Below are 72,089 nucleotides of genomic sequence, written 5' to 3' on the forward strand. Positions count from 1 at the left end.
TGAGAACATTGATTTAAACCAGGAAGGTTTAAATAGTGATTCAAAGAATTTATTTCGAGCTGCCAAACTTGTTCATATAGAAATGGTATATGACTACATTTTAAAACATATTAAAGAGCTTTGTTTAGAGGATTTTAGTAAGCTTTACGTTTTGTTAGCAATTTCTGAGTTTTTGTTGCCCAATCGTAGTGGAACCATTTTTTCTATTTTGTTTAACATTGTTGATGACCTTGGTAGTATTGGGAAATTTAATTGGGGTCGATTGGTGTATGAGTATTTGGTTGGCAGTATTTGTGAAGCTAAATTGTTCTTGAAGGAGAAATAAAGTACCAAAGACTTTCATGTAGCTGGATGTGTTTATTTGTTACAGGTAGTGTATGTTAAATTAATTTCAAACTCATTTGATGACTTTAAAATATTTGGTTATGAGTTTTGACTGATTTTGATTTCAATTGTGGCAATTATGGTCTTTTGACCATTTTCTGATTTTGAATTTAAAGGATTGTCAGCGCACGACCAAGTTTCCCAGAATCTTGCATTGGATGGAAATGAAAGCAGGGGACAATGTAATTAAAAGGAGTTTGACAAATAACACTGTAAGTTGGGGTTTTTTTGTACAATTTTTTTTTTGAAATGTATCATCTATACCTATTGATGGTTGTTGTGAATTGTTGCAGGTTGTTGCAGATGTTGCTACCTCTGCAGAAGAGCTGACCAATTCCTTCGTTAAAGAAGGTTTTGAGGTATATGGACGTCGAAATAAGGGTAGTAAAATAGTTGACTTAATTAAAGCTCTTGAACATCAAGAAAGTGTGCTAGAGGAATTGCAAAAAGAACATTTAGACTTGAATGCAATGATGATTGAGAGGAAGAAACAACGCTAGCAGTACGAGAGCAAATTGAAGTTTTCTGAGTTGGGTGAATCAAATGTTGAGGATTTGCATACACGTAATTCCAACCACCTTAAGGGCTTTATTGAATTTGGCGATTCTGGTGAGAGGGGTCATGTCAAAGAAGTACATTTTCCAAATCAGGAAGCACAAGAATCCGAACAGAGCAACATGTATGTGCGACAAAGGGATGGTCCTCAGATGCATGTCAAGAGTTTTGCAATAAGAACTCCTTTTGCAACATATAGTAGGAGGAAGCACCATAAGTGGTTGATTTAGAAAATTTATGTTTGTTGTAGTTAGGATTTATATTGCTAACTTTGGTATTTTTTATGTTTAGACTTTGTGGAAGTGATTTATGACAATTTTTTTGTTTGGCTTACTAATTGATTTATGAAATTCTGAGTGGTTTATGTGAAGTTATAGTTGAATGTTGTTCATCCTAATTTTCATTGAGTGCAAATAAAGTTTATAGCAGGTGAACAGTTAATATGTATGTGGTCAGAAATTTAGTAATATTGGTTACCACACAGATCACAAATAAGTAATTATGAGCAAGATGTTGTTCACAGGTCAAACACTTAATATATGATTGATCTACATTTAAAAATCTGAGAGTTATCATATCTTTCATGTTTTACCAATTATAACACACCTATTTAATATATAATATGTGATGTAGAACTTGCGAACCAAATAGCCCATACCAAAATTGATGTTCTTCAGAAAAGTTTACTCTAATCTCATACCAGATTTTTTCTACATGTGCAAATTTTTTGGACCAGGTCACTACTTAATAGTTCTTGAGTCATCATATAATTTGAATACAGATAAGAAGAATATCATGTCGGAGTTGTGGATGAATTATCCCATAAGAAGTTTGTTGATGTTCAATATGTTTCATATACGCAATTAAGGTGTTATATTTCATTAAGTATGGACTACTTATTGACACATTTACCCAAATACCTTAATTATGAATGTGTACAAAATGGTCACTATTTAAAATTATCAGAGTTGTGATGTTTTTCCTCGTTTATCAATTATCACACACCTAGTTTGGTAAGGTTTTTATTCGTAGAATATATGTTAGCAGGGACCACGAATTTGGAAGGTGTGCAAAATGTTTAGTGTAGGCCAACACTTAATACTTAATTGATAAACATTTATTATTGTGAGTGTTGGCACTATGTTATGTTCCACTTGTACCACAATTTTCCCACAGCTTTATCATGGGCAATATCCTACATTATATTTTATTCAATTTATGTGATTGACTGTAAGTGAGGTTCATACTAAAATATTTTTCATACATTAAAAATTTTGAGGGTGTGCAAAATTTTTATGGGTGGTCAACAGTTAATAGTACATAGATAATCATATAATATTTCTTGAGTTGAAATCAATGCACTGTAGGAGGTGTGGACTAAGATCATCAACGTTTATTGTTGAACTAACAGTGAATTACATGGATACCAAAGTGCATAAAATAAGTTTAATATCATACATCTAGTAGATCCTTCCAAACACGTAATGTCATGAAAATTAAAATTAACAACAGAAACACAAAAGTTAAAAATAAATAGGATAAAAATTGAAGACATTAAACAGTCATGAGTTACGTTAGTGATATATTATCCAGAACAGAAGATTGAACTTTGGAGTTTTCTCCAACCTCAAAACATGGAATATTGGTGGATGAAGGAACCATCCGCTGTAGTATATCCTCCACATTAGCAGTGTTAGTAGGCTGCACGTTGGGCTGCAAATTGGGTTCCATATTTGTGTTGTCATTTGTGTTCGGATTGGAATTTATACTGTCATAGGCATTGGCTTCCACGTTTTGTTTGACAACATAGTTAAGTCGCACCACAAGCATAGAAGCTTTAACTTCTTCTTTAGTTGGGGATGACTTATGTCATACTTGAAACCTATTAATGTCATAAATTATTATATTGTGTGACTTAAAGACATGCTATGAAATAAAGAAAACATATATTTGTTTCAAGATTAGATATTTGCCTTAACAATGTCCTTAAGTGTGATGTTGAGGTACCCAAAAGGTCTGAATATAGCAACCTATTCAATCAAAATTTATAAAGTTTTATAAGTAATTGTAGATGAAGACGAAAAACAATAAAGAGACATAATTTCATAGTTTAATTACTTCTTTCAACAACAATACAGAGCCAACACCAATGTTACTACCAAACTCATGATCTAATACAACTTTATTGTGTAGGCTTCCCTTGGCTGTATCAGTTGGGTCTTGACGTAGTCATTTTCCACATAAGCGATAAGTAAATAATGGACTACACCAAAATCACTACATCAAAAATAACCTTAATAGTGATGAGCATGTCCCCAAGGCCGTTTGGTTTGCATTCTTTGACAACATAAGCCACAAAAGGCAATCTATTCATTGATTTTCTCTTTGATAGTGGAGTTATATTTTTAATGTCTCTATCGTAAACTAAACTTAGAAATTATGTGATTTTAATTAATTAAAATTCTATCATAAAAACTTTAATAGCAGTGGTTATACAGTAAGGAAAAAAAATGCTAACCGTGGTGTTTGATGAAGTTTTTTGCCCATGTCCATCCATTGGTATAGAAATCTTGTGCATGACTGGCAACAACCATGTTGTTCAAAAACTTTTGTGTATTATGTGTTTCATTTAACTCTCTGTTAAGCAAAACAGCATGAGCATGTCCAGCAGGGCCAGGGATGAAAGTGGTGTTGGCGTTGCACCGTTCCAAAAATTCTTTCAAAACAGAATCATCAACAGCAAGAGCCTCCCAATGATCCATTTTGTCAACCAACAGTGGTTTCCACTTTTGCACTTAATACTTAAAACGAAAGACAAAAAAAAATGGTGAGGCAATGATATTTTAACGTAGATAATGACCAAGGTGGTGTGCGATAATTGAAGAATGCACCTACATATGTGTAGTTCAAGTAGAAGGATTGGTAACATCAGCAAACTTTTATAGACTTTAAAACATAACCCCAAATGACCAATATGCCCTTCAATTGTTTTTTCAACATGGCAAATTTAAAGCTTTCTCATTTTGCTTTCTTTGAAAGAGTGTGCCCTGTTACATTGCTTCTCACCCATCACACAGAGAGATCATTAAATGGCTTTTACTTCGTCCAACCTCCTTCTTCAAAAGAAATTTGCTTTGAATGCAGGAGAAACCAACCATAGCAAAACGCAATAAATGTTGAACCTAACATTTTGCACCTGCACAAAGAAGTTTCATATAAACTTGTCCGACGAATCGAGGTAAGTACTGTTTGAAGGTGAATACATAACTAGAAAACCTAAAACTCAATATATATTTTTTCCTTGTTAAAAAATGAATGCATTTAATACTATCTATAATAAGGTCTTGTGGTATGGTTTTCAAAGGAAACTTACTAAAATGACCATAAAACGTAACTTTGTCCTACTATGTATGTTGCTGCATTAGAAATTAGATGAGTATGCGTTGTATGGATTACTTGTAGATGGATTACTTACAAGAAAACAACGCAATAGGTTTGGAGGACATCAATTTAATAGAAGAAGATAGGGATAGTGGAACTATCTTCCACGAGGAAGGCATTCATAAGACAACGAAAAGCACTCTAAGGATGTCATTTCTCTGTGTGTTGGAATGTATTTTGATAGTGTTAACGACGTCAAGAAATTTTACAAAGAATATGCTATTTGAAGTGGTTTCGGGACAAGAATCAAAACTTCAAGAATAGACGATGACAATCATTTATGTTACTTCAAATTAGTGTGTTCGCGAGAGGGAAAGGTTGTGTCCTCCATACCACCTGAAATGAAGACACTACCGACACAAAGAAAACAATGTCATGCGATGTGTTGAAGACACTTGTACATTTGTGTGGCTATTTCGAAGTTGGTTGCGATGCATGGGAAATAAAGCCCCTCAAGGAATTGTCACTAATCAATGCAAGGCCATGCAAAATGCCATTGAAATTGTCTTCCCCAACACACGACAGTGTTGGTGCCTTTGGCACATCATGAAAAAACTACTAGAAAAATTGGTGGGATATACCAAATACAAGGAAATCAAGCATGGTGTAAAACAATTGGTATGAGTCAGATAATGCTGAAGATTTTGAGAATGGGTGGGCAAAATTCATTGAAAAGTATGATCTACAACTTAATGAATGTCTTTACACTCTTTACGAAGAAAGACGTCGATGGGTTCCTTGTTATTTGAAATGTCATTTCTGGGCAGGCATGTCCACAAACCCTAAGCCTTTTAAGGTTTAGCCGCGAAAGAGATTCCGCCACACTGTGCTATCTTCTGTGCTCAACGTCTTTTGCTACCTTCCTTCGCCAGATGAACCACTCCAAAAACCATTGTCATTGCTAGTGAGAAGAGAAACTACGAGTGCGCGGAGAGAAAGGGGTGAGAAGAGAAACTACAAGTGAGTGTGCGGGAGAAAAGAGAAATTGTTCAAATTTTTGAGTAAAAAACCCTTCGCCAGACGAACCACTCCTTGCCTGTTAGAAGACAAACTACGACTGTGCGGAGAGAAGGGGGTGAGAAGAGAAACTTCGAGTGAGTGCGTGGTAGAAAAGAGAAACGGTTCAAATCCTCGAGTAAATGCCACGTCTACATCTAAAATGGTTTTATAAAATTAATTTTAATTAAAAAAATAAAAGCCACCTATGCATGCCATCTCATGGAGTCAAAAAAGGAGTCAGAATATGGAGTCAGTTTATCATTTTCCTTAAAAGAATGGATTAGATACATGCTCTTCTTACAAAGATAAGAAGAAAATTTGATGATGAGAACTATTTACTCCCTTCAACTTTAGCATCTTGGTGTATGCTTCATTAAATTCACTTTTCATTTTCGAAAGAAAAGAATAGTCTAAATAAATAGTTTAGTCCTAAATTAGTCATTTTAAGCATTATTAATTCCATCCATAGTTTTCATAAAAAAAATATATTCCTAGTTTTATCATTTTCTTACTCATTATTTGTCTAACATAGTTTAAGAGTAATATAAATAAATATTTATATAATTTAAGAGTGATGTTACTAAACATTGTTCTTGAGAAGAGTAACATTTGGATAAGATATGTGAACAAATATTCTCATATGATCATGTGTGTTATTAAGTACTTTATTATTTTAAGTATGGTTTATTCATCTATTGTTATATTTTTAGAAATTAAATGAAACGTAAAAGTTTTTCTACACATTATACTCGAGTTTAAAGACATAAGTCCAAAAATTATGTTATTGTTCACTATATAAATTATACATAGCTCATATTCTCTTGTTCGATGTTTTAATATATATATATATATATATATATATATATATATATTGTTATTCTATATCATTTAATATTTTTACTATTGTAATGATCAATATTTGTTATTTTCTAATATTAAAGAGAAAAGTGGTTATAATATTGTGACAATCAAATATGAGTTATTGGAAACAAGGGTAAGATTTTGAAAGTTAAAATATTAAAATGATGAATGTATTATTCTATTACAAAATAATTCTTAAAGTCTACTTATTCAACTATTCTAATGCACCTGAATTAGGTTTCGTTATTCTCATGAAAGGGAAGATGAGGCTCAGAAGTATATTCTCAATGTTTTTGTTTTTTTTATTTGTGTTTTGAATTGATATTGTAACAATGAGTTCATTTTGAAAAATGAGTTATGTTTATAGAGAAAACTTAGGTGAAAAACCTATTAGTCCCCTATATCGTAATGTCAAGGAACTTGATTTCAAGACTATTATGGAAATACTGATTGTTAAGAAGGCTTTAAAAAATTAAAATTAAATAATACCAATGACATGACTATCTTAACCATCAAATGGAGCTTAACAACACACTATCTTCATTTAATGAGAAGACGTTCACATAATTGATATTATTTATTTCTAAATGATTAAATTCTAAAGCTTTTGCACACTTTTTTGCACACTTTTTACATCAAATGAAGCTTAATAGCACACTTTTTTGCACAACCTTCATTTTATGGTGAGATAATCACATAATTAATATTATTTAATTCTATATTATTAAGTTCTAAAGTTTTTGAAGTCTCCTTAACCATGAGCATTTTCGTAATAAACTTAAAATCACATTCCTTGACATAACAATATAGGGGGTTAATAGGTTGTTTATCTCAATTTTTTCCTATAAATATAAATCATTTCCAAAATGCACTAGTACAGTAAACATATATTACATCGGTTTTTTTGAGCATATTACATCGGATTTTTCACCGATGTTGTATCAGGTGATGTAATAAGTGGCAAACATATTACATCGGTGGTATGAACCGATGTAATATCATATTATATAACATCGGTTAAAAGAGAACCGCTTTAATATAGAATATTAGTTTTAAAAAAATTATTTTATATTACATCGGTTGTGACTTTAAACCGATGTAATATGTACCTTTTTCTTTTCAATGCAGTATTAGTTTCTAGATGCTAAACCATATCCTGAAAATAAACAATTAATTCCAAATTGCAAACAATTGAATAATCTCGTAATTGTCGATATCAAATTTCAATCAACCTTTTGATCAATTTCTTTCTTCTGGAATCAAAACACATTAAAGCAATATTCAATAACATTTAAGAATACCTATGTGAGCCCAAATTTTTAGATGACATTCTGATGAAGCACGCAGATCAACCAATTTCAGAAAAGATGAACAAAATTTGGGTCATAAAAAATATTCTAAGTTATATTACATTATATTAAAATTAGGCAAGAATCATAATAATGTATTTTTTTACACTGCACGTGATTGGTTAATTAGTAATAACAACTCATCCTCATCTTCATTAAATTTAAATACATCCACCAAGACCGTATACATTTCACACTACAATTTATTGTATCAAATCACCATCTCCCTCCATACATTACATTAATTTAGTGAACCAGAAACATCTCTATCTCACTTCCAAATCATTACACTTCACTACTATGTTACCACATTGTTCCCCAACTCGCTCGAGCATTCAAAGTTTGTCATTTTTTTCTCTGATCTATTAGCATTTATAATCATTATTGTTTGAGATCCCTCTTCCATATGGAACTGAAAAATTGATGAGTTTCTTCTTTTATTAAACAACTCATTTTTTATATTTATTGATTCATGCACTACTCATTATTAAATGGAATTACATGGACACCTAAAGCATACTAACTGTTGAATATAGTAATTCACAGATTTACCAAGACTTTTACAAAAGAAAGAATATTAACCAACTTACAAGTGAATATTCTTCTTGAACCCAACACCATTGTGGAAAATCTTATCCAATTGGTAAAACGTCTTTGTTTGACCATTGTTAGCAGTCACCATAAAGAACTTGCAAGCCAACTTAACATCCTTCTTAACTCCAATACTCTTGAGATACATGACATCCAATTTATAGTGCCCCCTACCTCGTCATTCTCTACAACCTCTTTAAAATAGTCTTTGCCTGTGATTCACAAATGATATCATAAGTCAAGGACAATTGCACACACATACAAGAAAATGAGACAAATAATGATAAAATGGAAATATAACCACAATCCTGCTTTAGTGTAATCTTTGGTCCACTCAATAGCCTTTTACGAATCATGAAAGAGAAAATAAAGAAGGACGAAGGGGGAGAAGCCACACTCACGTCTTGGTGTGTATACTTATAAGCCAAAGCTATCTTGGACTGCATGTTGCCACCCTCAGTGATGAAGTGGTGATATAAAAATGCCTTCCCATTGCTTCCCTCTCTCACAAGACCACATTTCCCAAATAAACCCTAGAACTGATTGTGCGACGAGTGGCCAATCTCCACTGCGACAATAATCTCTATGGTGTCGTCTTCAATGAGAGCGGGGCTACCAGACACGAGCTTGTTGACAACGGAGTTATAGATGACATCATATTTTGAGAGAGGTTGGGGGTCTTCGGCGGGAGGCTCGAAGATAGGGTGTCATGAGCCAGTGTCTTGGTCCTCCTCGGATTTGTGGGCGTCTCAATTGGGATGGAGGGCTTTTATAAAACCACCTACTCGGAGCAACGCGCAGTGCGATTGAGACCCAAGACTCCTTGGCGGTGCGATTGGATCTGAGATAGTGTGACTTGATCTATGAGACAGTGGAACTGGTAAGCAAACAACGGTGTGCGCCGTGGCGGAAAAGTAAGTCTAACAACAGCGAGGTAAGGGGTTCGAATGGGAAAAAGTGATGTCCATGACGACTTCGAATGAAGGATCCATGACGACTTCGATGGAGGAGTGTGTGAGGCACAAATGGAGGAAACAAAGATAACCTAGGAGAAAAACAAAGAAGTGAATGGAGCACGAAAATGAAGAAGGTGAAAATGTTCAAAGCCAAACGCTTCCTGTTTGATTAGAAGTGATGCTACATCGTTAGCCAGGATAATGGATGTAGTATCTAGTTCAATTTACAAAAAAATGAGGTTTTAATATAATTTTTATTTTTATTTTCAAAATAATGGGATATTACATCGGCTAGACAAATAACCGATGTGATATAGTTCTCATTATTTATAAAATTGCCACCGCGAAATTAATTACATCGTTTTTGTGATAAGTGATGTTATATCCTGCTGTTATATCACTATTTTGCACTAGTGATGAACTCGTATATAGAAACACACTATAGAATATAAAGAAATGACAAAATAGAAAAAAAATGAGATGAAAAACTTATGGGTCCCCTATATGCCAAGGAATCTAGTTTTAAGGTTGTTACAAAAATACTTTATTATTAAGAAGGCTTAAAAAAATTAAAATTAAATAATATCAATGACATAGTTATCTTAGCCATTAAATGAAGCTTAATAATTTTTTGCACTAACTTCATTTGGTGGTGAGACAATCATATATATATATATAATTTTTTGCACTAACTTCATTTGGTGGTGAGACAATCATATATATATATATATATATATATATATATATATATATATATATATATATATATATATATATATATATATATATATATATATATAAAATTTAATTGTAAAACTTTGCAGTTTTCTTAACCTTTAAGCATTTTTGTAATAAATTTAAAATCACATCCTTGGCATAATAATATAGGGAATTAGAAGGTTGTTTATCCCATTTTTTATCTACAAATATAAACCTTTTTGATAATGAACTCATGAATGAAATATTAAATATCAATTTGAAACACAAATAAAAAACATTAAAAAAAATTGACTAACAAATACTATAAAATATAAAGAAATTATCATCATAACATTAGCAAACATTTGGATATAATACAACCATTTCAAACTTAAAAAAACATCAATGATGCATAATTAATATAATTAAGAATGTCAACTTTTAGATTATGACCTTCATTTTGAGTAGAAGATAAAGAAAAATATTATTTTTAAATTTCCTTTAACTAAACATATAAAAATGAATAGTTAATACCTGTCAAAAAGTAAACTGTATCAAGTTCAGAAAAAGGAAAAAACATGTAGTAATCGATGAAAGTAGAATTAGCACATATAGTGAGAAAGAAGATACCTTTGGAAGGTTCCTTGAACCTTCATACCTGTCAAAAAAGACCTTGTTGAATACAATTTTTGAGAAAGAAAAACTTTAACATGGATTTGCATGATAGAAATGATTTGCATTATCTGTAGCCACTGTTTTCATCGATGTTCTCTTCCAACAGAAAGGAGGAAGAAAAAAAAAATAGGAAACAAAAAAGAAAAATGAGTGAAACATATATTCATCTCACAACTTACCTTCAAGAAAGAAGAACACGGTACAAACAATTCTCTCTTTCTTCCTCTTCTCACGAACAAAGTTTTCTTCTATTTAGGTTAGATTTCAACTTTTCTTCTCTTAGTTTTGGCTTTTCAAGAAAAAAATAAATTTGGTTTTTCAAGAAAAAAATGGATGCACCGTTTCTATAGCCAATAGGAAGGGTCTCACATGCACTACTACATACTTCTTCTTATTAAAATTTATTCTTTTTTCTCTTTGTTTCGGCTTTTCAAAAAATAAATGAATGCACCGTTATTATAACCAATAAAGAGGGTCTAACATGCACTGCCACATACTTTAATAAACTATACCTTATTATGTGACATGTTTTTGTTTTTTTTATGTATTTTATATTTAAGTAAGATTTTAAAATTCATCAAATATTATTTTATTTTCATTCTTTCTAAATCACTAAAATCAATGTTTTAGTTTCTTATAGTTTTTCATATTATAATATTTCACATTTCGTATAGAAAGTTTATGTTTTTATATAATCAATTGATTTAATTCAAATTATATACATAAGTGTTAAATTGAATTTAATTCTTTCGAACATTTTTTACGCTTTATAAATCATAAAATAGACAGATTTTAATATAATTAAAAAACATAATCTATATTTTATTATATTACTTTATAAATACTTAATTTGTTTGATTATGCACAATCTAGTAAAATATACTAGACTAAGTGTAATTTTTTTATTTATAATAGATATAAATACAGTAATGAAAATAAATAAAAATGTAATAAAAATAAATACAAATGAATAGAAGTAAAAATTGTGATTTTCAATATTTTAAAAACATTGAAGTTAAATTTTAAATATGAATTTCCAAAAATTTAAAATCACAATTTTAAACATGGAATTATTGTTTCTTTTGTTTCCGTTGACTTCATTTTCTTTTACTGTATTAAAATAAAATAATATAAAATCAGAAATCAAACAATTAAAAAAAAAATCTATAAAAAAAGATCGCTATTATGACAAATATTGAAACGGGAAGAAATATATATATATATATATATATATATATATATATATATATATATATATGCATTTCCATTTCTATATCATTTGAAAAAATTTTTTCTTCTCTTACCTCTGAATTTAAGTTTCCAAGTAAAAGTAATGTGCCGTTGCCACGTCCAATGCGAGGCTTGCAGTGTATCAGAGACTTTAACAGATGGATCTCACGTGACTGTTTAATTTTATTTATTATTTTTTATATATTTTCTGTTATTGTTGGATTTAGAATTAAGAGTTTTTTCTTATATTTTATATTATTTTATTTTCATTTTTTTCTAGATCATTATTTTACTATTATATAAATCCAGTAACATATAAAAGAAATGTATATTTTATATTATAATTATTTTTTATTTTATTTTCTTGTGTAATCAATTAATTTGATTTAAATTATATATATAGGTGATGTTAAATTTAATTTAATTTTTTATAATGTTTTGGATTTTTTTTTTTGAAAAATCATGCGATAGGTAGATTCTAGTATAATTAAAAGATATAGAATTTCTTTTAATCTTGTTAAATATTATAATTTGTTTGACTGTGCACCTACATAAACATTCTAGTCAAAAGATATGAGACTGATAGCGTAAGTTTTCTTATTTATAATAAGTATAAATACAGTAATGAAAATAAATATAAGAATTATGATTTCCAATATTTTAAAAAATATTAAAATTAAATTTTAAGTATGAATTTCCAAAAATTTGAAATCATAATTTTAAACACTGGGATTGTTCTTTTGTTTCTGTTTTTTTTTATTATTATTATTTATCACCTCCTTTCATTGTTGTATTTAAACAAGACAATGAGGCTGAAATATATGAAAAATGATACTTCCTTGAAAAAAAAAATTAATCTAACAATTAAAAATAAATAAAATTTAATCTCATAATTTATTATAAAAGGAAATAAAATAAAAGGATAATTTTATAATTTTCTTTTGTATTAAGAGTATTTTTAGTTAAAGAATAAATTTACTTAACTTTTATGTTTTATGTCTTATTATATGTAACATTTTTTTAATAAAGAACAACATTATTAAAATTATCTTCTGAATTAAATATTTTTTATATTAGTTCTTTTTATATATTATTTTTTAACTTCTATATTAGACAATTTGTTAATTACATAATGTTTACAAAAATATTAAAGCCACATTGATTTTCATAAAAACAATGAATTCATATACTAAAAGAGAAATTTAAAAATATTTTAAATATTAATTAAAATAATGAATATAACAGTAAAGATGAAATGTAAATAAAATTTTTTTAGATAAAAAATAGTAAAAGTTATAATTCATTGAGTATTTAATTTAAAAATATATTTCATATTTAAAAAAAATTATTGATTTATAAAATTCTATAAGGATGATTTTTCAAATAATATTCTCACTTGTAACAATTTTCTTTTCTCCTAGAGATAAATTTTAATGGATTAAGATGAATTGAGATTCACTTTTTTTTTTTTCTTCTAAAAGTTGTAAAAAGGTTATGGGGTCATTGTACTATAAGTAACCATGACGAGAGGAATTTCCTCAATAGTTTGGACTATAAAGTTAGACTTATATGTATCTCTATTGTCATGCAAAATAAATTTAAAAACAAGTTTTCTCACAAGTTAATATTGTTATCACTTGTTAATATTCTCCTCAAGCCATATCGATGAAATTCAAGCTACTACATTGTAAAAAACATTATATTTCACCCTTGCCAATAGTTTGTGCAAAAGGTAACAAGAATAGTGTGTGAGGTCATATTGATAATTTACCCTTGTCAATGTACTTAGTTATCTCCAATATTATATTTGACAGTGTGTATGAGAGGATCGAGATCATACCGCATATGTTGATAGATGATTGAGTTCGTACCTGACCAAATAAAACAATGTAAATGCAGTACTCAGGAATTAACCCAAGGTCATCTCTCAGTGACCAAACATTTCATTGAAATAACCTTTTCAGATGCAGTTCAACACAAAAGGGTGGGGGGTTGGCAGTTTCAGATTCTAGAATTATGAAAATAAATTTAAACAGTTTTGCAAATGTTAATAAAAAAGATTAAAAATAGTATTTACTTCCTTGAATTTGAATGCAATTTCACTCATCAAAGGTCACGTTATTAGGGTTTTGATCTCACCCAATCCACTCGTTCAGACCCATTTACTGAGGGTTAAAAACATGTTTCAATATGCAATTAAGCAATGCATACATCCATTCATTTGTGGCAGTCAACCCAATTCATTAAGCATGAACGAAATCAACCAAGAACAGCCAACCTAATCTGTAATTAAGCATTAACAGAATAAAAGTAACCATTCATCACAAAATTAAGATGAAGAGAGGCAAAACACGAATTCAAAACAGAACCTCAAAGTTCAATTGCATCTCCTTCAAATAGTCAATACACTAAGTTAGGAGGCCATGAAATTTGAATTACAAACCAAAAGTAAATGAAAATACATCACCATTATGAAGATAACAGACTGCGATAGTGTGCAAACTGCTAAAAAACGTTCTAAAACGTGTGGAAAACGAGTGAAAACAAAAACACCCCAAATAGGTGTTCTCTCAAAAAATTAAAAATGGAGAATGAAGGAGAGAGTGTTGGTTGTCCATGAAGGAGAAGACCTAAAATGTGGTCATATCAATTATGTCACTCCTATTTACAAAAATACCACTCAGGACTGTAAATTTACGAAACTGTCATTCTACCACTCAAAATTACAAAAATGTCACTATGGACTGAACTTGTAAGACCAATGACATGGACAAGCTGATTAACATGGCGCAGACGTGGCAATGATGTGGAAATCACGTGACAATTCTCTCTTGACCTTAAGATAAATGTTAAGCTCCAAAATTTGCTCCATATAATACCTAAAAACAATTACAAACAATAATTAGACCAATTAATGTCAAATTACTCGAAATTCAGAGTAATGGCCCAATAAAACCCAAATGAATGCACCGTTACTACTCCAATAGGGAGGGCTTCACATGTATTACCACATACTTCCTCTTATTAAAATTTACTCTTTTTTCTCTTCGTTTTGGCTTTTTAAGAAGAAATGAATGCACCATTCCTACAGCCAATGAAGAGTGTCTTAGATGCACTCTCACATACCTTTAAGAAATGATACCATATTATGTGACATGTTTTTGTTTTATTTATTTATTTTTATGAATTTTATGTTTCAGTAAGATTTTAAAATCCATCAAATATTATTTTCATTCTTTCTAAATCATTAAAATCGATGTTTTAGTTTCTTATAGTTTTTCATATGATAATATTTCAAAGAAAGTTTATTTTTTTATATAATCAATTGATTTAATTCAAATTATATACATAAATATTAAATTGAATTTAATTCTTTCGAACATTTTGGACGCTTTATAAATCATAAAATAAACAGATTCTAATATAATTAAAAGACTTAATCTATATTTTATTATATAACTTTTTAAACTTTTGTAAATACTTAATTTGTTTGATTGTGCACATATATGCGCAATCTAGTAAAATATATTAGAATTAGTGTAATTTTTCTTATTTATAATAGATATAAATACAATAATGAAAATAAATATAAATGTAATAAAAATAAATACAAGTGAATAGAAGTAAAAATTGTGATTTTCAATATTTTAAAAACCTTGAAGTTAAATTTTAAATATGAATTTCCAAAAATTTGAAATCACAATTTCAAACATGGGATTCGGATTATTGTTTCTTTTGTTTTCGTTTACTTATTTTTTTTACTGTATTAAAATAAAATAATATAAAATCAGAAATCAAACAATTAAAATATATATATATATATATATATATATATATATATATATATATATATATATATATATATATATATATAACAAGTATTGGAATGGGAAGAAACATATATTTGTTAGGGATGTCAATGGGACGAGTAGGGTACGGGTAGTAGCTCTTCCATACTCTACCTGTTGGATAAATATTCGCCTCGTACCTGTATTTATATTCGTCGGATATCCATTATGTGGGTACCCATATAATTCTTTGATATTCACGGATATCCACGGGTACCCACGGGTATTTAAAAAAAATAAAAAATAAATATTTAACAATAAATTTTAATGGTAAATTCAAATAAAATACAATACATAACATTCATAATTTTCAAACAAAGTTCAAATAACCCATTTAAATAATGTTGAATGACAGTTTACAAATAAATTATTTTTTTTAAAATCTAATTGATAAAAAAATAACTAATTCAGAATCAATTATATGTTAATATTTTAATCATTTTTTATTTTTATTTTTTAATTTAAGTTAGAGTATTGCAAATACAAGTATCATGGGTCTGGATACTATGATACTCGTATCCACCCCATTTACATGCGAGTATAAAAATACATGTACCCGTTACATGCGAATATCTATTTCAATATTCATTTACTATCCGTTACAGATTTTATGCACGAATACCCACTGGTACGGATTTTTTTGGAATCTCTAATATCTACATTTCATTTCAAAAAACTTTTCTATTTCCTCTTCTCTTATGAGGTTGTCACGACCAATACAAGTTCTGGACTTGCAGTGTACCACAGACTTTAAAAGATGGATCTCCTGTGATTGTTTTATTTCATTTATTATTTTTTATATCTTTTATGTTACTGATGGATTTTAAAATTAAGAGTTTTTTTCTATCTCATTATTTTATTTTCATTCTTTTCCAAATCATTCTTTTACTATTATAGAAATACAGTAAAGTATAAAAGAGATGTATGTTTTAGATTATAATTATTTTTTATATTATAATTATAAAGTTAGACTTACATGAATCCATATTGTCATGCAAAATAAATTTAAAAACAAGAATTTTCACCTTTTAGTATAGTAATCACTTGTTAATATTCTCCTCAAGCCATATCAATGAAATTCAAGCTACTACACTGTAAAAACATTGTATTTCGCCCTTGCCAATAGTTTGTGCAAAAGGTAACAAGAATAGTGTTGGTGAGGTCATATTGATAATTCACCCTTGTCAATGTACTTAGTTATATCGAATATTATATTTGACGGTGTGTATGAGAGGATTGAAATCATACCGCATATGTTAATAGACATTATTATGGTATTTGACGGCTGTCACTACCATAATAAGAAGGTTAATATGGAGAATAACCAACCATAAACATCTCCATAGTAGGACTAGCCTACCTGACACAGACCCATTCAAGTAAAAAGCCACACAAATTGTATAAAAACTGAAATGGACTGTATGTTATCCAATATGATTCAAATGTCAATTGCATTGTTCAATTCGACTAAGACAGTCTGGTGAACTAGATATAATTGGATAAAAAACTATACGGTTAAATAAATATACAATAATAACATCTCAAAAAAACTCAAAGAAGGAAACAATTAGACAACAAATGGAAAGGAGGACTTACGCGGTTGAAGACTTGAGTCGAATTTGAATAAGAACTAGTTGGAGAGAGAGTGATAGGCCTCAGTTGATGCTAGAATGGATGCTACCATGCCACTTGGAAGAAGGCTTTGAAATGAGTGAAGAAAAATCCTCACTTGAAGCTCACACTTAAGATAAGTCTCTGAGAAATACAAGACATTTTGTCTGTCATGATTGTTACCAGAGTTTTATTACTATTCAAATTCTGTTTTATGTTTTACAAGAAAGGAGGAAATAAAACAATTAAGAAACGAGAAAGAAAGCTAGAACGACTTTTTTGTTTTTCTGGGTCCTTCTGACCAGTTATTTGTAAAATTGGGTCATTTGATTTTTTTTTTATGAAACAGGGGTAAGTCATCATAGGGGATGACAACATTAAAGGTGAAGTTGTCCTCCCCAAAGCTAGTTTCATTTTTTTTTCAAAAAACAAAGTCGTCAGGCACTTGCACGGTTTCTGAAAATCTGAGGTTTAAGTCGTCCTCACAGCTGACGACTTCACTTTTTGGACTATGCCGCTACCGTGTGGGCGACGTGCTCCAAGTGATGGGGTTCCACAACAACGCCCCATAGTTTCGCCGCTTCGTGAGGAGAAAGAATGTGCTCCTGAGCATTGACAAAACGGACGAGTCGGAGCTGCAGAACGTCGTGGAGAACGCCTCAGTGCTGTTGAAGGAGTTCAACACGAGTGTGGTGGAGTACATGAACTTCGTGGACACGAAGTCGATCCCAGGGCACTACGTGATTTATTAGGAGCTGTTGATGAAGGACTCGCGCCATGCTCCCTCTAGCGATGTGCTGGAGAAGTGTTGTTTGATGATGAAGGAGTCGCTGAAGATGAAGTCGTCAACTGTGAGGATGACTTCAACCTCAGATTTCTAGAAACCGTGCAAGCGCCTAACGACTTTTTTTTTTTTAAAAAGAAAAAAATGAAACCGACTTTGGGGAGGATGACTTCACCTTTAATGTCGTCCTCCCCAATGACGATTTATCCCTGTTTCACAAAAAAAAAATTCAAACGACCCAATTTTACAAATAACTGGTCAAAAAGACCTAAAAAAACAACAAAGCCAAGCTAGAACACTATCAACCAACATACGCTTTTTTATGCTTTTATGCTTAAGGAGTAGAGTTAAACATATTCATGACAGAATTGATGAGTTAAGAGTATAGATATTTACCTCCAAGAACACACTTTGCAAACAATTGTCTCACTTTCTTCTTCTTCTTCTCCTTTCTGGCTAGGTTCCTTTGTTTAAGTTAGAAAACACTTTTTTTTTCATCTCGTGAAATGAGTTGGGTTTCTTAAAGGAAGGTATCCTACCCATCTTTTCTCTTTTCTTTCTAGGTTAGGCTTTACAAGAAAAAGCAAAGCATCTGCAATGCAAGACCACCACTGTCAATACAGGTGTATGACGTGCAATACCACAAGCTTTTAAGTGGTATGTGTGACTTGAAAAAATCGATTTCAACTGAGAGATTTTTATTTTATTTATTTTATTTTTATATATTTTATGTTACTTTTGAATTTTAAAATTAAGAGTTTTTTTATCTTACATTATTTTATTTTCATTCTTTTTAAATCATTATTTTACTACTCTTGTTTTTTATTATTTTATATTTTAAGACTATTTGAAACATATAATAACTTAAAATTCTTTTTAGCAACACTTTTTCTAAATTTTATCAAATTAAATAAATATTTTTTTTATTTCTTAGAAGACAATTATTCATTTTTTTTTTGTTATAAAATAAAACTAATAATAGAGAGTAAAAGAAAAGGAATTAGTGAGAATGAGAAGCATTAATAATAATCATTACCAAAGACCAAAGAGGGCAAAATCCCTTTTTGTAGATACAAAAGGTAACACAAAGGATACAAGTCAAGGGTTACAATAGTTAATGCAAAAATTTTAAATAACATCAATAGTAATTAATGATGATTAACTGTTAGCAAGTCAATGGACATCCATTAATTTCATAACACTCCTCCTTGGGTGTCTAGATAAGAGAATATGCCTCGTTAAAACCTTATTAGGAAAAACTCTTTGAGATAAAAAATCTAGTGAAAGAAAAAAGAGTACATCATTCTTTATTCTTCAATATAATATTATTTATGACATTTTCTATTTCTCTCCCTCATGTAAACATACATCATTAAGATAACAGATTCCAATCTTATGAACCAATTGCTCAAAGCTTTTCCTTGGCAAAGACTTTGTAAATAAATCTGTCAGATTTTCACATGAAAAAATCTTTTGGATCTCTATATCACCATTTTTTTTACGATCGTGAGTGGAAAAGAATATTGGAAGAATATGTTTTATTCTATCACCTTTAATATATCCTTATTTCAATTGAGAAATACATGCATTATTGTCTTCATATATTGTTGTTGATTCCATTTCTCTTGATGATAGATCACAAGTTTGTCTCACATGTTGAATTATAGACCTTATACAAAACACATTCATGATTTGCCTCATGTAATGCTAAAATTTCTACACAATTTGAGGATGTAGCTATTATGGTTTGGTTCATAGATTGCCATGAAATTGTTGTGCCATTGCATGTGAACAAATATCCTGTTTGTGATCGACCATTGTGAGGATTTGATAAATAACTTGCATCTGCATAACTTATTAGATATGATTTTGAATCATTTGGATAAAATAAGCTCATATTCATAGTGCCCTTAAGATAACAAAGTATATGTTTTATTCTACACCAATGTCTTTTTGTAGGTGAAGAATTGTATCTTGCTAACAAATTTACAACAAATGATATATTAGGTCGAGTATAATTGGCAAGATACACTAGTGTTCCTACAGCCATAAGATATAGTACTTCTGGACCAAGAAGTTCTTCATCCTTTTCTTGAAGTCTAAAAGGGTCTTTATCAACATCTAATGACTTTACAATCATTGGAGTGCATAATGAATGTGATTTGTCCATATAGAACCTTTTAAGCACCTTCATTATATCAATCTCTTGATGTACAAAAACATATTTGTTTAAATACTCAAACAAAACTTTGCTCTTCTAAGATCCTTCATCTCAAATTCTTCTTTAAGCAATCAATTGTCTTTGTGAGCTCATTAGGAGTTCCAACGATGTTTATATTATCTACATACACAACAATTATGAAAAATTCATTTTCTAATATTTTCATATAAATAGACGGACAAATATGATCATTTTTATATCCTTCTTTTATAAGTACTCACTAAGACAATTATACCATATATGTCTTGATTGCTTTAATCAATCAAGGGAATTATTCAATTTTATTGGATAATCCTCTTTAGAATTTGCCATGTTGGATAAATTAAATCATTTAGGGATTTTCATGTTAGTGGCTTGAGGTGTTCCTTTAAGTACCCATTTGTACTTTTCTTTAGGAACCCCATAATTCTTAAAATAGTAAGAATTAGATGCATGACCAAGTTCAGAGCAGTATGTGCAGGTGATAGATGATGGTTTGCTTATGTTTAGAAAATTTCTAGTGCCTAATCGATTAGATTTGCCACTGTAGCCTATTCCTTCTCTATTAAGAACACTTCTTTAATATCCTAGCACTACATCAAGATTTGATCTACCCAAGGTGAATTTTGAGAGGGTTTTCATTAGATAATCTATCTTTTCTAGTTGTCTTGGACAATTTTCACATTTGAGAGAGCTTGTGCCATATTTGGACCTATAATCTTTCTCAGCTTTTTCTAATTTTCCAAGACTTACTGTCAGATTTTCATTCTCATCTTCTAATTGCTTTACTCTGCCCTCTAGCCATTTAATTTCTCCTTTTCGCCTATTGTTTGACTGTTGTAATTTTGTGGCTTCCTCATGCAGTTCATTAAATGTATCAAGTAATTCATAGTAGCTATTTTCATCATGATTGGATTTGAAACTACTCACACTGCTTTTGGAGGATCTTGTTCTAGCCATCAGACAGAGGTTGGTTTCTTCCTCAATGCTTCCATCAGATTCACTGGATGAGCTGGAGTCACTATTGTAAACTTTCTTTTTCTTCTTATGCTTGTTTGCCTCACTTTTCTCCTCCAATTTCTGCTTCAGCTTGAGTACTGGGCAGTCCGGTTTAATATGTCCCATTTTGCCACACTCATAACAGGTTGGAGTGCTAGACCGCTCTTGCTTTCTAGAGTGACTTTTATTTCCTCCAGAGTTGTTGTTAGTCTTATTCTTGCACTTCAGAAATTTTGAGAACTTATTTACCATTAAACTCAAGGCTTCCCTGTCTGAATTTCCATCATTTGAGTCATCTGCAAATTCTATTTTCTTGATTTTTGCTGCAGTCTTCACAACATTCTTCAAGGCTATGGTGTGCCTCTTTTCTCCATCCTCTTCTTCCTTGAGTCTTCCAAGCTTTAGTTCATGTTCCCTCAATTTTCCGAAGAGAATGGCTATGTTCATGCTAGTGAGATCTCTGGATTCAGATAGACATGTTAAAGAGAGCCAACCCGGCTCACACGGGTTGCCTCACCATGAGCGGGTTGAAAATGAGTGAACCCAACCTGGATCATTTTATGGTGAGCCAGAAATTTTGCAACTCGGCTCAACCCACCACGGGTTGGTGGGTTAAGTGGATTGACTCACCAACCTACATAAAAAAATATCTATTTATTTATTTTTAAATATTGAAATATTTAAATAATTTTTTAAGCAACCCATGACATGACAATCACAGTAAAATCAAGAACCAATGTCTTCATCATGCTTACCACCAATATATGATGAATTTTTTTAAAAAAAGATGTCCATATAGTCCAAGAAAACATGGCTAATATTACACATTTTCTGTTATGCTATTCAACAAAATATAAATAAAAAACTACACATTCTTGTTATGCTAATTTATAAAAAAAAATTTGTAAGACGATTGCTTGAGTAATTTACTATAAAGATTATAGTTACAGATGAAAGTATCAACGTGTATAACTTGACAATCAAATTAATTAAACATTCAAACTATTTAAATATTATTGAGAAACATTCAAGCATTTAAAAATATGAAAATGGGAACCTATATAATTAGGAGTAGTAAATAATTATTAAAAATATAAAAAAGTGTAAAAAAATGTTGGTGGGTTAAGTGGGTCAACCCATCTTCAACCCGACTCGAACCTGTTTAACCCGTGGGTTAAGTGAGCCGGGTTGAGATCAACCCACTTTTGAAAAATTTGAAAATTTCTCAACCTAACCCAGCTCAAACCCGTGGTGAGCCGGGCTGGCTCACGGGTTAAAACTCATTTTGATAATTTTCCATACAACTGATGTTCCCTGAGTATTTCCAACACCACCCTTGGCTCAGCGTGTTCATCCCGATCTCTAGAGTAAATAAGGATGTCATCGATAAATACAACAACAAACTTATCCAGACACTGTCGGAATATGCGATTCATATAATCCATGAATACTGCTAGAGCATTCGTCACCTCAAACGACATCACGACATATTCGTAATGTCCATAACGAGATTGGAATGTCGTCTTTTGTACGTCCTCTGGCTTGACCAAAATTTGATGACACCCAGATCTCAAGTCAATCTTTGAGAACACCCAGTTCCTCACCGCTTATCTAATAGATCATCTATCCACGGAGCTGCTCTTCACTACTCTTTTTCTCTGACTGAGCTATCATCATGAAACAGGTAGCTCCCTCTCTCAGTTCTTTCATAGCTTCTTGAGATGAGATCAATTTTACCCCTTCAGTTTCTGGGAATATCAATTTGTGCCATCCACAATCCATTACCACATGGTGATTGGACAGCCAGTCCATCTCCAATATCACATCCAAATCCTCCAATGGCAAGCAGATGATGTTCACCTTGAACCTACGGCCCGCCAGTTCGATCGAGCATCCATCACAACTAGTACTGGTTGTAACTTGCCCATACGTCGGTGTCGAGACTACTAGCTCGCACCCCAAGTCATGAACCTCTAATCCCAACCTCCCCACACATGTATTGGAAATAAAAGAATGCGAAGCTCCCGAATCAAAAAGTACCCATACATTCTGACCCATCATTACACACGTATCTTGTATAAGATTACCTACTCGGTTTGCCTCGGCGCTAGTCAGCGCAAACACTCCCCATGCTACTCTTGGCCTCTCTGTAGAAGGCAACTATGGTCGTGGCTCTACGACCGTCTTCTTATTAGGGCACCTGTCTGCAAAGTGGTCGAGTTGATCACTCACAATACACTCCCCCCCACTACTCCCTGCGTTACGAGCAAGTCTGGGGCAGTCTCTTTTTAAATGTGCTCCCCCACACTAGAAACACTTCAACCCTGATGACGACGTCTGAGGTCAATTATAAGGCTTCTTCTGGTGTCTAGCCTCCACAACATTCCTCTGCAGTCTGGCTACGCAACTAGACCCATCTCTAACTGTTCCACACTTTTTGCTTGTTCCACCAAAAGAGGAAATTCTTTGATCTTGAGTGGCACTAGAACCCTGAGCAATTCATGTCGTAGACCCCTCTAAAATTTTCGACAACACCATTCCTCTGTGATATTCTGTGTGTAAAACCGCGCCAAATATTCAAATCGGTTAACGTAAGCCTGCATAGTCATATTGCCCTGTTGTAAAGTCAAGAACTCAGCTTCCCTCTCATGCTTAGTGAGAAGTGCCAAAATTCAGTAAAGATTCATAACAAACTCTGGCACTTATGCTTTAAATTTGTGTTCATTTCATATTGATTCTCCCTAAATCTAAGTTTCAATCACAGGCTTCCAAGTTTTGAATTAAAGAAATCATTTGATCCTATTTTGTGTGTTTTTCAGGAGAGATTAAAGAGAACTCAAGAAGAGTGAAGGAGAAGCAAGAAATAGAGAAGAAAAGGAGGAAAATCTGCTACAGGTCGCTCAGAACTAAGGTGTTTCGCTCAAGCTAGGACAGGCTCGCCCAAAAGTTAAAGTCTTCTCGCCTAAGCGAGACACTTGCCGCCTTTCTCGCTCAAGCGAGCTTGATCTCGCTTAAGCGAGATTTCGTGAAGAAGCCACGCCCAGTTTTTCAATTCTCGCCTAAGCAAGGACATGGTCGCCCAAGCGAGACATTCCTTCAACGTGAAGAACTTTATCTCGCCTAAGTGAGAATGAGTGGCCCAAGCGAGACCCTTCCTTCATGCTGAAGTACTCTATCTCGCCCAAGCGAGACTCAGTAGCCCAAGCGAGAGTTCGGGCTGTATATATATTTTGGAGGTTCAGAACTGCAGCAAGCTTGGAATTTTGGGAGAAGAACACGTCCGTGCTGCAGAGCTGCTACCAGAAGCATCACAGTTTCTCATTTTCTTCTTCTTCTTCCACTACGCCAAATTTGGCAATAGACAACGTTTTTTTTCTTAATAGATAGCGCTTTTTAGACGCTATCTATTGGAGCGATATCTATTAATAGACAGCGCTTGTAAAAAAGCGCTGTCTAATGACACTTGATAAATAGCGCTTGTCTAAACAAGTGTTATCTATGTATTTTTTAATAGATAGCGCTTTCTTTAGAAAATGTTGTCCATCAAAGCTCTCATAGACAACACTTGACTCAACAAGCGCTGTCTATGAGAGCAATTTTTCATCAATAGGTACCACTTTTTCAATGCATTAGTAGATAGCGCTTGTTCAAACAAACATTGTCTATTTTTCATTAATGGATAACACTTTTTCAATTAATCAATAGATAATTTTTTTTTAAAACAAGCGATCTGTATTGGTTTGATTATTTTTTATTATAATTTATTTAATTTGTTCATTTTATTGTTTGACTCACATGCCTGTATAAAGAGTTCGAACTTGAAATCAAGGAAAACTGAAATGAAAGGGCTTTTAAATTCTTACATAGTTAAACAAAAAACTTAATGATGTTTATAAATTTTTTAAAAAGTATAATATTACATGAAAGAAATTAGAAAAAAAACTAAGATTTACAATACTCATCCATCATGTTCCATTTTTGCTAGACTGTGGGGCCAAAACACTTTAGGCAAAACATTGTTCCTAACCTTCCCTACTAACCTATAAAGATTTACTAATGAGATAAAAACACCAATCTTCCCTGACTTCAATGATTTGATTGTCCGAATATTGTTGACATCTGCAACTAGGAAAATACTACAACAAAGAAAAATAAAATAAAATTAGTCAATCAAAATCCTACTACAAATGAATAATACATACAATTAAAATAACTTACATCTATTGGAATTGTCCCTCCTTCACAATATGTGACAATTTCCTTCATATATCGACAAATGTAATACCCACAATCATGGCCGTTTGATTGTTTTGGACACTAGAAAACATCAATACAATTAGTATTAACCTTCAAATAAAACAACAACATTTGATCTTCAAATAAACAATTGAAATCTACCTTAATCGGTGTCCATTTGATATTGCTTAACTTAGACTTTGAAACCATAGACCCTCTTTGAGCTCGGTAGGTTTGTTTAACCCTTCTTAATAATAAAAATGAAGCATATATAAGTAAAACAAAATATACAAAAAGTATACATATATGTGTGAATCACATTAAGAAGATTCTTACATGTCAAACAACTTCTTCAAATCTTGCCTTATATTAATGTCTTTTGCCAATGGGTCAAGATAATAAATTATCTCCATTTTAAGATTGATTCCGAGCAAGACCCAATGTTGGTTAAAATTGGAAATCAATCAACAAAATTAGATTTTGTGCATCTAACTTTGAAAATAATACATTATTGATAAAGTTAGGAAAAAAAAAGTATTACCCTGTATTGATAGGAGCAAGAACAAACTTATTAATCACTCCATTGTCAAGAAATATACTTACTATTTTTTGCATTCTCTCTTTCATTGGTAGTTCATGTGTTGTTATTTGGGGTGATAAAAAGAAGAACCCCTTATGATTTGCCTTACGTGTAGTGTCTTGCTTTCATTGTTTTCTGCAGAAAATAACAATAATTGTTACAGACACCAAGAATAGGTAAGCTGACAGAAATATTAAACATTTTAAATATAAAAAATAAGGTTGCAACAAAAAAAACTTTGAAACACTAATAGGTCCATAAACAAACTAGTAGCACAAAACTTAACAGGTAATTTAAGTAATATTTGCAAAGAGTAACGGAAGTTAAGTGAAAGTTAACATGGATCTTCTCTTTTGGTATTATATAACAAGAACATAAAATATATTTTATTAATTATATTGTTTACAACAAACTTTTTTGAAGACACGAACTAAACTCTTTTATAGCTCATATACTTGCAACTTTTTTCTCATTTTATCCTTACCATTTAAATGTATTACCCATTGTACCATCTTTTTAATGATTTTTATGCTGCACTCTAACTATTTTATTAAACAAGCTATTCGATCTTAAAAAAATAAAATTCATAAAAAATATAAAACTAAATTACCTTAATTGTTTTTTCTATGAAACAGAGTATAATTTATACATAAATCATAAATAAGTAATTTTATATCGTTTTCCATATATCACCTACTTCAACGAATTTTACCAATCCTTTTAATAAAAAATTAAAATTAAATTGTTTTTTCTACCAAACAAAGTAGAATTTATAGAAAAAACAAAATAAGTCTTTTTATGTCATTTTACATATATCACCTACTTCAACTAATTTCACCAAATACTTCAAATTTAATCTGAGCTAGCTCAACTTTTACCTTGCAGTTGATTAGATTATCACCTATTTTTGTTAAACTAAGAGTGGAAAAGTGGCTTTTGGGAACCAAAATTATTCCTGAGTCTAAAGCTATGCAATAACTATTTCTTACATCGAATCTTATTGGCCAAGGATTTCTGGCTTTCTGCAGTATACGGAAAATGAGGGAACAAGAATGAGAACAAATGGAATAGGGGGTGACATCTTACTGAATTGATTTTCAAATTGCCTTGAATTCCACTCCCGGTGCACATATTGATATTGCTTTATCCAAGCATTCTTTAGTTATCTGTATTAACACACAAGCATTTCCAAAATCATGACGAGAACAATATCTCAATTCTCAAGATAAAAATAAAAACCTTCACAAAGTCAAAGCCACATATGAGACTTCAGAATAGTACTCAACTAGAAGCATATCAAAATACGTTGAAAAAAAGTATAAACAAAATTCATAATAGTAGACAAGCGGTCAGATAAATAATATTATGGGGAAAAATCACTCATAAGAATAAATAAGTGCCATGTCATTAAGTGGATAATATGAAAGATAAAGACTATTTGACTTAATAGAGTATATTCTACTGTATAATATGCATCTTGAATAATATGAAAAATTTAATACCATGGGATATTCTAACATACAGCCTTACATCTTGGCACCTATGGTTACTGCTCTGCTATGGTAACACATGCGAGTTCTAAAACAAAACATTATTTCCCAACTATCTATGCCTAATGAATTGGGTCACTTCACAGTCAGTCCTTTATTTTTCAAAATGAACACCAAAGCAGAAAACAACCAATTTAGAATTAAAAATTGAAATTCCAATTTCCTACCTAATCCAACAACAGAAGAATTTAAACAAGAAAGCTTCAGCCATTAATAGCAAATAGTAAATACACTAGTGTAACTTTTTTTAATCTTGGTAGGAAAGAATACATAAATTCTACTTAAAAAAATATAGGAACAAAGAAACAATGACAGAAGTACATTACATTGAGAATTAGATTGCAATAATAAAGTGCAGAATTACAAAGAGTTTGTGCCAGTATGAAGAACAAAAGCAACAAATCACAGCCATTGATGCCATGAAAACAAATCGGTACCTGAACTAGTATAAGAAAGTGGAAGTATATGAAACATTCTTAAGTTTTGTTATAGCAAAATAAAACAAACATAATTAGCCAGTAGATAAAACAATATACAAAGTTCTTTCCAATATGCTAAACATATAAAACTTGTATAAATCATGCACATAGTTCTTTCTTGGCTGTTTTCGTTGAATATTGTTTTCTTTGACAGATCACGGAAGGAAACATGTCTGATCCAAGTGGGAGGAAGGGTGCAAATATTTTACTTAATCATGACTTTTTTAGAGGGCTGGACTTTTGGCATCTCAATTCCCGCACTGGCTATGTAATTTTAGCTGAATCAGATGCTCAAGGAGGAATTCCGAGGGAGTTGGGTGCTAATTATGTTGTTTATCATTGACAGAAAGCAATGTTAGCAAGGCCTTGAGCTAGACATCACAAACAAAATTTCCACTGGTTACACTTACACAGTTTTGGCTTGTGTGGGAGTATCCAATCTTTCTTAAGGACTTAGTGATGTTCTAGCTACTTTGAAACTCGAGTATCATGATTCAGCTACTAGTTACTTGTTCATTGGAAGGTATGAATTTTTGTGATTTCATTGTATTAAAGAAATTCTGGAAAACTCCCTTATATTACCATGATTTTTCTGCAGAACTTCTATTAATAAGGATAGTAAGGAGAAGTTGGAAGGGAAATTCTCATTGTCAATTATGCCTAATCGTGTTATTCCAACTCTGCTTTAGTTTTTAACTTTCCAACATGTTATTGTTTGTTTTTCAAAATTGATGGAAGTTTAAGCAACCAAATACAAATGGATTCTAAGTTCAAACACAAATTACAGAAGAAACTACGAAAAATCACTATTCACTCAATAAAATTAGTGTTTCACTAAAAGTTTCCCTTGTCCCCCTGTCATTGCCAAACACGAGTCCCACTTTTTTTGCCCTAAATTACAACAATTTGAAATCCATGTTTTTCTTTCAACAATAGAGCATATATATTCACATTGATGGCAAAGATAGATAAAAACAATACAAAGAATGAACAAAGATACAAAGAATCGGAGGAGAAAGGAAGAGAATTTGGTACTCAAAGAAGGACCGTCGTGTAGTGGTTGCTAGTTCGCCATTGTTGGCCCGCTGCCGGAAGATACGAGAACTGGTTCGTCGCTGCAAAAATTGATCGAGAAGAAGAACGAATTTCACAAACCCTTAATTGATAGTGCCCAATTGAAATATCGATGATGTTGTTGTGCTTGGAGGATGCGAATGTTGTTGTTATAGTGGTTGGAGACGTAGGTGCTTCTGCTGTGGTTGGAGACGTAGCTGCTTCTACTTGGTGGGAGACGAGGCTTTCGCGTAAGGGTTACAGATGAAAAGAAAACATGAATGCAAAATATTGTATGGCGTGAGGGAATTTTTTATGATACATAGAACACGTTTTTTTGCATAAACGCTCTCAATGGATTACAAAACGCTATCTATTTCATCTATTTAAAATAATTTATTTATTTTTAAATATAAATGAAACATACATAGCGCCTTTATGAAAAAACGATATCTATGTATACCCATTCTAATAGCGCTTACCTAATAAAGCGCTATCTATATTGTGCTATCTTCATTTATAGTATTTAATTATAGAAGTGTTGTCTATAGTGCGCTATCTATTATTAAATTTGGCGTAGTGTTCTTAGCTCATAGGATTTTGTTGGCTACCATGAGTGGCTAATCTTCTCCTTTGGGATTGAATGTAATCTACTCGCACTTGGATGTAATCTGGTGATATTTATATATAGCATTTCTGTTTTACTCAGTATTGGTATTATTGTTTTGCTCTTAATGCTTACTTCTATCTGATCAATAGATGTTTTGATTTTGATTTTTAGATCTGACTGGAAAGTATTTCTGAAAATCTGATTTGAACAATGATACTTGATATATTGTGATGCTAGGAATAAATCTCAATATATCAATTGCTTTTAACACTCGACCGTAATGCTGGATAGTTTGTTGAATATGTGAGGAATCAATATTCAGGAAACTAATCTTATGAATTTTATACGCGAGGGATCGGTATAAATGATTTTTGAGTGTGCATCAATATTGGTATTTTCAGATGTTATATATATTATATTCATCCAGATTACAGACAAGGGAGATAGATGAAATTCAATCCCAGTTTCTTTTATTGATCTTTTAACTAATTTTCTGTTTTACTGTATTTTATTTATGCAATTTAGTTTAACTGCTGATAATCCATCGAATTAAAATTTCTGCATATATATGCTGATTGAGATAATTATTAATTTTCACTGAATCCGTTCCTCGTGGGTTCGACACTCCTACTTTAAATCATTATACTACAGTTGACTTTTGGTACGCTTGCCAAGAGGCCAACAAGTATTTTTGGCGCCGTTGCCGGGGAACGGTGTTCTTTTGAAATTTCTAGTTATCTCATCCAGCTTTGTGTATATTTTTCTTTATTAGATAGCTTATGAAATTTTTCCTTTGTACTAATTCTTGCTTGAGCTGTTTGATTTATGCTCTTAAGAGGTCAGGTTCCTGAAGATCGATTAGCATTTGACCCGGAGATAGAAAAGACAGCTAGAAGGAACAAAGGCAAAAGCAAAAAAAAGCAAGGAAAGACAAGGGAAGAATCTTCCAGTACTTCCATCACACCTTAATCAGAAAACATGGAGAATCAAAGACCAGCTCCAGCCAGGAAGACACTTGGAGACTATGCTATGCAACAAGGGCCGAGATATTTTTCTAGCATAGCAATACCATCCACCACTAAAACTCTGGAGATGAAGCCAGCTTTCCTCAGCTTGATCAGTTCTCATCAATTCACTGGAATGGATAATGAAGATCCATACACTCATCTCTCTACATTCTATGAATTGATAGGAACCATGGGCTTTCAAGAAGGAGATCTTGAGCATGTATACATGCGTGTGTTTCCTTTTTCTTTGGCAGGTAAAGCAAAGGAATGGCTTAAGTCACATCCAAATCAGAGTTTGAACAGTTGGAGGATATTGAGGAGAAATTCTTGAACAGATTCTTTCCACCATCTCGCTACATCAAAGCCAAAGCTGATATTTCGACGTTTAGGCAAGGACCAGATGAGCCATTCTGTGAAGCTTGGGAGCGGTTCAATTCCTTATTGAGGAAATGCCCAAATCACGGATTTGAGGATATTGCTCAATTGAACATATTCTGTAATGGTCTGAGGCCTGACACCAAGATGATATTAGATGCAATAGCAGGTGGAACAATGATGAGTGTAGATGCGGAGCAAGCAACAAGAATCATTGAGGCATTGGCATCCACAGATCATCAAGCTCAGCATAATAGGCAAACTGTTCAGAGGAAGGGAGTGCTTGATCTTAGTACTACAAATGCGATCTTAGCTCAGAATAAGATTCTGACTCAACAGATTGAAGCACTGACGAAGCAAATGTCTAAATTACCAGAGCAGTTGCAAGTTGTGCAATCTTCTCCTAGTCAACAACCCATGAGATGTGACTTCTGTGGAGGAGATCATCCAAATGGTCATTGTTCTTATTAGAGTAGCTCACAAGGAGAAGTTCAATATGTGAGCAACCAAGGAAGACCAGGAAATTTCTCCAACAATAATAACTTTTCACAGGGATGGAGAAACAATCCAAATCAGAACTTTGGATGGAAGCAAGATGTTGGTCCTTCAAACAGACAACCTCCTTATCAACAACAGCAAAACATTATCCTTCGGTGCATGACAGAACATCTAAACTGGAGGATACTTTAGAAAAGTTTATGCAAGCTTCTTTGACTAATCAGAAAAATACAGAAGCTTTAATCAGAAATCTCGAAACACAGGTTGGACAGTTGGCGAAACAATTATCAGATCAGCAAACAAGTCAATTTTCAGCCAACACACAGACTAATTCCAAGGAGCATTGTAAATCTATTACCACCCGAAGTGGTAAAGTTGTGGGAAGAGGGATTGGAGACAACCTGGGTGTAGAGGAGGAGGTGTTGGAGGAAAAAGAGAGAGAGAATGAAAAAAATGAGTGTGAGGGAGAGGAAGAACAAAATAAAAGAGAGTTTGTAAATAAAAGAGAAGAAAAGGAAGAAAAAAATAAAAGTGAGGAGAAAAAGAGGGAGAAGGGTGAGACACAGGTGTCTCAGTTGAAGAGCCTACCATACCCTCAAAATCCCTCCAAAAAAGACAAGGAAAGACAATTTGCAAGATTCATGGACATTTTCAAGCGACTGCAGATTAACATCCCTTTCGTGGAGGCTATGGAGCAGATGCCGACATATGCAAAATTCATGAAAGAGCTCCTAACAAAAAAGAGAAGATTCTCTGAAGAGACAGTGGAGCTTGAAGCAGGGTGTAGTGCTATAATTCAGAAATCATTACCTCAAAAATCTAAAGACCCTGGGAGCTTCACTATTCTAGTTACAATCGGGACATTACCAGTGGGAAAGGCATTGCTTGATTTGGGTGCCAGTATAAATCTGATGCCTTTGTCTATGCTAAAGAGAATAAGAGATCTGGAAGTGAGGCCTACACGGATGACATTACAGCTAGCTGACAGATCCATGAAGTATCCCTATGGTGTGGCAGAGGATGTCTTGGTTAAGGTTGACAAATTCATGTTCACAGTTGATTTTGTAGTAATGGATATTGAGGAAGACACTGAAGTTCCTCTAATACTGGGAAGACCTTTCATGAAGACGGCCAAGGTCATTATTGATGTTGATGATGGCAAATTGAAGGTCAGGGTGCAAGATGATGAAGTCAACTTTAATGTATTTGAAGCAATGCAGCACCCGAAGGACAAGCAACAATGCTTCAGGATGGATGTGATAGATGAACTTTTTCTATCATCTAGGAAGCAATTAGCAAAGGCAAGCCCATTGGAAAAAGCTTTGATTGGTGCTTGTGATGATCTGGAGGAAGATGAAGAAAAGGAAGTTGATGAATACCTAACACATTTGAATTCAGCAAAAGAAATTGAATCAAATGATATACAACCTGAGAAATTGCAGCAAGAAAATAGAACTGAAAGTCAGAAGCTGGAGCTAAAGGTATTACCTCCTCATTTAAAATATGTTTTTCTTGCAGATGGAGGTAACAAACCAGTGGTGATTAGTAGTGCTTTAACGGCTTCTGAAGAAGAAAAGCTGATTTCAGTTCTTAAAGCCAACGAGTGTGCAATAGGTTGGACTTTATCTGATCTTAAAGGAATTAGTCCATCCTATTGTATGCACAGAATTCATATGGAGCAAGACTACAAGCCTGTAGCACAACCTCAACGGCGATTGAATCCAACCATGAAAGAGGTGGTCAAGAAAGAAGTAATGAAGTTACTTGATGCAGATATGATCTATCCCATCTCCGACAGTGCCTGGGTCAGCCCGGTCCAGGTAGTTCTAAAAAAAGGAGGTATGACTGTTATTTGTAATGATAAAAATGAATTAATTCCTACTAGAACAGTCACAGGTTGGAGAATGTGAATAGATTATAGAAAATTAAATCAGGCCACTAGGAAAGATCATTTTCCTTTGCCTTTCATGGATCAAATGCTAGAAAGGTTAGCAGGGCAAGCTTTCTATTGTTTTCTGGATGGATATTCTGGTTATAATCAAATTGCAGTGGATCCAGAAGACCAAGAAAAAACTGCTTTTACTTGTCCTTTTGGTGTGTTTGCTTACAGGAAAATGCCGTTTGGATTGTGTAACGCACCAGCAACCTTTCAACGATGCATGCTTGCAATTTTCTCGAACTTGGTGGAAAAATGCATAGAAGTCTTTATAGATGACTTCTCTGTATTTGGTGCTTCATTTGATCAATGCCTGGAAAACTTAAACATCGTACTAAAGCGGTGTGTTGATACTAATCTGGTTTTGAATTGGAAAAAATGCCATTTTATGGTAACTGAAGGTGTGGTTCTGGGCCACAAAATCTCTGCTAAAGGTATTGAAGTTGATAAAGCTAAAGTGGAGATCATTGAAAAGTTGCCACCACCCAAAAATGTGAAGGGTATCAGGAGTTTTTTAGGCCATGCTGGGTTCTACAGACGATTCATCAAAGATTTCTCTAGAATTGCCAAACCACTCAGCAATTTGCTCAACAAGGATACACCTTTTAATTTTGATGTTAAATGTTTGCATGCATTTGAATTGTTAAAACAGAAATTGGTTTCAGCTCCTGTGATAATTGCTCCTGATTGGAATTTAGGCTTTGAGTTAATGTGTGATGCAAATGACTATGCCATAGGAGCAGTTTTAGGACAGAGGAAATCCAAAGTTTTTCATGTTATACACTATGCTAGCAAAGTCCTTAATGAAGCTCAAATTAATTATGCAACAACTGAAAAGGAATTGCTAGCTATAGTTTATGCATTGGAAAAATTTAGAGCATATTTGATTGGTTCATCTGTCACTGTATATACTGATCATGCTGCAATTAAATATTTGTTAACCAAATCTGATTCAAAACCAAGACTAATTAGATGGATCTTATTGTTGCATGAATTTGATTTGGTGATCAAGGACAAAAAGGGAAGTGAAAACTTTGTAGTTGATCATTTGTCTAGATTGGTGAATATTGAGGTGACCAACACTCAATCAGAGGTGCAGGAGGAGTTTCCTGATGAAAAATTGATGATAGTGGAAGAAAGGCCATGGTTTGCTGACATGGCCAATTTCAAAGCTGCAGGGGTCATACCTGAAGATTTTAATTGGCACCAGAAGAGGAAATTCCTGAAAGATGCACACCAATATGTGTGGGATGATCCTCATTTGTTCAAAATTGGAGCTGATCAATTGTTGAGAAGGTGTGTATCCAATGATGAGGCAAAGAGCATTATGTGGCACTGTCATAGTTCCCCATATGGAGGGCATTTTAATGGAGAGAGGACAGCTGCAAAAGTCCTCCAATCTGGATTTTATTGGCCCACCTTATTCAAAGACGCACACAAATATGTGCAACACTGCAATAGCTGTCAAAGAATAGGGGGAATCTCAAAAAGACATGAAATGCCACTGAATATCATTTTAGAGGTTGAGGCTTTTGATTGTTGGGGAATCGACTTTGTGGGACCACTGCCATCTTCTTTCTCAAATGAATACATTTTGGTGGCAGTTGATTATGTGACGAAGTGGGTTGAAGCAGTAGCAGCTCCTAAGGCCGATGCCAAAACTGTAATCAAATTTCTCAAGCGGAACATCTTTTGCAGGTTTGGTACTCCAAGAGTGTTGATTAGTGATGGTGGTTCACACTTTTGCAATGCTCAACTTCAGAAATGTTTGGAACATTATGGAGTGCGGCATAAAATTGTATCACCTTATCATCCACAGACCAATGGACAAGCGGAGGTGTCAAACAGGGAAATCAAGCGTATTCTAGAGAAGACTGTGACATCTTCAAGAAAAGATTGGTCAATGAAGTTGGATGATGCACTCTGGGCCTACAGAACTGCTTATAAATCTCCCACAGGTTTATCCCCATTCCAGCTGGTATATGGTAAGTCATGTCACTTACCGGTTGAACTGGAACACAAGGCATTCTGGGCCTTGAAATTCTTGAATTTTGATCCAAAGGCAGCAGGAGAAAAGAGAAAATTACAGCTGCAAGAATTGGAAGAAATGAGACTCAACGCTTATGAGTCCTCTAAGCTCTACAAGGAAAAGATGAAAGCGTATCATGACAAGAAAATTCTCAAAAGAGAATTTTATCCTGGTCAATCAGTGTTATTGTTCAATTCCAGGTTAAGGCTTTTTCCTGGAAAGCTAAAATCAAAGTGGTCAGGACCATTTCTTGTCAAAAATGTGAAACCTTATGGAGCCATTGAACTAGAGGATCCTGAATCTAAAAGGAGCTGGGTTGTAAATGGGCAAAGGTTGAAGCCCTATCTTGGTGGTGAGATTGATAGGCTCGCCACAATCATTCAACTTGATGAACCTTAAATGAAACAGGCATCAGGCTCGTGACGTTAAACAAGCGCTTCCTGGGAGGCAACCCAGTGTTTTAATTATGTTTTTGCACTTCAATTTCATCTTTTGTGTGATTAAATGTGTTTGTGAATGTAATTATGTGTTTGTGTGTATAGTTTTATGTTCGTGTGTAAAAGGTAAGTTTTTAGCATCCAATCATCTCAATAAGGCAAACCATGCAATTTTGGTTGTTTTCAAACAAAACTGGTATTTTAAGCATGGGAATGAGTTTTGGTGCCAGAATTGAGTTCATCAAATGCTAAAAATTGCCTTGTTTTGGCCAAATTGTGAAATTTGAGTTTGGTAGCTTGATTTTTAGTTTGTTGATGTGAAACCTTTTGGGAATGATAGATAATTAATTGAAGCATAGTTTGGTGTGTGTTTATGAGTTATTTGAACTCAAAGGATCATGAATTGAGTGTGTGAAAGTTGAACCAAAAACTGAAAAGTGGCAAAATCAGTATGTGTCAAAACTGCACGAAAATCTCGCCCAAGCTAAACATATCTCGCCTGGGCGAGATATGCAGAACCTGAGCCAACCAACTTTGCTGATATACTCGCTTAAGCGAGTAGTGGCTCGCCTGGGCGAGAATGCCCTGCACCAGGGGTGATTTGGACGACACAGTCTCGCCTGCGCGAGACTTTTTGAATTTTCCTCTCACGCTTATCTCGCTTAAGCGAGACTGAGTCGCTTAAGCGAGAATTCGCGTTTAAGTGAGGGACAGGGGCAGAATTCACTCACTTTTCTTTCCCCAAACCCTCGCTCACAACTCTTGCCCAGAATTCTCCCCTCCTCAGGTTTGAGCGCGCCATCACTCAGTCTTTTCTCTGCATTTTAACTCAAAATTTTCTTGCTCCTTTTGCTAATTTCCCTTCAAGGTGAGTTCTACTCCTCATTCTCTACATTTCCATCAAGCATAGTCACGCTTTTGTGCTCTTGCAAACCCTAGGCAGTACCATAATCTGTTTTAATGCGTTTTGTGTTATATTGTGAGTTTTAATGTGAATTGATACTGTTGCAGAATAATGTGGGTTGTTTATGCACGAATTGGTTCAAAAATTTCATATTTTAAGAGTGCATTCAAGCTGTTTGACAAAATGTGTGACTTAATTTCGTCTTGGTTGGTCATTTAAGTTGTGAAAGCTGACTTGGCATACTTTTGGTGGGTTGAATTTCATCCTTGCAGGTCCATGGCTAGAACAAAGACCACAGCTAGACTTCCCACTACTGAACCCAGCAAAGGGAAGAGGAGAAGACGTGCAAGTAGCTCTTCTCCTGAAAGGCCAATAAGCAACCGTTTTAAGGACCCCGAAAGAGAAGAACGGTATGAGAAGATAAAGAACTGGGTCTTTATCAAAGAAAGAAAGGTGGTCCTACTTCCAGATGAATATGATCCATTCTTGAATGGCCTTATCAGGAGGAATTGGATGAAGTTGGCTGACCCGCTTCCTAAATTTGATCCAGAGATTGTGAGGGAGTTCTATGCAAATGCTTATTCTGAGGACAATCCTAGTGAAAAGAGATCTAAAGTTAGGGGGAGGTGGGTAAATTATGATCGAGCTGCCATCAGTGAATTCCTTGGTAATCCACTACCTCTACAACCAGGGCAACGCTGTGACTTCACAACAAAAAGGAGGAGTCATGAACCTTATGATGAAAATGAAGTAGCACTCCTTATATGCGCTGCCAACCGATCTTATCAAGTCGAACCCACTGGAAATCCCCTCAGAATTCTAAGAGGAGATATGAAAACCTTAGCCCAAGTCTGGACCATATTCTTACTTGCAAACATAGTGCCCATTGGCCACGTGTCAGACTTGAACGTCCCTAGATGTCATCTTCTTTATTGCATAATGAGGGAGGATCTGACTGTTGACGTCGCCACAATTATCTCTGAAGAAATCCACAAATTTGTGAGATACGAAGTCAACACTAGGAATGACAAGGCAAAAGGTGCTTTGGGTTTTCCGGCTTTGATCATAGCTTTTTGCCAAGAACAAGGGGTGGAGGTAGAACTAACTGAAAAGATACGACCTTCAATTACCAAGAGATTCATTGAACACTTTTGTACCCACCCAGAGGACTTGGAGCAGCTAGAAGAGCCCCAGCTGGACCAACAAGCTGAAGACCAACCAGCAATGGAAGAACAACAAACAGGGCCCACACAGCAACCTCAACTCAACATGAATAATGAATTGCTTGAGCAGATGAGATATCTGAGGTTGCAGATGAAGCACACTCATCAGCAAAATGCTTCCATTCATAGAGGACAACTCCATCTTCAGGAGTACCTCTACCAGAATGTCCGCGGACCATACCAGGCATGACTCCATCAGAATTCTTCACTTATCTACAGTGGCCTGGGGACAGTCCTATTTTCCCGGGGGGAAGTGGACCTGTTGCAGGTGAGGGACCATCAGGAGCTGCTGACGCAGATGATGGAGCAGACATTGAGGATGAGATTGATTTTGGAGGAGATTGATCCACAACACCATTCCACCCTTCAAAACTCTATAAATACGGTTTCATTGTTCTTTTTCTTTTAGTATTTTGCAGTATTTATGTAATTACTACTATTTTGCTTTAGTTGTTTTGGCTAGAATGTTATATTTTCTAGTTAATTAACTGTTTAACTTTACCTTTTGGCTTAGTATTTTGTGCATAATACTTAGAGACAGCTAAAAATTTTTTTGGGAATCATTTTGAAAACCTTTCTTGAGGAAGTTGGTTAAAGAGAAATCTGATTTCAGTAAGTATCCTGAGTCTAGAACAACTGAGTGAACTGAACACAGAGGTGAAAAAGGGAAATTTTGGTTGAATTCATAATTAAACAAAATTAGGATATTAGTGTTGCATAGTTAGTCAAGATAATCAGTTGTAACAACAAGTGAGATACCAAGGAAATAAACCAGAAAACCCAGTGAGTGTGTGAATCCTTAAACAGTTTGAGTGTTTCCACTGTTGTTGACAAATTGATATTGTTTGAGTTTTCATTTAATAACATCACATTTGAAGCATGGAAATGATTAAGGCAATTTTGTTGAAATTATAACTCAGTGCCAAATAGCCAACCTGTAAATAATCATCCTTTGTTGATAGCCCATTTGAGCCTAATTGTTTGAATTATGCACCTTAACCTTAACTTGAATTATTATCCTTTCCCTTTGCACACTTAGGGATAGAGAGCATAGGTGTATTTTTCAACTGTAAGGGTAATTGGTTGGTAGAATTGCACTTAAGGAAGAAAAGGGCTGAGTATCATAATTCACTCTCTAGTATTGTGTAGGAATGTATATATTTACTCAAAAAAAAAGGGAAAGAAAAGAAAACAACAAAAAGAGATAAGAGTGAATTATGAATGAAAAAGAAACTTGGTGTATTGAGGTCTGAACTGTGAGGAATGGAGAGTAGAATTGAAATTGGGTTTGAATTGTAGTTATGCTCTCTTTTCTAAGTTGTGCTTTTGTGATCTTGAAAAACCATTATTCTTGAAAGCCTAGCCTCATTACAACCTTGAAAAGACCTTAAGATCCATGCTGATTGTGTGTTTGTTGTTGAATTGTAAATGACTGACAATGTTGATTTGTTCAATTTCAGTGGAAAATGAGAAAAACACATGCCTGTGAGATTTAAGAGAGAATTTCCTTGGTTAGAATCATTTGTTCTTACAATTGGTTTTCCTGAAAAATTAGCTGCACTCTTATCCTACTGTTGTTTGATAATTGGATTCACCATTTGCTTCTGATTTTGAATCTGTGGTTTGGAATGCAAAAGTTGTCTGGACAGGAACTGTGAAAATGATTTCTCAATAACCAATTTCAGTTTTAGTTTTGAATGGCTGTTGATTTTGTTACTTTGCTTGAGGACAAGCAAGATGCTAGGTTGGGGGGAGTTGATAAGTGCCAAAATTCAGTAAAGATTCATAACAAACTCTGGCACTTATGCTTTAAATTTGTGTTCATTTCATATTGATTCTCCCTAAATCTAAGTTTCAATCACAGGCTTCCAAGTTTTGAATTAAAGAAATCATTTGATCCTATTTTGTGTGTTTTTCAGGAGAGATTAAAGAGAACTCAAGAAGAGTGAAGGAGAAGCAAGAAATAGAGAAGAAAAGGAGGAAAATCTGCTACAGGTCACTCAAAACTAAGGTGTTTCGCTCAAGCTAGGACAGGCTCGCCCAAAAGTTAAAGTCTTCTCGCCTAAGCGAGACACTTGCCGCCTTTCTCGCTCAAGCGAGCTTGATCTCGCTTAAGCGAGATTTCGTGAAGAAGCCACGCCCAGTTTTTCAATTCTCGCCTAAGCAAGGACATGGTCGCCCAAGCGAGACATTCCTTCAACGTGAAGAACTCTATCTCGCCTAAGCGAGAATAAGTGGCCCAAGCGAGACCCTTCCTTCATGCTGAAGTACTCTATCTCGCCCAAGCGAGAGTTCGGGCTGTATATATATTTTGGAGGTTCAGAACTGTAGCAAGCTTGGAATTTTGGGAGAAGAACACGTCCGTGCTGCAGAGCTGCTACCAGAAGCATCACAGTTTCTCATTTTCTTCTTCTTCTTCTTAGCTCATAGGATTTTGTTGGCTACCATGAGTGGCTAATCTTCTCCTTTGGGATTGAATGTAATCTACTCGCACTTGGATGTAATCTGGTGATATTTATATATAGCATTTCTGTTTTACTCAGTATTGGTATTATTGTTTTGCTCTTAATGCTTACTTTTATCTGATCAATAGATGTTTTGATTTTGATTTTTAGATCTGACTGGTAAGTATTTCTGAAAATCTGATTTGAACAATGATACTTGATATACTGTGATGCTAGGAATAGATCTCAATATATCAATTGCTCTTAACACTCGACCGTAATGCTGGATAGTTTGTTGAATATGTGAGGAATCAATATTCAGGAAACTAATCTTATGAATTTTATACGCGAGGGATTGGTATAAATGATTTTTGAGTGTGCATCAATATTGGTATTTTCAGATGTTATATATATTATATTCATCCAGATTACAGACAAGGGAGATAGATGAAATTCAATCCCAGTTTCTTTTATTGATCTTTTAACTAATTTTCTGTTTTACTGTATTTTATTTATGCAATTTAGTTTAACTGCTGATAATCCATCGAATTAAAATTTCTGCATATATATGCTGATTGAGATAATTATTAATTTTCACTGAATCCGTTCCTCGTGGGTTCGACACTCCTACTTTAAATCATTATACTACATTTGACTTTTGGTACGCTTTCCAAGAGGCCAACACTTAGCACTATCTGGAAAATATTTTTCCAGGAATCTCCTTTTGAAATTCTCCCAGCTCACTTCCTCCTCCCTAGTTCCCATCTGTTGCTGCATTCCAACCCACCAGTATTCTGCATCACTCACCAAGAGAAAGGTGGCATAAGCCAGCTTCTATTCATCTGAGCAGCCCAGTACATGGAATATCTTCTCGCACTCCCTGATCCACGCGTCTGCGTCATCAGGAGTGGCCTTGCCATTGAACTTGGTTGGTTTGTGCCTTATGAAATCATCCATGCTGACAAATCGTGGTGTAGGCTGTGGTAGCACCACCTGTTGCGGCTGCATAGCATCAACCAATCGGTGAATAGCATGGGCAATTTCGTCAGCTGAATTATTGGTATCAATTCTTCTACCTCTTCCACCAACCATTTCCTAGTTTCTAGAACATAGGTATCATACACCATTATAATTCATCTCAAAAAAATGTATTAGCAACAATCACCATGCAATAACACACATCTCATCAATTCTATAATTCAATCAATTTATACTCATCTCACAATGGTGTTAAGCTCACTTCCCAAGGCCCAAAAATCATTTTGAAATCATATGCTCTGATACCAAATGTAACACCCCATATGGATATTACTAGATAAAACTTATTTTCACAAAATATTCTTTAAGAAATTCAGACATTATAATAAGTTCCCAAGCGCGGGAAAATTAAAAACTTTTAACGCGATAACTCAATCATAGTACTTCATCCTCATTACAGGTTCATAATAAAGAAAACATCATAAAGTTTATTACAAAAATACATGAAATAAAGATATGGAAAAATCTCCCATCATAAGTCCCCTGCTCCGTCTCTATGCTTCGGCATTCTCACCTGAATTCACATCTGCTCCCACGTAACAAGTCACGTGATCATTGCCAAACACAAACACACAAACAAGAAAGGGTGAGCTCATAAAGAAAACAATATAATCATAAGATAATAAGAATTGTCCCTCACCTAATCTAACTTAGTTAATTTTAGTTTGGTAATCTTGTTATCACAATATACTTCCAATCTCATAACCTATATGAGAAAGATTCAACTACAACCTTGGTCCTTAGGGATTATCATGCTCCCACAAACCTACCCGCTCGTGGTCTAACTCTACGGAACTCCCCACCCGTAGTCCAACTCTACGAACCTTCCCGCTCGTAGTCCAACATGCGTGAAAACCTACTATGAACCTCCCCGCTCATAGTAGCCTCCGGTGTGAGCACGGAACATACGAACCTACCCGCTCGTATCCCCACACCAGAGTACAACAGATACAAACCTCCCCACCCTCATCAATCACGCATCTCACAACTCCATTACGAACCTCCCCGCTCGTAACCAATCCAGCATATCCCTAACCAAGCTATCAAGAAAAGGAAAGAAAACGTCTATGCAAATCCATCTGCAAAGGACCCCTGCCACTGCGCTCCCGCCTGACACCTTCCTATAAACCGCTAGGCGAACAGCTCCAGACCGCCTGGCGCCATTCCTTCCAGTTCTCTTTGTCGCGTGGCTCACCGCCTGGCGGAGCTTCTTCTACCGCTAGGCGCCACACTAGTAAAAATACTTCCCTAGTGGTTTTTAACACTTCCAAGGATTTTCATACACATTCAACCATTTAATCTCACATCCAGATCATCAATTACAAGCATTTACAATACTACAGTCATCAATCATCAAATTAGCAACCATCAAATTTACTATACTGCACCTTTCTAAAAGAGCACTACTTTCATATCCTAATATTCCAACACACAGTTTATAACAGTACTCATCACCAACTTTCATATGTTCAATCTCAAACTAATATGACACCTTATCAATTATGTAATTCAAGCATTTCATATAAGCACAATTTCATACCAACAATCTGAGTACGCACACAACCCTACCAAGACAGTCCTGTTGGAATACTCATTCAATTTTCTCCAGCCCACATCATATTGTTCATATATCAACCCAACCCATTTAATAACTCTCTTACATCACACAAGTACCTCATTTTATTCTAACAATCATCCCCAACTCTCATAAATTTTTTTTTGACTCCTCACCGCGTACCCCAATCCACTGGACATGCCAACCCGCTATTGGCTACTCGGAATCGCCTGGCGGTATATCAGGTACTGCCGGGCGGCGCATTAGTGATTCCAGAACCATTCAGGTTCCCTCACCTCTGCAAAATCTATTATCCCTAGTTTTTCCCAATTAAATTTCTCATCCCAGATTCAATTACATGTATCCATACATCAACACACACTGTTCAATTTTTATACAAACTGATTAAAGCTTCTTATTATCATATTACCGGTTCACACACATCACAATAGCAATCGCACATACTCTATAGGAATCCTGGGTTTGCACCCAACCCCATATCCATCAGATTCTCACACACCAATTCCTAATCACCTCAATAACATATTATTTGTATCATACAAGCGCAGCAGTCCAAGCATATTCCAAAAACATCAAAAACAGGTCAAATTATGCAGCTCCAGTGTGCGTCGCCTGGCGGGTCCTCCATGACCGCCAGGCGGTTCATCACAGAACCCAGAAACACACTGTAAAATGTTGTGTCGCCTGGCGGAGCACTCTTAGCCGTCAGGCGGTTCTGGTAGTTTTTCCCAGAATTTACGAATTTCCACGCGAAAATGATAAAATGCAACTATCAAGCCAAAAAATCATTCCAGAACAGTAAAAATACGAATAACAAACATGAACAGCTCCCCTTACTTGATTTTTCCTTGCTCTTATAGCAATTTAACGATTGGTGCTTGTTGTCCAAAGCCTCCTCTAAAGGTATCTTCTTCAACTCCCTTCAACCCTCACTCTCTCCCTCTAGACCACGAAAATTTCCAGCCTCCTCTCTGTTTCCCTTTGCTATCACTCACTCTAACTCTTTACTTTCTCACACACTCCTTTCCCTCTCCCCAATTCAGCCCAAATTAATAAAATAAAAAAAACGAAATTAATTTAATATTTTTAAGTTTAATAACCATTACTCTTGATTACTACACCTAACTGACACCTCTCTGTTTCCTTAGGGAATTTCTATAGTTTTCTAGGTTTTTCATCACTTAACAAAACACAAAAATATAGAGGGTCCATTTCCTTCAACCCAAGGTTCGAACCCACATCCCTTCCAACCCCTCAACCACATGCAAACCAACAGACCAATCACATTATTCATGTCAATTTACCCATTCGCATACACCTAAATCATGCTATCACATTCACAATATAATTGCAAACTAAAACAAAATTAAATAAATCTACTAATGGCCTGCTCGAGACTTGAATCCAAGTCCCTTCAACATAATTAAGTGCTCTAAACCGCTTAGGTTCACATTGTTTCTTGTCTAGGATTCATCAAAGAATTCTCCTAAGATAGTCTCAACCCCCCATTTCTTTATTCCATTAATTATTAATTTTCATAAATTTCCTAGATCTCACAGCTCAAACCCGTGGTGAGCCGGGTTGGCTCACGGGTTAAAACTCATTTTGACATCTCTAGATTCAGATATTGCTGTTACTTTGGGTTGCCATGTCCTATTTAAACTCTTCAAAATTTTGATGTTGAGTTCTTCTTTGTCAAAGGTTTTACCAAGAGCTAGGAGATGATTTACTATATGTGTAAATCTTTTATGAGCATTGCATATGCTTTCTCCAGCCTTCATTCTGAACATCTCATACTCCTTAATGAGAGTGATCTTCCTTGATCTTTTGACTTCATATGTGCCCTCATGAGTTACTTCCAAGACATCCCACATTTCTTTGGTTGATTCACACACAGATACCTTGTAAAATTCATCCAAAGTTAGTGCAGGAGATATAATATTCTTGGCTCTAACATCATAGTGTGCCCTCTTATTCTCATCAAAAGTCCACTATGAGAATTCTTTGGGGACAATTTTGCCTTCCACAATTTTAATTGGTTGAAAATGTCCATTTACCACAGCATCCCAAACCCCTTTGTCCACTGATTTAAGAAAAAATTTCATTCTAATTTTCCAAAAGGATAGTTTTCACCAGCAAACAAAGGTGACCTGTTAATGGATGCCCCTTCAGCAAAGGTTTGAGATGTATTAGACATATCAGGATCTTTCTAATCGATTAGAGTGCAATTAACCAGCTCTAGTTCCAATTGTTGGATCGAGCGCTTACCACTTGGCCAAAAGTTATAACTATTAGTCAGGGTGCAACTCTTTCTACTTAAAAGCGTATGAGCTCAAGCGCCATGATTTGATTGTGATTCGGCCCACCCGACCTTTGCCACGGGACAATTGCTGCCACCTGTAACACATATTACCATTAAGTAATATCAAACAATATAACATTATCTCATAACCAATCACTCTACCTTTCCTACGCGACAACGCCTCTTGGAAAGGGTCTTTCCTCTACTTTCCATAGACTTACATGAAACAACTCTACATGCTCGACAAAGCCTTGGGTAAGAGCACACTTGCTAAGCTCATGTCAAAGCTTTATAGATGAAAGAAACCTTTTTACCCCGACTCAACAAAGTTCTTTGGGTAAAAGAACCATCATGCCTTTACAATTATCAGAGAATTCATATCGTCCCATCACATATGTGTAAGTAATGAAATGGTTGGTTTAGCCAAGAAGGGAGTTGAATTGGCTTTATAAAACTTTTTAAAAACTTTATCTCTTATTTTATTTTCTTACATAATCAAATAATTTAATTTAAAATATATATATATATATATATATATATATATATATATATATATATATATATATATATATATATATATATATATATATATATATATATATATATATATACGGGTGTTAACTGAACTTAATTTTTTCTAATGTTTTGGATTATTTTTTAAATTATTTATGGTATTTAACTAAATTATTATTATTTTTAATAATAATATGTCTTTATTAAGTTAATTATAATTTTGTATTTGAAAATAAAATTTAATTGAATTATTATTCATGTATGTTAATTTTTATTGGTATTAAAAATGACATGTAATGAGCTAAAAACATTTTTTCAATAAATTATAACTTTTTTAAGAAGGAGATCATAATTAGCTATATTTTTTTTTTATAATAATCAATTTTGATTTCTATTTTCTTTTTCATCTTCATTTATTATTACACTTATTATTTTTTCATGCTTTCTTTTATTCTAGAGTTTTTCTTTCTATTGTTGACAAATTTTTTTTCTTGAATCTCATACTGCTTATATGTATCAATTTTTTTATCTTAATTTCTAGTTAGTATGTTTTTCTTTCTATTTTTGTATTATTACTTTTATTCTATTTATTAACTTTGTATTAGGATTAAAAATGTATTTCTTTTGTGTGGTTTTGTTTTGAGCACTTTTCAATTTATAAGTTTCGAGAATATTTTTATGTATATTTTAAAATTAATTATAGTTTTATATTTATAATAATGACTAATTTAATAATCCATAATTTTTTATTTTATAAATTAAAATCTAAAATAATGTTTTATTTCTCCAAAACATAAATCAGTTAGATTTTGGGACTCTCCCTAATCCCAAGTCTTTTGCCTATGCTGATAACTCTATAAACAAGTGGGTAGAAAAGTTCCTTTTGCTGTGTAGGTGCTCCGTACTGAATCTCACTTGATCATATTGCAGCAACCAGCGGCACTGAAGATTGAGCCATCTCGAAAGAGAAGCAAGCTGGTTCGACCGCATTTTTCAATCCAAATTAGAGACGTGTTTAACTGGATTGAACTAATCTGCGTTATCACTATGTATCATTTCTATATTTTAATATTCAATATCTTTTGTAAGTGTATACTGTAAATTAAGTATTTTAATTTTATTTTACCATTGAATTTTATTATTCAGGTGTCATCAATTATTTTTTATAAGTGTATTCATTAATTTTTTTAAAATTGTGTGATGGCAGAAAACAGTTCAAAATATTGAAAACACATTTATTTCTATAATAAAAAAAAGTTACTTGAGAAATTTAAATATATTTCAAATATTGGTTAAAAGAAATTGACACTAGATAAAATAAAATTAATTATTAGGTAAAGCACTAAACAAGTATAAATTCCTAATAATATATTGGTTAAAAGAAAATGACACTATAGATAAAATATAAATAATTATTAGGTAGAGCACTAAACAAAAAGTATAAATTCCTAGGAGAGAACAGAAATATTTATTAAACTTGCATATATTTGAACTCACTTATTTACGTAAAAATGGTGAAAATGGTATAATCATCAAACTTGAAAAGGAGGAATAATAAAAGACCTATATCATACGTTAAACAAATTATCTAACCTTCGAAAAAAGAAAATACAGTGCAGTTGTGTGTATTTCTATGTTGTGAGTTGAGTTTATTTATTCATAGTTAGTTACATGAACATTACAAAAACATTTTATTAATGATTTTGTTTCATTTACATATGCTTTATTTGTTTTGTTTCAGCTTTGTACTTTTGATCACTTTCTATTTGTCAAGAGAAAGGGTGCATGCGTGGGAAATAAATTTTCAAGGTTGTTGCTTAGAATGAATATTAAAGTGGGTGACATTGTTTTAAAGAGTAGTTTGGAAAAGAATGTGGTAAGTTGTATGGGGTTCATTTAGTTAGAGTGATGTGTTAATGTTTGATTTTTGAAATAAGCTTTTTTGTTTTACATATTTGACAAATAGTTCTTGATCTTTATGTGTCAAAGCAGTAACTTGTTTATGCAGTAGTGAGAGAAGTGTATGAATTACTTGGTCATCAAGTTGACAGAAGTAAGAGACAATATGGTAGACCAGGTGGAGCCACAAAGAAGGACGAAGTTAAGGTTCTTATTGAAAACCAAGAACGTGAAATAACTGAATTTTGATGAGCCGTAGCGAATTTAGAAGTTGTGGTTCATGAGAGAAAGACTAAAGAACCAAAGAATCAAATCATGTTATTCGTTCAGCGGATATTGAGGACGAAAAATTTGGAAATTATGAAGTCCATTTTCATAGTGAAGGTGGACAATAATCACATCAACTACGCACGCACTTGAAGACTCCTGTGAACTGTTCTGCAGTAAGGTTGAGGTGGAACAAATTCTATGAATCACGTGGTAGTGTTTATGTTGGTGTTAAATCCCCACAATTTAAGGTTGATACTGCAAGTGGAAGTGATGAAGACTTGAGAAAAGATATAAACGGTGCAGAGGAGCCAAATTTACCACATAGCAATATGTATGTTAGGAAGAATCTTGATTGACAGGTACACTTCAAAAGTCGTGCAATACGATCTTCTTACACAGGGTATGGCCCCAAGAAATTAAGTTCGCAAAAATTATTGATGTGGTAACATAGATTTGATTGTTGTTTTTAATTATCATGGATGGAATGAATGTTGAAGTGGAAGTGGTTGATGTGGGAATTATTTTTCATTTAGAATATTCTTGAATTGTTGGGACATGAATTTTGTACCACAAATGTAAAACAAGCAGACTCCTTTTGTGCATGGAAAAGGCAATTAATGCAATTAGCATTTGCAGGGTCCACTTTTACCGTAAATGTTCATTATACTATACTTTACTCTAAATGTTTTAGTTTGATATATTAAGAGACATGACAGTCAAAAATAATTGAATTTCATCAATAATAGTTGAACAAATTTTATTGACATGAAAGTTTGACAAAAAAGAGATAGTAGGAAGTCATTTATATCAACAAATTAAAATGACAGTTGGTGGAGTTTGGTGGACGTTGATTAAGAAACTTGTACACAAAATATAAACCAGTAACATGACTATCGTATTTGGAAAAGACAGTTATTTGATGTGGTACTTTAAAATTTCTACTCACAACAGTAGGACTGCACAAATTTTGCTAACATCATTGATTGACATGTTCGGGTATATGACATTAAAATATTGGAAGTACAATGATAACTTTGAGTTAAATTTAGTACGTCCATTATTACACAAAAAATTAGCTTGAAGAATATGATTGTCGTACACAAAAAGACACCTAATAGAAATTGAAATTCATGTATTTGAATTCAATATTCTCGTACATCGAATGAATATCAATGATTTAAACATTGAAAGTGGAATATAGAAAGTGCATATAATACAGGAAGGATGAAGTTCTTGATACTTCAGTTGTACAAAAAGAAAAGATAAGGAAGACATATATTGTAACATAAAAAGACAATAATTGTATTTGTTCCATTTTTATGAATGATTTATTTTCATTAAAAAACCTATATATATATATATATATATATATATATATATATATATATATATATTTGTATCATCATTTTTATTTTCATAATACCATGGTTTATTTCTAATAAAGTTTGTTTAAACACTTATCCATATAAGGTCAATTGCAAAACAAAACCATATAATGTTGTACAAAAACTATACATGAAGAAGATGTATATTGTCGTGCAAAAAGGCAATTAATGCTGATGAAATCAAACTTGTCCTTAAAATACTATGTTTATAGTAGAGAGTATGGAAGTCTTATAAATATTTGAAAGTGATATAATGTCATTGGTAAACGAAGACCGAATAAAGAGATGTTGTTTGACAATGTCATCATAATTGTCATCAAGTTACAAAGAACCTCCTCCCTAAAAAAGTATGCATTATGATGAATCTAGTACCTGTGAAATTTAAACACATTAGTTTTTTTATGGTGGCTTTAGATTGACCCAATTTACACATTCAAAAATTCTTTAATTAGAGCACCTTGTTTCGTCTGTTGGAAATATGATTGTTAACAACATTGCTTTATAGAGATGTTAAGAAGGACACATAACCGAGATCTGGCACATTCAATAATGATATTATTATTATGAAATGGGTGTCGTCTTCGAAGTAATTGCTAAAATAATGTAATTTAAACAAACTCATTTATCACAATGGACATCCATGTCGCCATTCCAAACATCACTGTTAACGATTGGCTACATAAATAATTTAAAATTATTAGATGAATGGAACCACCCAAATTACATTAAAGGATTACTATGAAAGATTGACTTATAATACTGTTGGTGCATATTTGACTCGTGGTTGTCACCGACTTCTTTTTCTTTGAATACTTTTACACTTTGAATTTCATCCTTAACGTACGTAGCCTTCCCTTTCGTTTGATTGCATTTGGACCATGAACAATTGTGGGTTGAGTTGCTACCGGGCTTGGGAAGTCAAGGTCAATGAGGCCGCTCATGTTATGGGGCTTACATTAATGGGTTTCGCCCATACTTAACCTCAATGGGTTTCGCCCATACATTAATTGCTTAAACAACATTTTTGTTTTAGTTTCAAATTTGCATGCAACATCAGCAATCTCAAAAAATTCCTTGCACAATGCCTAATACCTTTGCATTCTTTGTTCCTTGCTTTAGGTGTTGTAAGGACACTCCATTACCGCGCCATATCACCTTCATTTTATTAATTAAAAAAAACAATAAATGCCACATAGGAGTGACACGTGAGCGGGTCAAAATGGGTTAAAAGAGGAGGTTAAAGTATCATATTACGCTTTATAAAAAGAAAGTGCTTTTTATAAAAAAATTATTAGGTTTTAGAGTAGTTGATAATGTGTCATAATGTGCATCTGCCAACATCAACTCATAAGATGTTTCAGTATCACTCCTTTTTACACTTTTTCAACTCTTGTTGCCACTCCATTCCAAACCATAATAAACCGATTTTGTATGCACATTATATAAAGGTTTCGTTTCAAGGTTTGAACTTTTTTTATGTTTTCTAGTTCTGCTTTTTATATTTATAATTTAATTATCATTTATATTTTATAACTCATGATAAAATTACTTTTTATATTTTATAAGTGATGTTGATAAATGAACATAAAGCATTCAAAATAACCATGTAAAAGATTGAGTCATGGTTACAAAACATTAAATTAAAACATAAAACATAAGAATGATGAATAAAAAGATAAAAAATTTAACATGCAAAATTATAATAGATTCAGGTACACAAAACTGAAACACATCACAAATTTGTAGGAACATTTTTCTAGTATGAGAAAAGGTTCTATCTAGCATAAGACCAATTCAGTTGTGAAATTCTATTTCAACAATTCTCTGCACTAAGCTAGTTTCAAAATCTTCCTTTAATCTTGAGTTGGTAATCTTTTTTATATGGAGCTAACCCATTAACTTATGTGAGTCTTTTCAAGCATTTTTCATATAATTGGCTCACTTATTACCATTTCCAAAAGAACAACTCCAAAACTGTAAACATTACTTCTCTTTGTCAATCTACTTGATAAGTTGTAACTGAGACAAATAATTTATTTTAGTACTTGTTTGGAAAATTTTCTAGTGAGAAATTATATAGGATAAAATTTAGACATTGTAGGTATTGGTAGTGCTTTTCCAATTGAAATTGGAGTTTCAATTAGTAATTCACGTAATGAAAGTATACATTAAAGGTAGAATTATAATGGTAGAATTTCAAGAACAACGCCTACAAAGCCTAAGAAATTGGTATAGTTTGATACATTACTAACAAAAAATATAATACATTACCATGTTTATAAGCAATTACTAAGTGAGAGTTCCATCAACAACAGTGGACAATTGTGTGCCTCCATTTACATGAGCTAGATACTTTGTTGGATTGATGAACCACTGTAAACAAAAACAACATTTTGTCAACTAATCAAATACTAAATTTACTTTGGACATATATATGTTACTTCTAAATGAAGGTGTAAATACCAATGACACGCATGAAAAATTTTATAAGATAATACACTTTCAAATTTCAACGGCTAATAAAGAAAGTATAGTTAAATGATTTATCTTTGTAAATCATATAAAACACAACAATACACAGTAACCATAAGTACCTAAAAATAGCATAACAATAAAATATAGGTTTAATTACTCTTTTGGTCCCAATTTTTGTCCAAAAGTGTCAAATTGGTCCTCCAGTTATTTTAAGTTTTAATTTGGTCCCAATTTTTTAAAAAATTGATGCAATTTAGTCTTTTTTGTTAAATTTCTTGAAGCGAATCAATGAATTTTTTTTATCAAAATTGACATTGTGATTATGTTAATTAAATCAATAAAGCAAATCATCATTATTAATAACTTCAATTTTGATGAAAAATCCTTGATCTGTTTCAAGAAAGTTAATGAAAATGACCACATTGCATCAATTTTTCAAAAATTAGGACCAAATTGAAACTTAAAAAAATTAGGACAAAAAAAGTAATTAAACCTAAAATATAATTTCAATTATTGTTAGAGTAATATACTATTACATCACTATAATCATTCCTTTTCTTTATTAAAACATCATAGCATGTAATATACATTTGCTCTTTCAAAAATATAGTGGTTTGTATGAAATTGTCATAATATTAGAAGAGGTTCAGATAAAGAATACCACAAGTATAAACACGACAATTAGCACAATGAAAAAGTAAAATAGGAATTGAATAACACACCTTTTTACCACCTATTGAGATAATTCAATGCTAGCTATATACATGTTCTTTCAAACATATATTTGAAACCAACTTAGTAAAGAATATAATTGCACAAAACCGATTCAAGCGGTCAACACAACATGTAAAAGGCATAAATCAACACATTAGGTAGAGGTTGATCAAGAATAACATAGTAAGAAAATTGCATCTTAAGAAACATAACAGAATTTTAAGAACTCACATGATAACCTAATTCCAGCTAAGTTTTTTCCATTTCCAAAGATCAAATGGTTTTTATATCTATGATCATCAATTGTAGCTGTTACTATTGCTATCCATGAAGTGTATGAAACTAATGACTTGGGGAAAGGACCATCGATTCCAACAGCTTGTGCCACAAACACGCCAACTTTCACATCTTCAAGAAGTGTAGCATTAAAAGGATCCAAACACATAGTTTTGGTGTTTGATAGAAGACTATTTGGTCCAACTGATAGGCTAATTATATCCACCCCCATCATGCACAATTTGTTCACTTTCAAATTTAAATAATTAGACATCTTGAGATAAAATGCAAACAAAATTAAGTGCATAAAAAAACTGGATAAATTGGATACCAACTAAAATTGGCAATAACAAAGCATGAAAGAACTTAAGAGAAAAAAACCTCAAATGCTAAAAAATGAGATTCTTCTCTTGAACACACATGTCCATCAAACTCAAGCTAGTTTCATAGCCAAAAAAACATTAATCCACATTTTCACTTCCAACAGTCAAGACACACTCATCAATCACACATAAAACAAAATCTAAAACATGAAAATTACACCCCCAAAACAAATAAGTTTAATTAAATAGAAAAGATTTTACCATTAAAAAGAACAAAGATCATCTGTAATAAGCTTGTCACACTTCACTAAGGATAACACATGATAATAAGGATAATGATCAATCTTTCTTTCTTCAAGTCTGTTACTACAACAAAGTGAAATGGTAATCTAAAACTAATACATGATATTTGGTATTATGTTTAGAATAAAAAAACGAATGAAAAAGAATTAGATACTTAGAATTACACAATGATATTTGATATTTTGTGGTGATATTTTTACAATCATATTCCATGATCTTCATCCAATTCTCAAAGTCCCCAATTTTCTATGATTTTAGATGAAAGTTCATAGCAACCACACTTCATAAAAATCAAAATTTATATAATAAGTTAAGCATGTATCATACTTTAGATACCTTAAGTTATTTGAGAACAAAAAGCAACCTCCTTTATGTTTTCAAACTTCTTAGCCATCCTATTTGAGAGTTATGAGAAGCCCTATGAGCCTAATTGCAAACAATAACATATGAAGGAGGACATAGAAGATCAAATTGCTATAACTTGTTTTTGTTATGATGCAGCCACGTACTTCGATCCTTTTGGTCATTTAGGTCTGAAATCCTCTAATCTACAAAAGCAGGAAAAAATTTCAGTGAATGGCACTCTGTTATGCTCATCTTCATTTTCATGTTGTACAAAAACCAAGACAACTTCATCTTCAGTCATACTTTTTCTTCAATCAACAACCATATACATTATGAAAAATCTTACCTTTTATTCAATTCACAATCATGGACATCGAAGAAGCAACTAAACAAACAACAGTGAAATTAAAAACAAAAAATAATAAATATACCTTCTTAACAACAAAAAAAGTTTAATATTTTCTTCAACCTACACCAATAGATTTACGAAACAACGAACAAAACAACAACTACTAACCATCCACACCATGTTCACTGCATAAGAAGTAAAAAGAAAAACAAAAGACCATGAAGAAGAAAAAAAAACTCAACTTAGTGACTTTCAACAACTACTAACCCTTAACACCATGTTCAACGTATAAGAAGTAAAAAAGAAAAACCTTTCATAAAGAAGAAAGAGAACTGAGGCCAAAAGGTTTTCTTCTACCCATGTAAAAATGTCCTTTTGTGTGGAAGAAGAATGCCAATAATTTGTCTTGGAAAAGAAGAATAGTAATGTCCTTGTGTCCGTAGGTGAATCAAAATTGAAATCAACCAATGCAAATCAATAAATTCTTTTATCAACATAGAAATGGAAAAACTTAAAGAAGGAAAATACTTAAAAACCAATTATTTGGAAAGCTGTCAAAAAATTAAATAGGGTTATATGGGTATATTTTCTATTAGTTTAGTTTCTTAATTTTAGAGTAGATATAGTAGATAATTCAAATGTCAATTTTGTTTAAAAAAATTATTTTTAAATTGTACAATTTTAAAAAAAAATATCGAATTACAAAATTTGAAATACTTTTAAAATTAGAAAATAAAAACATAAACATAAATTTCGCACCTTTACATTTTCTGGTGGGCAAGACAGGGAGAATACAAAGAAGAAATACGGTTGGAGATGTGCAGGATTAATTTTGTCTTTTTACATACCCCTACGGGTTGCAAGAGGAAACAATGGGTGCAAAAAGAAACCCCGTTTTCCACCGATACTGATAACAGATAAACTTTGTTTCAGTGATCATTATTCTCATCTCTTCACATCACCCATGGCTGCCTCATCCACCATCAACAACTTCCTCTCTTTCTTCTTACCCACAAAACCTCCGCCACCCTCTACGCCGGCGTCGCCGCTCCAATTCAACCCCACCACTTCTTCTCCCACTCATAAACCCTCACAACCCCTAATTGCGCAATATGACCCTTCGTCTTCTTCTTCTCCTTCTCCTTCTCCTTCCTCTTGTTCTTCCTCTGAATTGTCCTCTGTGATATGTCCCTCCATGGCGTACACGAACACGCTCTTCTTCCAGTCCCCGTACAACGTGCAGGTGGTGGTGGCCGAGGACGAGCCCGAGGAGCGCCTCCTCAACAGGTTCCGCAGAGAGGTGTTGAAGGCCGGCGTCATTCAGGAGTGTAGGCGGAGGAGGTACTTCGAGAACAAACAGGAAGAGAAAAAACGCAAGGCGCGTGAGGCTGCCAAACGCAACCGCAAAAGGTACTCCCTTCCTTTTTTTTAATCTCATTACTGCAATGTTATGTAACAGGTGTTTGATAGAACAGAAGCTCAAAAATAAAATTTGATTTCTCCAAATTAGTTTGTGCTTAAGTTATTCGAGTAATTTTATCTGTTCCCTTTTGGGTGGATTGATTGTGAGGTTGGCTCTTTTATGTGAGGCTTTTCTTGATACGTGGGTTTTCATGTGAGGGGAGGGATAAATTTAAGGATCATGAAAGGTTTGGTGAGTTCAAATTTGTTTGAAGGTTGGGATTTGAATACTTCAATGGGGTCTTAGTTTTCAGTGTGGGGTATATAAGGCCAGAGTTGACTATAACAGTTAGCTTTTGTTGTGTAGTTTTGAATAGGGTGCCATTGGAGATGAGAAATTTGGCAGAACCTTATAAACCTCGCATTAGAATCCCATATTTCCAATTGGAACTCAAGTTCCTTACCACTGTGCACCTCTATTGACTAGTCTATTTTTATTTTATTTTTTTTATGATTGTATCTAAAATGGACAGAACTTGTAGTATTAGTGTGTATATACATCGAAGTGTAAATTTTGATCGAAGAGCAAGAGTTCTATGAAATTCCCCCACCAGATACTTTAACTCGGGCAATGAAGGTTAAGTGCATGTCATGGTGCAATAGGGAGGTTTCTGCCTGAGTGCCATTATTTCAAACAAAACTAAGTTTATCTAAATTCTGCAATATAGAGCATAACCTAAGAAACTGAAATTGTTTAAAATGAAAGTGCAATGAAATTAAAGGGCAAGAGCATTAAAGAACAAGAAAAATTAATTGCAAGAACATTAAAGAACAAAACAAAACAAATTAAAAATCTTTTGATGTTGATTTGATCTTGATCGTGTGAGTTGATCTTCAGAGTACTGAAATTGTTGAAAAGTAAAGTGCAATTTTTTAATTAAAAAGTGGAAATTAGCATAAAACAGAATATAAAATATAAAGCATTTGGAGAGTGCAATCACTATACAATAAATTTTAAAAGTGTGTCTAGAAAATAGTGTACTTACTCACACAGGGTATTCATTTATCCTTCTTATGTACCCAATGAGATGATAGTCTCATACACCAATTTATTTGAGAGAATGATGCTTACTTGTTCCCTTTCAATGTTATGGAGCTTTTTACTGTCCAATGTTGTCTGCGGTTGGTTGAATGGTGTAAATTTCTTTTGCTTATTTGCTATTTGCTGGCCTCTAGAATGGAATTGCTACGGGATGGCTCAGAAATTTTATTTTTGTTGTTAGATATATCCATTAGCAAATATTAGTTTAACTTTGATACTTTTTTCTGGCTGACATCATTTTCAGGCGCCCCATGTTAAAAACTGCTGCACAGAAGAAAGAGGATGTTCCAGCAACCAAGAGAGAAGACGATGATAACTGGGATCTACCTGATGGAGATGCTCTGTATTAATGCTTTCATCCCCCAAGTTCTGTAGCTTTCTTTGATTTCACTGCATGTAAGTTTTGTTAAGTAGAATGTGCTATTGGGTGGATTTTCTACTGCGTTGAATTTAATATTATGTAACTTGCTTCTGTTGTGCATCCTTATTTACTTCTGTTTTTGGCAACTTGGGAGGGAAGTCAAAACCTAGTTTTAAAAACTATGAAGTTGCTGGTAATAACTTTTTAAGTAAAATAGTAGAAAAGCATTTTCTAAAGAATAACATTTTACAAAAGATATTAGAAAAAAACTTTTCTAGAGTTCATATGCACATGGATGTATTTCTCTTATATGACTTAACCTTGTGTGTTTATAATTTCTAAAACCATCAAATACATTAATTTAAATTAATTTTATTATAATTTTTTTTTGTTTTATAAATATTTTATTTGGATAAGACAATTCAAATTTAATTTAGGAAATTTTAAATTTTTATATGTATAAAATATTTTAACTATTATCAAATTAAATTTTTTTATTTAAATATCAAATAATTGTTAAAAATAAAAAATAAAAAATCAATATTCATAATCTTTTTGTCAATCAATGTTCACTGTAATTTTTTTATTTGATTACAATTATTTAGGTTGATATTAATCAATCTGTATCCGCCCCCCAGATCTCTTTTCCACCTAGGTCTTCGTGATATTGACACTGGTTTTTCCTTACCAAGTTGTTTTATCTACGTCTGATGATAAATTTTCCTAATGAACATTGTTGGTTAACACTAGAAAATAAATCTAAGAAAATCATTGCGAAAAAAATAACATTCTTGTTGATTATAAAAAAAAAAGGTATTGCAGATATCAAAAAAATAATAATAATGAGAGATTCTTATTGAAAAAAAAAATCTAATTCACATTTGTAAAAGAAAAATCTTCTTGCATGTTGAGAAAAACTTTAATTAATATTGAGAAAGGAAAAATAGTGGTGTACCATAAAATAAAAATCTAGCAACTTTAATAGCAAAAGAACTAGATATCAACTAAAATATAGTCATGTTGATAATGTCTTAGTCTTATTGAAGCTAAGGGTGGTAAAATGGGTAACTATCATCATTTTGACTCTGCTTCGTGAGTTGGCCATTAAAAAAAGTTGGGTTGGAATGATTTGACAAACAGAAATGTATGAATAATGATAACATGTCCCTTATAAGACAAGACGGGTTAACGAGATAGGTCAGACCGAACAGGTTAATGCATGTATCACCATTTTTTTTTTTAATTTGATTTCAAAATTTGTAGATTTTGTATTTTTAAATTTTTTTATGATGATACTTGAAGAAAATGATATGAAGATGTTATTTGTTATAGTTTTCATTACATGTGTCTGTGAGTCTTACATACAAGGTGTTCACTAGAATGTTTTTATTAGTACACACCCTAATATTAACATTAAACATAAAAATTGATTTTGAAAGGTTATAATATGTTGAAAAAGCTTTTTCCCCATTTTATTTAAGAGTGGTTGTTTGGTAAGAGACATACTTGTTACTAACCTTAAATGGTTCATGTTTAAAAAATAGTCGTTTAAGTCAAAAGTGATTGGTAAAAGAATATTTGTTTAAATCATATGTAATATTTTAAAATTTAAACCACAATATTTTTAATATATTAACACCATTTTTGTGCATTACTTTTTATGTATATTATATCTAGTATAAATTAAGAACATGTAAACATATAAATATAGAAATTATGAATATTCAAGGAATCAAAATTAATTAAGTGTCTACAATTAAAATGGTTACGATAAAAATATTATCACAAAATAATATACTTCAAAAATGAGTTATAATACTTTTATGTATAAACTATAATAATTTTTTTTTCAGTTATAATAATATATATATATATATATAAATATATATATATATATATATATATATATATATATATTATATGGTAAGAACAGACACTATTTCAATTATATATTTCAATTATATATAATGCAGAAGGAATCTGCACCACAAATTCTACTCTACAATGCAATTCAGGATAGAGAAAAAAAAATCTGGAAAGCCTAATCCTTAAATAATGAGACCAACTAGGGAAACTGAAAAAAGAAAAAAAAATAGTGCATTCTAACTAAACGAAATGATTACAAATGCATTATAAATAGGGGTGGATGAAAGGGAGTAAGGGAATGGAGACAGTAAGAAATTCATGGCAAACCAATGAATGCATGACCTATTTTTTACTGATATAGTAGAAGTATTTTTGAGAAATGCGTGGCAAACTAATGCGGTAAATAATTTAGTAATATTTCAAGGAACAGGAAATTCTACCATTATATTGTTAAATGCACCAAATGCATCGGTTATCCTGGAAGGACAAATTGGAGTCACTCTTTATTTACCTCCAATAGTCCAAGTGAATCCTATTCATAACATTTTTCCTCCACATGTTTAAATGTTAATATACGAGGGGAAAACTGTAAATAAATAATACTCCTTCCTCTTCTAGTGTAGAAAGTATAATATGTACCAAATGATTTAAATTTAAGATGCATACAATACTGTAAAATATATAAATAGATGTATATGTGAATATTTTAAGTATGTTATATATATGTATTCTAAAATTATGTGTTAAATTATTTTATAAGTATAATATAGAAAATAATAGGAAAAAAAATATTTGGTCGTCACACCATAAGTGTCTTGAGAAAGAATATTATATAAGCTAAAAGTGACATGTTGAGTGAATACTTGTATTGTGTCAAGAGTGACTCAGAAGAAAAAAAAAAACTTGATTTAGTCAATACTGGTTTGAAAAACAAAACTTAATTGAGTCAAAAGTTACTTGTTGAAAGAATACTCAAAGTGTTAGCGAGGAGTGGATACAAGCCCAAACAATACACAAGAGATTAGCCAATAATGATTATGAGCCCAAAGAATATTCAGATTGAGAATTGAACGTAATTTGCACGGTCAAATGAACTAGTACAAAAATATAATGTATATTCTCTATTTCTTTATCTCTTCACTCTTCATGTTATTTTTATCTACATTAATCACTACAAAAAAATTGCATATTAGCTACAAAAAATTTTGTAGCTATTTCGTAGCTAATCCTCTGCTAACAAGTTTTCTGACATATTAGCTTTCCAATTGCTAAGGAATATTTTATAGCTAAATGCGGGTAGGTAATTAGAGAGGTATATAATTCGTTGCTATTCTGTAGCAAATTTTCTCGCTAATCTTTCGCAATTATGATCTCGTTAATCCGAAACTAATTTGTAAAATTCTATTCTCAGTAAATCATAGCTAATTTGTCCCAATTTTTTTCTCGCTAATTCGTAGCTAATTTGTAGCAATTTTTTTATCGTTAATTCATAGCTAATTTGTTGTAATTTTACTCTCGCTAATCCGTAACTAATTTGTCACAATTTTAATCTTATTAATTTGTGACTAATCTATCACAATAAATAATAATAATACTAATAATTAGTCACGGATCTTGGCCCATAATTTGGCAGGAGCCAAATAATATATACTAAAAAATTTTGAACTCATCAATAAGTGAATCAAAACAAAATTTCTAGTTATTGCTTTTTTAATGTAAATAAACATACTATCGTCAAGAAATTCATCATTCATTTTATTCTACAATTTTGTTTTAATAATCTTCATTGTAATAAATGATACATGAAAAGTTAAAATAGATGAATTAGACGATCAATAAAGTAAAATGTCTTTAATTTGTTTGTTCTTGTCAAAGATTGACATAATTCAATAATAGTTGATAAATTCTTCAAATTTGAATGTTTAGGAACATCAACAATGAAATGTTTGAGTGAAATATCAAACTAATCATCTCTTTATCAATATACTTGTTTTGTTTTTTAAGTTTAAGACAAAAAAATAATTTATCATAATCTAATAAAAATTTGAGACGTAATTACTAAAAAATATATATGACAATCAAGCCACAATTAAAAATCGAATATGAAAAAACATATGGTACATTATTTTTTCTCCTATATTCATATAAAATGAATATACAAAAGGCTCATGCGATAAAAAATAATGCTAACTATTAAACTAATATTTAAGTATCAAGTGAAACAAGAGAGAATTGTCCTTTTTTTAAGAATGAAAGAGAACAAATGAGAAATGAGAGGAGAAATAATTGGTTTGTGTCTAACTTTCTTTTCTTTAGGAACAAAAAGAAAATATGTGACAATAGGAGATAAATATAATTCGTAAAAAATTCAAAAGATAATGAAAAAGAAAAAAAAATCTTAATAAATATTTTTATTCTTTATTATATTTGATTTAATGTTTTATTATTTATTAACATTAAATATTGTGATCTATAAAAGACATAGAAAAATATCTAATTTAATTTTCATCAATTCTCAATATTCACTACACATAATTTAAAAAAATTAAAAAAATTAAAATTTTTAATATACATAAAATTTTAAAAATTAAAAAAAAAATTGTGGGGGTGGGGGGCATGGTCCCCTCCTGCCCCTCTTACTAATAAACAATGTTTTTTTATTAAAGATAATTTTTTTAATGTTTTTAAATAAAGATAATTTATTGAATAATTTATTTTATTACATAAATTAATTAGCTATTTTTTTATTTAGAAATGTTACCTTAGATATGTTAATCATACAATTTAAATATTTTTCCTAAATAAAATTTGTTGACTTGGCATTTGTTGATAATTTGTCAACAATTAAAATAACTCCAGAGCCGGTAAATGAGAAATCCAAAAACTATATCTTAAAAGAGTAAAAATTAAAATCACACATTTGCGATATTGAAAATTCTATTTTCACGGTGATCACAGTTCATTATGAACTTACAAGATAACAAGTCCACTATCATTTATAAATAATGATTAAAAAGTGATCTCATGTTCCATGCACAAATAAGAGAAAATAGAATCTTGACAACAGTTTATAAGAACAACAGTAGGAATTCCACTTGGATAAGTTAATTTGTAGTCAATTATCATAATATGTTAAAGGGTTAAATATCTTTTTGGTCTCTCAAATTTTAGTGAATTTTAGAATTAGTTCTTCTTTGAAACTTTATACCAATTTAGTCATTCATCTTTAGAAATGCGTGAATTTAGTCCTTCTTACCAACTTTTGTTAAATTTATTTGATATTTTAAATGTATTTTATGATAATATTTGAGTTAATATTAAAGCGAAAATGTGTCAAACGGTGTAAACAATTCAAATACTATCATGAAATGCACTTGAAATGTCATATAAACTTAACAAAATTTGATTAAAAGGACTAAATTCACGCATTTTTAAAGATGAATGACTAAATTGATCAAAAATTTTGAAGAGGGACTAATTCCAAATTTTAGTGAAACCTGAGGGACCAAAAACATATTTAATCCCATGTTAAATTACACAAACTTTATCAGCACTTCTACTCAAGTCAAGCAGAACCAAAATCTTTAATGATATAGAGAAATTAAAAAGTATTCAAAATGGAAGTATTTCTTTTTGAAATATTTTAATTAGTTAAATTAGTAGAAATTCAAATACTCTCAAAATAGATGAAATTTAAAATTCTTCTCACTCAACCTCACACTCTTGACTCTCTGGTAGAGTTGTCAATTTTGTCCAATCCATAGGTGAACTCGATGAGCCATGCCAATGACTCGATGGGTTAGGGGGCCCGATAACATAAACGAGCCCAACGACCTAGATGGGTTGGGTGAGTCCGATGACTTCGTGCGGCCAAGCCGAGCCAATGACCCAAACGGGCCAAGACATAGGGTCATAGGGTTGGACCAGCCCAGTTAGGTAGTCAGGTCGGTCCGGCCCATTTGGATCGTCGAACCCGTTTTCAAATTTATCATGAATTCAAAACATAATTAAGCCTAAAATAAATATTGTTAAAATGAAATTTTATCTCACAAGAAATTCAATTGTTTTATCCAAACAAAAAATTGAAATGTAAGGTATTTTAATTTCTTTATCCAAGCAATATATTTAGAAAATGAAAGAAATTTAATTACAAACAATTCAAATACAATACATTTTATGTTTCCAGTATTGTTGAAATGTTTTATCCAAACACAACGTAAAAGTTACGTTATCACTTCTAAATGACATTACAAGATAAATAAACTTACAAAAGAACAACATCTGGACAATTACTTGCATTAAATAACCATTTGAAACAAATGAAATACCATTCTAATGGGAACCAACGCCAACCCAAGAGGTAACATAACACCCAAAACCACCAAGTTCTTTTTCTATACTTTTCTTGGGTCTTTTTCACCTCCAAAATTTCTTCTACACCTCCAAACTTTCTTTAAATTCTCAAAAAACTCTTTGACCATTTAAAGAAACCCGCAAACACCACACCCCCAAAATTATGTCAACTTCCGGAAGTCAAAATATATGACTTCCGGAAATCAAAATATATCATCGAAAGTCAATTTCGGAAGTCAAAATATATCACCAGAAGTCAACTTCCGAAGTCAAAATGTATCACCGGAAGTCGACTTCCAGAAGTCAAAAATTATCACCGGAAGTCGACAACCGAAAGTCAAAAAATATTTCCAGAAGTTGACTTCCGGAAGTTAAAAAATATTCCCAGAAGTCGATTTCCGGAAGTAAAAAAACATTCTCTGAAAGTTGACTTCCGTAAGTAAAAAAACAAATTATTTTGAATATTTTTAATTCCTTTTAAAATTTATATTTTTTAACTTTTAATAATTTTTTTAGTTTATTATTTTATTTATTTTTTATGTTTTCATATTTCTTAATATATATTTTCTTAAAAATATTAAAATCTATATATATAATTTTATTTTTATTTAATATACTAAAAAATAAATATAAAAATAAAAATAAGTAAAATTAAAATAATATTAAACTTTAAATAAAAAACAAAGAATAAAAACTTTAAATAAAAAAACAAAAGAATAAAAAATTTATTCTGCTTCATTTAGTTTTATTAAATATTTAAATTCATTTTAAAATAATAACTTTAAATTAAAAAGATAAAAAAGAAAATATATATACAAATATATATATATATATATACGTTTTTTTTTAATTTTAAATTTCATTATTTATATATTATTTATATATGTTATCTTAAATATGATTTTTTAATTCTTTTTTATTTTTATTAAATTTTTAATAAATTATATAAAAATAAATTCAAATTTAAAAATATAAAAAAATATATAATTGAAAAAAATTTAAAAATTTGATTAAATTAAATATTTAAATTTTAAACAAAATTAAAAAATTCAAATAAAATATAAAATACTATACACACAAAATATATAAACAAAATAATTATAATAATATAAATAAAATAAATAAAATTAAAATTAAAGTTAAAAAATAATTTAAATTAAAATAATAAAACTTTAACTAAAAACAGAATATATATATATATATATATATATATATATATATATATATATATATATATATATATATATATATATATATATATATATATATATATATATACACGTACGGAAGTCCGACTTTCGGTTTATATATATATATTTTAATTTTTTTTAAATTTAAAGTTTTATTATTTTAATTTTAATTATTTTTCAATTTTTATTTAGTATTTTTATTATTTATTTCTTTTATTTTTAATTTTTTTTTAAATTTGTATGCTTTATAATTTTTAATACGTTTTTTAAAATTTAAATTAAAATAAAATATATAATTTTTTTTGAAAGTTAACTTTTGGTAATGTTTTTTTATTTCCGGAAGTTGACTGTCGGTAATGATTTTTTATTTTTGGAAGTCGACTTCCGGTGATATATTTTGACTTTCGGAAATCGACTTCTGGTGATATATTTTGACTTTTGGAAGTCGACTTCCGGTGATATATTTTGGCTTCTGAAAGTCGACATCCGAAAGTATTTTTGGAGTGTGATGTCCGTGAATTTCTTTAAATAGTCAAAGGGTATTTTGGGAATTTAAAGAAATTTTGGAAGTGCAAAAGAAATGCCTGGAGGTGTAGGAAGAAAGACCCACTTTTCTTATGTTGTAGGTGCAAGGCGCAGTTGGAGGCCCAATTATAATACAAGTCTCAATAGAAACTAAGACATTATGCTTGATGATTCAGAAACCTTATTAAAAAATTTCTGGATCAATCTTCAGACAAACTTCCTAGTAAATGGACTATCAAACAACAGAAAATTAAGATGCATGTTACCACTGGATCATCCATAAAATAAACTATGATTTGCGAGCCAATATCACCATGTTTCATACATTAAAGAGATAACCTAGTTGTTAATTTATTAACAATAATTGTCATGTTAACAGGTATTTCACTTATATCATAACTGAATTATATTCACACTTGAAAATTCCCAGAACTGTTCATATTAGGCTGTAACACTATATACTGTGGTTCAAAATGTCTTGTACCTTAGATCTGAACCAACCAAAAAGCCTGAATTCATGCCACAATCCATGATAACTCCAAAACGCAACACATGATCCAACGCCACAACATCCATTGGACGCGAAGAATAGACAAAAACTTGAGTTGTCGCTATTTGTGGCTATTGTTGGAGGTGGCAAGTCTATGGTTTTGGATTGTGTTTGGTTGAATAAAGTAATCATAATTTATTTCAAATATATCCAAACAACACAACCTTTGAAGAAGTGAAGGGCCAACGTAGTTTTGCACCCTTGATCCTAAAATTTCTTCTATCTCACCAACACTTTGCTCCTTACACGTGTCTCCTCTGTGTTATTTTATATGGCCCAGCACTGTCTCACAGATAGCATAATTAATGCATGTTTGAATATTATAAGGTGAATGAATCAAAATGTAAAAGGAGTTTGTTGATCACTTTTATGGAACGATAGAACCAATCATAAACCATTTGTTTATATTAGAAAACGATTCTGCAAACATGATCATGATTGTTTGATGTTCTCTATATCTGATTCAGCGTCTATTTAATTTAGTTTATTTTAAAATATAATTAGTTGCTTCATTTTATATTTTAAAAATAATTATTGTCAAATGAAAGTTAGGTAAATCATAATCAACTAATATTTCTTTGATTTAATTCCCATTGAGAAAGTGTTAAGATATTTGAGTATCGGTTAAACAGTCAAAATCTTCTGAGTTAGTAGTTCATTAAATAATAAACTATTTTACATTAGCATTGGATCTTAAAATTCTTCCTTTACAAGTTATATAGAATTGTTAAGGGTAATTTATTTTCAGAGATAGTAGGTTAAGTATAAATTTGATACTAATGAATTGCATTCAACATATAAGTCGTTTAATAATACTTAAAACAAATTGTTTTGTTAACAAATCATTGTGAAATTTGGTAACTTCCATTATTTTTTAAAATAAACACTTTGACAACTTTTACTTTCTTATAATAGAATTAAAGTGTAATTATCAATTGAAATCCAATTTAAGAATAAAAATAGCTAAATCACCTCACCAATTGAATATAGTGCAAGGAGCCTAACTAAGAAATGAAAAAAATATATATTTGTTTAATCTTATTTATAGTGTCCTAAAGGTCTATAAATATATTATTTATTAAAATATTATTTAATAAATTTTTTTTACTCTCATATTATTATCATTTTGTATTTGTGATGAATAGAGTGTTAAAGAATCTTTTATAAGTATACATTCATTTTGTATTTGAACGCTATAATTATAATTCATAAGTCTACAATCAAATAAAAATATATGCTCCGTTTTAAAATTCATTTTGATAAGAACATTTAAGTTTCCTCTAAGTTGTGGGTAAAGTATTTCTCAAATTACACAAATCTACAATTCTTTCCAAGTCAAAACACTATCTTTCATAGTTCAAGATGAATCCATTAATGATAATACAAGAGTCTCAAAACATACATGGAGAACCTATTTCATGACACATATTTTGTATATGTATTTATAGTTTTATTGTATATTGAAAGAACTTTCGATATACATGCTTTATTTTCATTTTTAATTCATCAGAAGTAATAAACTGGATTCAATGTATATATTTATTTATTTATTGTATTTTCGACTCATATGGCTTTTTTTACTATTGTGGCTATAAGTATTCATATAGATCTTATTTTGACTTCTTTTAGTTGCATTGAATTCTATATTTTCAGGCTTCAAAATTATCACATGCTTTGTTTAATTTAAAGTTTTCTGCTATTTTCTTTTTTATGATTTTTAGAAGTTGAGATATGCTGAATTTTTTTAAAATAACCCATGCATATTCATTTTCGTTTGGTTTAACATAAACTTTGGTCATTTTGCTTATGAACCTAATTGTAATGCACATTTAGAACCATGTTTACTTCAGATTACATAGCCTATATATGACTTAAATGTGCTCTAAACATTTACACAGATCATTTGCTTAATTTTTTTAGTTTTAGAAAGTGTCTATTCATCTCATTTTCACTATTTTCTCTCAAATTTTGTTTTGACTCTTCCTTTTCTTTTCTCATATGCGTTTTCTAGTCTTCGGCAAAGGAGAATTAATATTTGAAGATCTATTAAAAAAATTAAGATCAAACAATTTGAATTGAGTTTTTGTACCAATTATTGTACATTCTGAGTTTGTTTTTCTCTTTGATTATAAATTACAATTTTGGTTTTATAAATCTTGATTTGATAATTAGATATAAATTAAATTAAATGATCCTTTGATTTGTTTCACATAATTGATTTAATTAAATAATTAAATTGGTCGATTGTTCAAACTTAAATTTGAATTCTTCACAAAACTATGCTAAGAGGAGTTATTTGATCAAATTGACCCGTTCGATAAAGAAAAAGGAAAAAAAAAACCTCAAAACCTCCATGAGTTCTTATTCTAAGAAGAAAGAATTAGTAAAACATAATCTTCATTGGTGTTAAGGACCTCCCTATCCATAAGGTAGTTGCCAAAAAAAAAATGAAAACAAAGAAGAGAAAAATATGAAAAGAATCATACTTGATTGACCAAGAAAAGGAAATAATGATTGAGATTAAGAGTTCAAAGCAAAGTAAATACAAATGAATGAGATATAAGACCTTTAAATAAGGAAATTTAATGTGATTCATTTAAAGCGACGTGTCTTTCACCAAAGGCTATATCATATGGTGTGTTTTGGAAAATTAAATACTTAATGGACTTCCAAAATTAAAAAACTTGTATACACACTCGGTTAGAGATGGTATATAAACTCGTTCCTGTTTTTACAAAGAATTTTTGCATTGACTGATATGGGTATGGGTATGGGAAATTCTTGACTTTTTCAATTGGGTATGGACATAGGTATGTAGATGTACATATCTCCGCCATAATACTCGTCCGTTAAAATATTTACAATTAATTAAGTAACCATGTATATATATATATATATATACACACACACACTAGTGCAGAAATTTCTTTTTACCTCGCTTATATGCCTCGGTTACCCAAAAACCGAAGCCTTATAATGCATAACAATGAATTTATTTTCTTCTCAAACGTCATTGGCAATTACTTGGTTTCCCTAAGGGAGAACCTTGTTGTGTGGTTTTGCTCTCTGCACCGCCCTCCTCCCAACCATCTTAGACAAGTGATAGATTGGTAAGAAACCTAATCTCAATCTTATGAAAATGACGTGTTATATAAAACACTAGTGCAGTACGGGCTTTTTGCCCCGGTTATTTTCCTCATTTTGCCTCGGGTCTGGAACCGAGGCATATTGGGACGAGACCTAAAGACACCCCTTTTGGCCTCGGTCGTTACCCGAAGCCATAAAGTTCCTTTTATGCTTCGGTTCTAAATGAACCGAAGCCATAGTGTTCCGTAACGCATCGCCGACGAAACGCAGCGGCCACCACCATCTTCCTCGCCATGAGCGAACTAGATCTGCATATGTTCGTTGTCAGCCACCGCGCCACCTGCAACGAACCATAACCACGGCCAACCTCCATGGAAGCCACCGCGTCACACTCAGCAGCACCACCGCGACCACGAGTTTCGGCACCGCAACAGCAGCCTGCGTTCCGCAACAACAACAACACTGTCTGGACCTGCAACCGCACACGAGCCAGATTCGAACGATCCTCAACGCTGTGCAGATCTGCAACTGCGACCAACACCTCCATTGCAGCAGCGAGAGCAAACACAGATCCACTTCCTGCACGCGAGCCAGATTCGAACAATCCTCAACGCTGCGCAGATCTGCAACTGCGACCAACACCTCCATTGCAGCAGCGAGAGCAACCTGCAACAACAGCGTCAACGAGCCATGGAACAGCCATGCCAGAGGGAGAAGAGAAAGGGTACTGTTGCGGATAGGGGGCGCGGGGAAGAAGAAGAGAAAGGGGGCTCGCGAATTTGGTGCCCTAATTAAACCATATGGCCTCGGTTATTAATTGAACCGAGGCATATAGCCCTATTTGGCACCGAATCATACTCACCCGAGGCCAAAGAGGTAACAACTAGTGGGTTTTTGGCTTCGGGTCTGTGTAACCGAAGCATATGAGCCTCCTTTGGCACCGGTTTTTGGTGAACCGAAGCATATATCTCTCTTTTGCTTCGGGTTAGGCTGAACCGAGGCATAAAAGTTGTCTGAAATTGCAAAAATGCCACCGCGTCATTATATGCTTCGGTTCCTGGACAACCGAGGCATATAAGGCGAGGTAAAAATCAATTTCTGCACTAGTGAAAGTATCCTAACTTATTCCCTTTATCATAGTTCAATTATTGGACATAACATGTTGTTAGGGAGATCAACGACTAAGGCAAAATGTCTTGCATGGTGTTCCCTCCAGGTTTGATATTTCTATCCATATATTTATAATTGTTTGATTTGATTTTATTCATTAATTGATTTTAATGTTGTTGATATAATTATCTTTTAAATGTTTTTGGATTGTGGATGTTTGAGAAAATATTCTGTTCTGGTTTGTGTTGCTCTATGAAAAAAATATGCAGATTTAAATGTGAGAATCACAATAAAACAGAAAATTTATTTAAAAAAAAAGCAGTAGAATAGGCCTCGGTTGTTACCAAGACCGAAGCAAAAAGGTTTCCTATGGCCTCAGTTTTTACCATAACCGAGGCCAAAGAGTCTGTGAAAATTTTAATTAAAAAAAAATATTTTTAACCTATGGCTTTGGTCCTAGCTGACCCGAGGCACAACCGAGGCCAAAAGGGGTACCTTTTGGCCTCGCCCCAATATGCCTCGGTTTCAGACCCGAGGCAAAATGAGGAACATAATCAGGACAAAAAGCCCTTACAGCACTGGTGATATATACACTTACTATTTTTAATTTCTTATAATTATATGGTTTGTCATGAAACTCATTCACATCTCTATTATATTTTTCATCTTATTATAACCTTTATGTAATTATGTTAAAAAGAATGTATGTCAAAAAAAATTTAATGTCTCACATTTGAATATTTCTATTATTTTTTAATATTTTATTTATTGTATATTTTTCTTTCACATATGAGAATGTTTAATACTCTCAATTTAAGTATTTAATAGCACAAACCTTTCGTTTACTAGGTAATATAAAAAAAAAATTTTACTTATTATTATTAGTTTTTGTTTCATTTGAAGAACTTTTTTGTTTCACTAAAACATTTTTTGTTATTTCTCAACCATTGAGTATATATGTTGATATTTGAAAAGTTTTCTTAGATATTTTTCATCTTATCATACCCTTAATTATACATCTATTTTCCTTTGTGCGATTTCTTTCAATAGTCTCTCAAATTGTTTCTAAACATTTGTTAATTTTTTAATATTTTTATTTGTTGTTTATCTTCATTATGTAGAATACTATTTTGATATATTTTATCTAATTATTTTTTATTTTCTAACTTATTATACATCATATTGTAATTCTTTCACTATAATTTTATAAATAACTTTTATTTACTACAATATAAAAATTTAATGTAATTGTCATGAATATTTTTTTATTACCATCCAACATAATTGAAGTTCAAAAGATACAAGATCTATGTTAAAATTTAATTATTATAATTATTATTTATTTTTTGTATCATTTTGATCAAGTGATGTATTATAACTTTGATTAGTGTATAAAAACAAGATTCATTAGAATTTATAAGAAATGAGTAAACAAACATTTAAAATATATTTTAATTTGAATATTTTTTTCCTTTTATATTTTTAAAAAAATATTTTTAAATTTTATCAACTAGATTTCATTAATGTTTGCAAATTTAATAAATATTTTGATTCCCATGAAGTTTTATTTGGTATTATAATCTAAAATGTAAAAAATTATAATTTATTTTAAACTTTTATTATGATTATTATTTGTTCTTTGTATCATTTTGATCAAATGATATATTATAACTTTTATTAGTGTATATAAAAAAAATTCATTAGAATTTAAAAGATCGAAGTAAACAAACATTTAAAATATATTTTAATTTGAATATTTGTTTTCCTGTTATAGTTTTTAAAAAATATTTTTAAATTTTATCAACTATGATTTATTAATATTTACAAATTTAATAAATGTTTTGATTCTCATAAAATTTTATTTGGTATTATAATCTAAAATATAAACAATTATAATTTATTTTAAAGTATTTGATATCGAATAAACAATCATCATTCTAATATTGAATATTTGATAATATTATGTTTCCTTTATCATAATTTTTTATTATTTTATAAAAATTAATTAAAATTAATATTGAAGTAGTAAGAAAACGGGTATGGTCGGTATGGGTACGAGATTATACTTGTTATCTGATGAAAATGGAGATGAAACAAAAATTTAATACTCGTTAAATTTGAGTATGAGAATGAGGATAAATTTTTTCTACAAGAATGAGTATGAGATAGCGTATGAGATAGCGAAACCAAGAAATTCCTACACCCACTTACATGTTCCTAGACCAAGAAATTC

At 31.9% G+C, this 72,089-nt stretch overlaps 2 protein-coding genes, 2 long non-coding RNA genes and 1 other non-coding gene across 8 annotated transcripts; 1 reads left to right on the top strand and 4 right to left on the bottom strand.

Annotated features, from left to right (window-relative positions):
* Window positions 1-8,043: 8,043 nt before the first annotated feature.
* Window positions 8,044-10,764, bottom strand: LOC114182711. 2 transcript variants are annotated; one of them, XR_003604171.1, is made up of 4 exons: window positions 10,690-10,764; window positions 10,466-10,493; window positions 8,582-9,225; window positions 8,044-8,392 (listed from the first exon to the last, which is right to left on the bottom strand). It is a non-coding gene; the product is annotated as an uncharacterized LOC114182711 (long non-coding RNA). The 2 variants fall into 2 exon arrangements; XR_003604172.1 differs by lacking the exon at window positions 10,466-10,493 and having other exon boundaries at window positions 10,690-10,757.
* A 12,041-nt stretch (window positions 10,765-22,805) lies between these two features.
* LOC114180500 lies at window positions 22,806-23,240 on the bottom strand. Its single transcript, XM_028066815.1, has one exon. It carries the CDS (start codon window positions 23,238-23,240, stop codon window positions 22,806-22,808), a length of 435 nt encoding a protein of 144 aa, XP_027922616.1.
* Window positions 23,241-25,137: 1,897 nt separating this feature from the next.
* LOC114180316 lies at window positions 25,138-29,365 on the bottom strand. 3 transcript variants are annotated; one of them, XR_003603669.1, is made up of 6 exons: window positions 29,063-29,365; window positions 27,085-27,164; window positions 26,022-26,133; window positions 25,581-25,662; window positions 25,401-25,499; window positions 25,138-25,318 (listed from the first exon to the last, which is right to left on the bottom strand). It is a non-coding gene; the product is annotated as an uncharacterized LOC114180316 (long non-coding RNA). The 3 variants fall into 3 exon arrangements; XR_003603670.1 differs by having other exon boundaries at window positions 25,581-25,665; XR_003603668.1 differs by having other exon boundaries at window positions 25,755-26,133.
* Window positions 29,366-31,057: 1,692 nt separating this feature from the next.
* On the bottom strand, window positions 31,058-31,164 carry LOC114182789. Its single transcript, XR_003604225.1, has one exon. It is a non-coding gene; the product is annotated as a small nucleolar RNA R71 (small nucleolar RNA).
* A 24,066-nt stretch (window positions 31,165-55,230) lies between these two features.
* LOC114180265 (30S ribosomal protein S21, chloroplastic-like) lies at window positions 55,231-57,301 on the top strand. Its single transcript, XM_028066556.1, has 2 exons — window positions 55,231-55,721; window positions 57,059-57,301. Exons 1-2 carry the CDS (start codon window positions 55,276-55,278, stop codon window positions 57,162-57,164), a joined length of 552 nt encoding a protein of 183 aa, XP_027922357.1. The 5' UTR covers window positions 55,231-55,275; the 3' UTR covers window positions 57,165-57,301.
* The last annotated feature ends 14,788 nt before the right edge of the window (window positions 57,302-72,089 follow it).

Source organism: Vigna unguiculata, chromosome 4 (assembly GCF_004118075.2).
Source record: "Vigna unguiculata cultivar IT97K-499-35 chromosome 4, ASM411807v1, whole genome shotgun sequence".
Classification (NCBI taxonomy): Eukaryota; Viridiplantae; Streptophyta; class Magnoliopsida; order Fabales; family Fabaceae; genus Vigna; species Vigna unguiculata.

Coding starts and splice junctions, on each gene's coding strand:
- LOC114180500 (XM_028066815.1), bottom strand. CDS start 23,240: ATGGGTCAGAATGTATGGGTACTTTTTGATTCGGGAGCTTCGCATTCT.
- LOC114180265 (XM_028066556.1), top strand. CDS start 55,276: ATGGCTGCCTCATCCACCATCAACAACTTCCTCTCTTTCTTCTTACCC. Junction 55,722..57,058: donor GCCAAACGCAACCGCAAAAG/GTACTCCCTTCC, acceptor CATCATTTTCAG/GCGCCCCATGTTAAAAACTG.